At 36.5% G+C, this 60948-nt stretch overlaps 3 protein-coding genes across 4 annotated transcripts in view; 2 read left to right on the plus strand and 1 right to left on the minus strand.

The window, feature by feature from the left end:
• gins4 (GINS complex subunit 4 (Sld5 homolog)) overlaps positions 1-10970 on the plus strand; it is an 11280-nt gene extending 310 nt beyond the window's left edge. The window contains exons 1-7 of one of the 2 annotated variants that reach the window (XM_048210999.1): positions 1-457; positions 3756-3842; positions 4143-4256; positions 6963-7060; positions 7298-7386; positions 9233-9323; positions 10417-10970. The exon at positions 1-457 is cut by the window's left edge and continues 93 nt beyond it. In XM_048210999.1, coding sequence (XP_048066956.1) covers positions 359-457; positions 3756-3842; positions 4143-4256; positions 6963-7060; positions 7298-7386; positions 9233-9323; positions 10417-10513 — 675 coding nt within the window. In that variant the 5' untranslated portion in view covers positions 1-358 and the 3' untranslated portion in view covers positions 10514-10970. The remainder of the gene's footprint in view (positions 458-3755; positions 3843-4142; positions 4257-6962; positions 7061-7297; positions 7387-9232; positions 9324-10416) is intronic. The other variant, XM_048211000.1, reaches the window with a different exon arrangement.
• Positions 10971-24401: 13431 nt separating this feature from the next.
• On the plus strand, positions 24402-26895 carry ppp1r3c2b (protein phosphatase 1 regulatory subunit 3C2, duplicate b). Its single transcript, XM_048210998.1, has 3 exons — positions 24402-24534; positions 24719-24802; positions 25544-26895. Exons 2-3 carry the CDS (start codon positions 24789-24791, stop codon positions 26292-26294), a joined length of 765 nt encoding a protein of 254 aa, XP_048066955.1. The 5' UTR covers positions 24402-24534; positions 24719-24788; the 3' UTR covers positions 26295-26895.
• A 2842-nt stretch (positions 26896-29737) lies between these two features.
• LOC125280441 (phytanoyl-CoA hydroxylase-interacting protein) lies at positions 29738-53830 on the minus strand. Its single transcript, XM_048210993.1, has 5 exons — positions 53622-53830; positions 43272-43448; positions 36256-36430; positions 35272-35389; positions 29738-31940 (listed from the first exon to the last, which is right to left on the minus strand). The coding sequence occupies exons 2-5, from the start codon at positions 43443-43445 to the stop codon at positions 31406-31408; spliced, it is 1002 nt and encodes a 333-aa protein (XP_048066950.1). The 5' UTR covers positions 43446-43448; positions 53622-53830; the 3' UTR covers positions 29738-31405.
• Positions 53831-60948: the final 7118 nt, after the last annotated feature.

A 60948-nucleotide genomic window follows, 5' to 3' on the forward strand; every position in this document is an offset into this window, starting at 1 on the left:
TAAATAACCTATAAAGTATAGAACTAGAAAAAGGGTTTTGATAAAACGACAAGCATTTATTTGAGCTTAATTTTTATGCGTATTGCGCAGATTTGCGCCACTTCAACCAGCTTGAGGGCGCGGCAACGTCATCGCCGCGTCATTTTGTTCCTTTTTGGCGCGAAATTCCCTATCAGAAGGTTTCCGCAGTGATCGAGCGTGAGGATGTAAACAGCTGAAAGTTTGGGATTTCATTTCGCGCTGAAGTTTGATTTTCAGGAGTGTTACAGTAGACGAGCTGATTCTCTGACGACAGATCTGAACGTTGACTGTGCAGCTGAAACTCGAGCACTTTTGTTTAGAGCGTGTTAGTGTCACAATGGCAGACGGGCTGTCAGATGGCAGTGATCTCAGTGCAGGAGAGGAGGGTCAGGAGGATGTGTTGACCCCAGCAGAGCTCATCACTAAACTGGAGGAGGTCAGAACAATAACACACACACTGCAAAAAAAAAAAAAAAAAGTTCTTACTCTGTATTTTTCTCTTGTTTTCCAGTACAAACATCTAAACATTCATAAATCAAGATACATTTTACTTGAAAAAAATGTATCCTATTTTTTTATATCCTATCCTATTTTTTTATCCTAAAAAATTGAGTAAATGCTTAAAATAAGGTATGTCAGTGAAGAAGAAAAAATGTTTTCCTTTTGAATTAAATGTATTTTTCTATACAGAATTTTTTTTTCTTATTTTAAATATAAGCTAACTTTATTTTTTTTTTTTCTCAAAAAACAAATATCTTAAGTAATTTTGCTTCACAAGCAAGTCTTCTTGATTTAAGAATGTTTAGATATTGATATAAATTTGATAATAAAAATATAAGAATTTTTAGATGTAGATATGTAGTGGAAAACAAGACAAAAATACTGAGACACTTCTTACTGCACATCAGAATTATATAATAACACAAAAGGAAATGAGTTGTGTAGTGGCCAAAAATGTTAACCAATTCTGGGATTATTTATGTGACATGGATGCTGGCCAGTTGTTGGAGGAAAATCTTAAACAATGTAGAATTTAATTAAAGAAATTCTTATGTAGACACATATTTTTGTAAACAATATATGTATAAATTAATTTTTGTCTACAAAAATAATTTCAAGCATTTAGGAATAAATTAAAAACAATGTTTTTTAAGAACTTGAGAAACATAAATTCAGTCAGATGTGCTTAAAAGCATATTGTTTAAATGTGTTAAAAACATATTGTTTAAAAAGTGCTGCACATTATGGAAATAATACATTTTAAAAAATGAATGCAGTAGATATAAGCTATTCTCGTGTATTATTGTAGAGTAGAGCTGCACGATTCTGCGTAAACTGAGAATCATGATTATTTTGTTAAAAATAGAGATCACGATTCTCCCATGATTCTGAATAGCCAAGTTATGAATAATTAGAGAGAAATATTAAAGGGTTAGTTCACCCAAAAATGAAAATTCTGTCATTAATTACTCACCCTCATGTCGTTCCACACCCGTAAGACCTTCATTCATCTTCAGAACACAAATTAAGATATTTTTGATGAAATCTGATGGCTCTGTAAGGCCTGCATAGCCAGCAATGACATTTCCTCTCTCAAGATCCATTAATGTACTAAAAACATATTTAAATCAGTTCATGTGAGTACAGTGGTTCAATATTAATATTATAAAGTGACGAGAATATTTTTGGAGCGCCAAAAAAAACCAAAATAACGACTTTTCAAAAATATAGTGAGGGGCCGATTTCAAAACACTGCTTCGGAGCTTTATGAATCGAATTAGTGATTTGGATCTCCTATCAAACGACTAAACTGCTGAAATCACGTGACTTTGGCGCTCCGAATTACTGATTCGATTAATAAAGCTCCGAAGCAGTGTTTTGAAATCGGCCCATCACTATATTTTTGAAAAGTCGTTATTTTGTTTTTTTGGCGCACCAAAAATATTCTCGTGGCCTTCTCTCAATGCAGGCCTCACTGAGCCATCAGATTTCATCAAAAATATCTTAATTTGTGTTCTGAAGATGAACGAAGGTCTTACGGGTGTAAACGACATGATGGTGAGTAATTAATGACATTATTTTCATTTTTTTGTGAACTAATCCTTTAATATTGCTACAGTCTATTTTAAAAATATTTATTTAAAGCTGCAGTCCATAACTTTTTTGATTAAAAATTATCCAAAATCACTTTTTGAGCAAGTACATAACCAGCCAGTGTTCAAAACTATCTCCTTACCTTAGCCCGATTCACAACGGCAAGCTTGTAATAATGTTTTATAATTCGAGTGGTACTGGTAGGTTTCTGTTGGAAATTCGAGCATGCAGCCGTTCGTCTTTGCGTCATTACGTCACGGCTGTTTACATGAAGAACAAGTCCCAGCTAGGAGGCTATATCATGTGAGGATGCTGCAGGTGACAGATCATTTATAGCCTTTTCTTACAGCAGCTGCAATAAATAAACTTGTTTTGATGGCGGATTATATGGTGTGACAAATTAACGTTAGAGATTAGACTGTACAGAAATTGAAATCTAACGCTAATACACACTAAATACACATAGTCACGCAATGCTGATGTTAACATCAACAATTTGAGAACAAAGTATAACAATAATAATTTGCGTGGTTTGACGTGATTCGAGCTAAGCGATCATTAGATTTAATCACCATTGGCAGCGCGATTTACTGTTAATGCTTTTTTTTTTCTCAGTCAGAACAAAAGTGGCAGATTTGTTTGTTCAGATGACATTTTCTGGTAAAAATTCTTATTTTGGTCATACTTTCAAGACGTAGAAACTGTGATTCAGAAGTACAGTATCCACACCGATGTGCTGACTGACAGCAAACATTAGATTCATCCGTGCCGAGGAGCCGTGCTGACGCACAACCCACATAAAGATGATAATTCCACAAATAACTGCAATTACAGGTTTCAAACAGAGATGGCGACAAAGAGGCAAAACCTACGGACTGCAGCTTTATAAAAAATAACACGGGTTGAATGAATTATTCAATGACTCACTCATAAAGACTTCACTTGTTTCATTACTGGATGAATGAGCGAATCTCTTGAATAAATGATTCAATGACAAACACATTTTCTAACATTGTCGCCACCTACTGGTGTAACGATGTATCTTTATTTGAAGCATCAAGTTACTTTGGAAAGGTGGTTTACTCTATTTTGATTGCTACCATAGACACCAGTGTTTATATCCAAACTATAAACGTTTATCCCAGTACTTATGTGATAATTTGAATTTTTGTAACACAGAAATAATGATACTGTGTGGATGAAAAGGCTGTTTCATATCTATATACGGGCATCTTTGCACAGACAAGTTAAGGCTGCTCTATGCCTGCTCAAAATTCAGTGTAAAAATGCAAAGCCGTATAAAGCCTTAATTATGCCTGCTCTGACCAACCTCAACCCCTAGTATCAAATCATACAGTGTCATACAGAGCATTAAACAGTCTGTGTAAAGACACTTAAAAGCCACTTCAGACGTGGCAGTGTAAATTTAGCACATGACAACTGCTCTCTCTCGGTTCTGAATGTTCGCTGTGATCATACAAAGGATTAATAGACCTCGCCGAATCGTTGTCAGAATAAGATCGCATGGGTGTTTGAATCGAGATCGCGACCTTTTAACGATTATTGGTGCAGCTCTGGTAGACAAGTGCGTTCAAGAATAGTGTTTTCTAATGTGTGTCAGTCATTCTCCTGTGTTTCAGGCTTGGCTTAATGAGAAGTTTTCTCCAGAACTGTTGGAGAACAAGTCCGAGTTGGTGGAGTGTGTGATGGAGCAGCTCACACACATGGTATGGATCTGTGTTCAGTGTTTGCTGAAACATTGTATGTTATATTTAGGTAGCTGAAAAATAAAATTGACCTTTTTTTTTAACATTTCTAATATTAGTCTTTTAGATTAAAGGGGAAGGGATATGTGTGCTATAACTGGTAATTTCACTTAAAAAGATTTTCCAATTCAAATAAGAAGCATTAAAACATAACAGCATGTGTAATAATAATAATGATATACAAGAAAAATGTCATTTTAAAAGTTTAAAAGTATTTAAAATAGCTTTGGATGAAGTACACCTTTATATTTGTGTACGCAGGAGGAAAATCTCCAGAGGGTGAGGAAAGGTGATGTGAAGGCCAGTGTCCACCGCATGGAGATCGATCGCATCCGCTTTGTTCTGAGCAGCTACCTGCGCTCCAGGCTCCAGAAGGTATCCTGGGAATGACTCGGCCGTTTAGCTGATGCATTTATTCAAGTTGATTACAGTACACCCATTATACAGACCGTTTCGTGAATTGTAGGGTTTGAGCCTTTCAGTTACCAACCCAGAAACAAAGACTTTAGATATAGATATAGATATTAGGCGGTGCATTTGCATTACTGTGAATGGGAGAAAGTGCAACACGCAATATGGTGGAATAAGTCCCGCCTTCTAAGTAAAAGAGCCAATCACTGATTGGTAAAGTCATCGCATCACTGCAGCTACTGTTCAAAGCTGAGGTTGCTGTAGAAACAGTCAGTGTTGAGACCAAGTGTGCCGCAAAAGTCTTGATAAATGATGCCAAAGTATTTTGATCACCCCTGGTTGGCTGGCTGCAGTATAGGTCATAGACCCCGCCCTCTCCATGTAATCGAATGGGACGTGAGCCAAACTAAAAAATTCAATAACATTTCAAATCATTTTTTCCAAAGGTCGTTTCTGTCATTTTAGGTAGTTCTTATCACGCAGGCGTATGTTTAAGTGTTATAAGGTTTTAGTTGGTTATTTGATGCTATAAAACGGTGTGTAACGTCATGATTGACAGCTGTGTTTGGGGAGCGGGAGTATGGGCGGGGCCTTGATGCCGCGGCTCCACCTCAGGATCACTACTGCGCTGACTCGGGCTCCGAAGGACGTAATCGGCAACGACCGTTACTGGGATATTTTGGCTTCAATATATTCAATACAACACATCAGTTGTTTCAATACTTGCATGATTGAAACAGCAGCCCGAGAGGCGTTTCGAAGATGGCCCCAGAGTGAAATGACTTGCCTTAAAGGGACTTTGCCCGGAAATACCTGGCTGTCATTGTAGATGGTTTTAGGGCGTATTTCTACTCCAGAAAGGATCTTTAGCATCCTGTGTCATTTGATCAACCCCTTCATGTGGACATGAATTTGCACAGTTCATAGGGCCCTTTAATTTTGACAGCAAATTTAGTTTTAGTCATAGTCTTTTGACTAAAATGCCATTTAATTTTAGTCATATTTTAGTCATCGGAAATTGTTTTAGTGTAGATCTACAGTAGATTTAGTCGACTAAAGCCTAATTTAGTTCAATTGTAATGCATTAAGTAAGCATTTCTCTAACAATACACAGATCCAGTACACTGATATACATCTGATATTCTCCAAACTGTTTATGTTCACTTAAGACAACCAACTGTACTTTACTCGCCAAAGCGCACAGTTTTTGATCGTTCAAGTGCAAAAAGACATGAAAGAGCTCAATTCAGTACTTGTCAGGGATTGACACTCTTATTATTGAGGTACCATTAAAGTTTTTGTTTAAAATTTAGATAAGATTTGATTTTTAGTTTTTCTGCTTTCATTGTAATTTCAGTTTTTGTGTTTATTTCTTTTAGTTTTTGCTTTTAAATGTCTATATAGTTTTTTTTTTTATTTCTGTTTTAGTTATTTTACATCAGGTTAAGCTAAAGCTTTGAAACTAGATGAAATAAAATAAATTTACATTTTTATATATATTTATTTTATTTCAGTTAATGTTTATTTCAAGTAATTTCTTTATGGTTTTATTTAGTTAAATATAATAACCCTTATACTTGTAAAATATATTAAATAATGTGTCAAATAATGTTCTTAGTCTTTCCTTCCTGTGACAGAAGATACAGTAGTTTACTATGAATTAAATAGAAATTAAATTAAATACAGTTTATTGTGTAAACAAAATAACAATAATGACCAGGAAAAAATAATAATTGTAATTCATCCCGAAATACACTGTGACTCTTATTCTGAAATATGTGACTCTTATTCTGCAGTATGCACTGTAGCAGGCTTCTCATTTAAGTTCAGATGAGGGAGATAAAATATGCATTTTTACAACCATCTAAAACATATTACCATATAAACATCATGTAATAAACATTGTCATTGTATCGTTTTCGTCTATGAAAAATTGTTGTTGACGAAAATTATTCGGAAAAAGAATTAACACTGCTATGAAGTCGGTTTTATTTTTTTCCCAAATTCCATTTTTTCCATTTTAATTTTTCTGGATTTCGTTTTTTTCTGCTTTCATTTTTTTTAGAGCTCCATTTTAATGGTTAAATTACATTTTAGTAATCTATTGAATTCATAAAACTTTAATTTATTCATTTTTTACAATAACAGGGCACTATGAAATGTTTTATTTTTTCAAATTATGTACATTTTTAGACGTAAACAGTGGTAATCAAATGAAGGCATAAAACATAAGCAGTTTAATTAATCTTTTAAAATGTAATCAAATGAAAATTGAACAATTCCTTTTATGTTTTGGCAAACAAAGTGCTGCACAACAGAGGTTTACTCTTAAAATTAAAACATGCAAAATGTGATTATTCATGAAAACCTTTTGAGTTTCTGTGTATATATGATATGACAGTAGTTTTTCTCAATGAAATTGTGAAAATCTTAGAGCTAATTTTGATTCACTCATCCAAAATCTGCCAAAATCCATGACATTCCACAATATACAGTAAAACACAAATGTTTTATGACTGGATTCCGCAATTTCGTCCATGCATTCCACATTGTGGAAATCATAAGGCACTATGTTTAGACTTCAAAAGAGAGTTGAAGCAATGGTAAAATACTCTGTAGGTGTGTTTTCTAGATAAGTTCTTCTACATATAATTGTTGTCTCTTCTGCAGATAGAGAAGTTTTTTCCTCATGTTCTGGAGAAAGAAAAGTCACGTGCAGATGGAGATCCTTCGTTTCTCTCTCCTGAAGAGTTTGCCTTCGCTAAAGAGTGAGTTCATTCTCTTTCTATTTTCCATATCATCCTGTAGGCAGACCTTGTGGTTTGGCACAAACAGATGCTGTTGATTGAATTTAACTTGTCTTTAATCCAGAATATTCTTTTAATTACTAAAAGCATAGCTGGTTTGGTCAGCATGTTGTGTGTGATTTGTTTTGTTCTGTCGGTTTGTCTTATAATTCACACAGTGACGTGTGTGCGGTCGTCAAAACGTCTGTGTTGTTTTAGGTATCTGGCCAACACCGAGGTTTACCTGCGAGCCGTGGCTCTGAAACACATGCCTCCAAACCTGCAGAACATCGACATGCTGAAGGCCGGTGAGAAACGCTTCATTGTTTTAAATGTTTCATCATAGACGGTGTGTGTACAGACAGTTAACCGACATTACTTCATTTTCTTAACTCTTTCCCCGCCATTGACGGAATTTTTCGGCAATCCATGTTTTCACTGTTATATGGTAGGGGGCGATATTACACATCTTCTGAAATGGTACAGGATCTCTGGATCAAAACACAGGTGAAGAAGAAGCAGTGATAAAAGCATTGCTTGCGCACATGTAAAATAACACAAGCTGGAATAAAGTAGGGTATTTACTTTGTATAAAAGAAGAGGCTCTGCTCTTACTTTTGATGTATTGTACTTTCACATATTTATACAACAAAATATTCTAGGGCCCATGAAAGTTTTGTGAAAATGATCAAACATGCTGGTGCTGCTTGGCAACTTAAAAAAAAAAAAAAAAAAAAAAACACTGGCGGGGAAAGAGTAAAATACTGTACTTTACAGTTATTTTACAGTTATTTACTAGCCAAAAAATACTGGATGTCAAATTCAGCAAGTTGTTTTCCAGTAGTGCTGCACAATTATGATAGAAATCATCATTTTTTAAATAATTTTCCTTGATATTGTAATTACTATTCGTTTGGATAAATATAATTTACAGTAAATTATTTGAATTATGATTTCAATATATATATATATATATATGCACTACCAGTCAAAAGTTTGGAAACATTACTATTTTTAATGTTTTTGTCAACAAAGTCTCTTATGCTCATTAAGGCTGCATTTATTTCATAAGAAAAAACAATAATATTGTGAAATATTATTACAATTTAAAATTATGGTTTTCTATTTTAATATACTTTAAAATATAATTTATTCCTGTGATCAAAGCTGAATTTTCAGCATCATTACTCCAGTCTTCAGTGTCACATGATCCTTCAGAAATCATTCTAATGTGATGATTTATTATCAGTGTTGTGCTGCTTAATATTATTTTATAACCTGTGATACTTTTTCAGGATTCTTTGATAAATAAAAAGTTAAAAAATATCAGCATTTATTTAAAATAGAAATCTTTTGTAACAATATACACTATTGTTACAATTTTTTTTTCTTTCTTTTTTTTTTGAAAGAAATGAATACTTTTATTCAGCACAGATGTGTTAAGTTGATAAAAAGTGATAGCAAAGATTTATATTGTTATTGTAAGACCCGCCCAATTGGCCCAATGGCAGTTTCCCACAGAACGGGGAAGGTTTCTTGCGCATTCTGTCTTTTCAGTGTGGCAAAGTAGTTTAATTCCAATTAAACGCTTATCTGACTCCATTTTATTATGACCTCGAATTTAGGTTAGAATGTCAATTGATAATTGACAATTTATACGATAATTTATCTAGACATTTGAATATTCTATTTAACTCTTTACTCTTATTGTTCTCGTTCATTCGGTTCTCAGAGTCGCACAGGGTCCTCGCACCAGCTGTTATGCGGGCCCACGATCACAAACTCACCGGTCTGATCAATAACCAGAGGTTATGGCTAAAGAAATTTAACAATGCTGCCAATGCTTGCTATTGTTAAAAGGTACCCATATAATCGGCATATAAAGGCAGCCTTGATGAACAAATGACACTTCTTTCAAAAATATTTAAAAAATCTTACCAACTGCAAACTTTTGAACAGTAATGTACATTTTTCAAGCTAGACCTGAATTAAATGCTGAAATCTCGACTTTTCAGATGAGTTAATAGCATAAGCTGTAATCAGAATCTTTATTATTGATTTGAGTAATTGTGCAGCGCTGTGTGTCCAGATGTTTGAGCTCACATGATGGCTTCAGCGATTGATTCATTGGTGCATCTGTGTGTTTGTGTGAAGTTCCTGAGCCGTGTCTGGACTCGTTCGTGTTCCTGAGAGTGAAAGAGAGGCAGGAGAATATCCTGGTGGAGCCTGAGACAGATGAGCAGAGGTATTAACACCATCATTTCCATTCGCTCAAAGCGCTCACACACTCTTCCAATGCAAAGGCTGTTCCATAAAAAGGCTGTTTTGGCCAAATTCAAAAGCAGCCTCAGTGTTTCCTGACAAAGGCATGCACAGAATAAAGGGGCGGGCCTGGTTGAGTTAGTTAGTAGTGTGTTGAAACTGGTGGTTATGGTAAGGTAATTTCCCAAACATGCTGGAAGTGCTTGACCAATTACAAAAACATTACAAAAACACTGCTCCAGCCGACCAATCAGAGCACATTGTGCTTTTCAGAAGGGGAGCTGCAACAATGTCAAATATGGGGGAAATAATGTGTTTTTTTTGAACATTCAAGCATGAAAACCTGTTCTAGTAGAGCCTAAAAACTGAATCAAGTCCTCTTTAAATTCCCTTGTAATCGCTCCTGCAGTGCACATATTGACGTCTACAACAGTGTGAGTTATGAATGTTTGTATGAAAATTAGAGATCTTGAACTTTAATTGAAAACTCATTCTGTATTTATGCAAGTCTTTATATGATTTTGGTATATTTTGTGTGGTTGCTGCTCTTGATCTTGCCAAATGAGTCTGAGGTTTAATTTCCGTTTGCATCAAGGGTGTAACCCAAATATCATTGCTACGGGGTGGAAAACTTTTATCTCCATATTTCATCATTTTTATTTTTCTCATGCATCGTTAGCCGATTATGTTGATTTACATTGGTCAGTGAGGCAAATTTGCATGACCAACTTTGCAAACTCTTTGCGAAATCTGTATGGGGAAATCTTTCGTCCTCACGTGAAACTCGATTGCATGGATTCGAAATTAAAATGATTTCACTGTGCAACAGTAAATTTTTTGTAACAGAGCTTCTGTTTCATAAACAAACACAGAACTGAAGGGTAATGAATAAAATGGCTTTGAAATCCTTTTTGTTAGTGATAAAATAATGGGATTTCTCAACAACATTACACAGTCTCCTATAGGGGGCAGCATTTTTTTTTTTTCATTTTAATGAGCTGGTTGAGATCATAAAGCAATATAAGTGAACTCATAAAAGTATTTTTGAACAGTATTTCTTTGCTCTTGTCTCTCAGGGAGTACGTTGTGGACTTGGATGAAGGTTCGCAGCACCTGATGCGTTACCGTACTATAGCGCCTCTAGTGTCCAGCGGTGCAGTGCAACTTATTTGAACCTGAAGAGCCTCAGGAACAGAATGAGGAACAGATCATCAGTGAACTCCAGCCTTACATGGATGATGTCCGGCTGTGAACATCCGTTTCCCAGTACCATACAGATCCTGAACATGTCCCTGTGTTTGAACCTAAAATTCACATCATGACGTAAAAGCAATGTGGATTATTATCTGTAAAATCAAACATTCTTCAGTGTGTTCTGACAAATGCATATGTTCAAAACACAGTAGTATAAATACTATTGGCCCTGACACTCTGAATGCACGTGGGTTATTGCAACCTATTTGCAATATTTCATCACATAAACTAGTAAACATGACGCACTCGAAACGGAAAGTGTGGTTTTCTCTGTAAATGGGAAGTTGTTGGTTTGGATGAACTGTATGTGGTCATTTAAATGGTCACTGGGGTTTTGCTGGAGTGCTAGAATAAAAATGTGTTATTTATGTTTCTATATTGGCCCATCATGTTTTTTGTGTTGTTTGCTGCATGTTTTGGTATCATATTACAGCTAGCATATCTGTTAAACTCTTCAAATTTGTAAACAATATTTATGGCATAATGTTACTTACCACAGAAAATAATTTTTAAAAATTCACAACAACATACTTGGAGTTATTTGGTAAAAACCTGTTTTTGTGTTTCTAAATCAAACTTTTTCACAATATTCTCATGCCAATATTTTTATATATAAGAATTTCAAAACTTTGAAAAGTGCATTTTAATGTTTATTGCTCAGCCAGATGTAGGCTACTTCAATTTTAAGTGCCTTACTAATATGCACTTTAAAATTTAATTTCATGATGGTTAAAGCAATAATTCTAATATTTAAAAATACTCTTATCAACCCTATATAGCCTGTTAAATGATATTTAATACATGAATTCTGAGGCCTCTAAAATATCAACATGATCAAAACTTTGCTGAAAAACCTTTTGAATCACAATCTACTACATACCTGCTGTTGTCTGATATGTCAGACTTTTTAGCAAGGTAAAATGTCCACCTTTAGGTCATTGTACATGTGTACTTTGCTGTGAAATCTTAATTATACTGATCTTTGCTAGAAGAATAAAACTAAGCATTTAAATATCATCTAAGATGTATTATTGGCAGATATAGAGACGACTGATATTTATATGCATTTTATCTAAGTATCTTAAAGATCTCATTACTTTACAAGCTATCAGAATTTCATCTTACACATTTTTGCCATATAAATATCAGCATCTGCACCAAATTGTATATATTTGCTCAGTTTGAGCCTCTGAATAAAATCGAGGTGTTTTTTTCCTCCTTGAGCTCCATATTCACACTATATCATACAATTGTCTAAAGGTTAAATAAACTTCCCATTAAAAAAATAAAATAAAATAAAATCTGCCTATTATTTCACATGTAAGGTTTTAAGGAGTCAAAATGTCATGTAAGTGTTGAATTCTGGCTATTATTTCACATGTCAGGCTTTACAGGGTTAAAATGCCATGTAAATTCTGGCTATTATTTCACATGTCAGGCTTTACAGGGTTAAAATGTCGTGCAAGTGTTAAATTCTGGCTATTATTTCACATGTCAGGCTTTACAGGGTTAAAATGTCATGTAAGTGTTCAATTCTGCCTATTATTTCACATGTCAGGCTTTACAGGGTTAAAATGCCATGTAAATTCTAGCTATTATTTCACATGTCAGGCTTTACAGGGTTAAAATGTCGTGCAAGTGTTAAATTCTGGCTATTATTTCACATGTCAGGCTTTACAGGGTTAAAATGTCGTGCAAGTGTTAAATTCTGGCTATTATTTCACATGTCAGGCTTTACAGGGTTAAAATGTCGTGCAAGTGTTAAATTCTGGCTATTATTTCACATGTCAGGCTTTACAGGGTTAAAATGCCATGTAAATTCTAGCTATTATTTCACATGTCAGGCTTTACAGAGTTAAAATGTCGTGCAAGTGTTAAATTCTGGCTATTATTTCACATGTCAGGCTTTACAGGGTTAAAATGTCGTGCAAGTGTTAAATTCTGGCTATTATTTCACATGTCAGGCTTTACAGGGTTAAAATGTCATGTAAGTGTTGAATTCTAGCTATTATTTCACATGTCAGGCTTTACAGGGTTAAAATGTCGTGCAAGTGTTAAATTCTGGCTATTATTTCACATGTCAGGCTTTACAGGGTTAAAATGTCGTGCAAGTGTTAAATTCTGGCTATTATTTCACATGTCAGGCTTTACAGGGTTAAAATGCCATGTAAATTCTAGCTATTATTTCACATGTCAGGCTTTACAGAGTTAAAATGTCGTGCAAGTGTTAAATTCTGGCTATTATTTCACATGTCAGGCTTTACAGGGTTAAAATGTCGTGCAAGTGTTAAATTCTGGCTATTATTTCACATGTCAGGCTTTACAGGGTTAAAATGTCGTGCAAGTGTTAAATTCTGGCTATTTTTTCACATGTCAGGCTTTACAGGGTTAAAATGTCATGTAAGTGTTGAATTCTAGCTATTATTTCACATGTCAGGCTTTACAGGGTTAAAATGTCGTGCAAGTGTTAAATTCTGGCTATTATTTCACATGTCAGGCTTTACAGGGTTAAAATGTCATGTAAGTGTTGAATTCTAGCTATTATTTCACATGTCAGGCTTTACAGGGTTAAAATGTCATTTAATTGTTAAATTCTGGCTATTTTTTCACATGTCAGGCTTTACAGGGTTAAAATGTCATGTAAGTGTTCAATTCTGCCTATTATTTCACATGTCAGGCTTTACAGGGTTAAAATGTCATGTAAGTGTTGAATTCTAGCTATTATTTCACATGTCAGGCTTTACAGGGTTAAAATGTCGTGCAAGTGTTAAATTCTGGCTATTATTTCACATGTCAGGCTTTACAGGGTTAAAATGTCGTGCAAGTGTTAAATTCTGGCTATTATTTCACATGTCAGGCTTTACAGGGTTAAAATGCCATGTAAATTCTAGCTATTATTTCACATGTCAGGCTTTACAGAGTTAAAATGTCGTGCAAGTGTTAAATTCTGGCTATTATTTCACATGTCAGGCTTTACAGGGTTAAAATGTCGTGCAAGTGTTAAATTCTGGCTATTATTTCACATGTCAGGCTTTACAGGGTTAAAATGTCGTGCAAGTGTTAAATTCTGGCTATTTTTTCACATGTCAGGCTTTACAGGGTTAAAATGTCATGTAAGTGTTGAATTCTAGCTATTATTTCACATGTCAGGCTTTACAGGGTTAAAATGTCGTGCAAGTGTTAAATTCTGGCTATTATTTCACATGTCAGGCTTTACAGGGTTAAAATGTCATGTAAGTGTTGAATTCTAGCTATTATTTCACATGTCAGGCTTTACAGGGTTAAAATGTCATTTAATTGTTAAATTCTGGCTATTTTTTCACATGTCAGGCTTTACAGGGTTAAAATGTCATGTAAGTGTTCAATTCTGCCTATTATTTCACATGTCAGGCTTTACAGGGTTAAAATGTCATGTAAGTGTTGAATTCTAGCTATTATTTCACATGTCAGGCTTTACAGGGTTAAAATGTCATTTAATTGTTAAATTCTGGCTATTATTTCACATGTCAGGCTTTACAGAGTTAAAATGTCGTGCAAGTGTTAAATTCTGGCTATTTTTTCACATGTCAGGCTTTACAGGGTTAAAATGTCATGTAAGTGTTCAATTCTGCCTATTATTTCACATGTCAGGCTTTACAGGGTTAAAATGTCATTTAATTGTTAAATTCTGGCTATTATTTCACATGTCAGGCTTTACAGAGTTAAAATGTCGTGCAAGTGTTAAATTCTGGCTATTATTTCACATGTCAGGCTTTACAGGGTTAAAATGTCATGTAAGTGTTGAATTCTAGCTATTATTTCACATGTCAGGCTTTACAGGGTTAAAATGCCATTTAATTGTTCAATTCTGCCTATTATTTCACATGTCAGGCTTTACAGGGTTAAAATGTCGTGCAAGTGTTAAATTCTGGCTATTATTTCACATGTCAGGCTTTACAGGGTTAAAATGTCGTGCAAGTGTTAAATTCTGGCTATTATTTCACATGTCGGGCTTTACAGAGTTAAAATGTCGTGCAAGTGTTAAATTCTGGCTATTATTTCACATGTCAGGCTTTACAGGGTTAAAATGTCATGTAAGTGTTGAATTCTAGCTATTATTTCACATGTCAGGCTTTACAGGGTTAAAATGTCGTGCAAGTGTTAAATTCTGGCTATTATTTCACATGTCAGGCTTTACAGGGTTAAAATGTCGTGCAAGTGTTAAATTCTGGCTATTATTTCACATGTCAGGCTTTACAGGGTTAAAATGCCATGTAAATTCTAGCTATTATTTCACATGTCAGGCTTTACAGAGTTAAAATGTCGTGCAAGTGTTAAATTCTGGCTATTATTTCACATGTCAGGCTTTACAGGGTTAAAATGTCGTGCAAGTGTTAAATTCTGGCTATTATTTCACATGTCAGGCTTTACAGGGTTAAAATGTCGTGCAAGTGTTAAATTCTGGCTATTTTTTCACATGTCAGGCTTTACAGGGTTAAAATGTCATGTAAGTGTTGAATTCTAGCTATTATTTCACATGTCAGGCTTTACAGGGTTAAAATGTCGTGCAAGTGTTAAATTCTGGCTATTATTTCACATGTCAGGCTTTACAGGGTTAAAATGTCATGTAAGTGTTGAATTCTAGCTATTATTTCACATGTCAGGCTTTACAGGGTTAAAATGTCATTTAATTGTTAAATTCTGGCTATTTTTTCACATGTCAGGCTTTACAGGGTTAAAATGTCATGTAAGTGTTCAATTCTGCCTATTATTTCACATGTCAGGCTTTACAGGGTTAAAATGTCATGTAAGTGTTGAATTCTAGCTATTATTTCACATGTCAGGCTTTACAGGGTTAAAATGTCGTGCAAGTGTTAAATTCTGGCTATTATTTCACATGTCAGGCTTTACAGGGTTAAAATGTCGTGCAAGTGTTAAATTCTGGCTATTATTTCACATGTCAGGCTTTACAGGGTTAAAATGCCATGTAAATTCTAGCTATTATTTCACATGTCAGGCTTTACAGAGTTAAAATGTCGTGCAAGTGTTAAATTCTGGCTATTATTTCACATGTCAGGCTTTACAGGGTTAAAATGTCGTGCAAGTGTTAAATTCTGGCTATTATTTCACATGTCAGGCTTTACAGGGTTAAAATGTCGTGCAAGTGTTAAATTCTGGCTATTTTTTCACATGTCAGGCTTTACAGGGTTAAAATGTCATGTAAGTGTTGAATTCTAGCTATTATTTCACATGTCAGGCTTTACAGGGTTAAAATGTCGTGCAAGTGTTAAATTCTGGCTATTATTTCACATGTCAGGCTTTACAGGGTTAAAATGTCATGTAAGTGTTGAATTCTAGCTATTATTTCACATGTCAGGCTTTACAGGGTTAAAATGTCATTTAATTGTTAAATTCTGGCTATTTTTTCACATGTCAGGCTTTACAGGGTTAAAATGTCATGTAAGTGTTCAATTCTGCCTATTATTTCACATGTCAGGCTTTACAGGGTTAAAATGTCATGTAAGTGTTGAATTCTAGCTATTATTTCACATGTCAGGCTTTACAGGGTTAAAATGTCATTTAATTGTTAAATTCTGGCTATTATTTCACATGTCAGGCTTTACAGAGTTAAAATGTCGTGCAAGTGTTAAATTCTGGCTATTTTTTCACATGTCAGGCTTTACAGGGTTAAAATGTCATGTAAGTGTTCAATTCTGCCTATTATTTCACATGTCAGGCTTTACAGGGTTAAAATGTCATTTAATTGTTAAATTCTGGCTATTATTTCACATGTCAGGCTTTACAGAGTTAAAATGTCGTGCAAGTGTTAAATTCTGGCTATTATTTCACATGTCAGGCTTTACAGGGTTAAAATGTCATGTAAGTGTTGAATTCTAGCTATTATTTCACATGTCAGGCTTTACAGGGTTAAAATGCCATTTAATTGTTCAATTCTGCCTATTATTTCACATGTCAGGCTTTACAGGGTTAAAATGTCGTGCAAGTGTTAAATTCTGGCTATTATTTCACATGTCAGGCTTTACAGGGTTAAAATGTCGTGCAAGTGTTAAATTCTGGCTATTATTTCACATGTCGGGCTTTACAGAGTTAAAATGTCGTGCAAGTGTTAAATTCTGGCTATTATTTCACATGTCAGGCTTTACAGGGTTAAAATGTCATGTAAGTGTTAAATTCTGGCTATTATTTCACATGTCAGGCTTTACAGAGTTAAAATGTCGTGCAAGTGTTAAATTCTGGCTATTATTTCACATGTCAGGCTTTACAGGGTTAAAATGTCATGTAAGTGTTGAATTCTAGCTATTATTTCACATGTCAGGCTTTACAGGGTTAAAATGCCATTTAATTGTTCAATTCTGGCTATTATTTCACATGTCAGGCTTTACAGGGTTAAAATGTTGTGCAAGTGTTAAATTCTGGCTATTATTTCACATGTCAGGCTTTACAGGGTTATGTAAGTGTAAATGTCATGTAAGTGTTTCAGTGGAACTAAATAGTAGTCCAATTTTTGCAAATTCAGAATTATAGACCTTCATAATGTGATTGTAGCTTGATTTTAATTGTGCATGTACTGTAGACTACACATACTGTTTTTTTTGTTTTTGTTTTTGTTTGGTTTGTTTTTTGAGGGACGAGTTGAAATTATGTTCATCAACATTATGGAACAAGTGCTATGAGTTCTAATAAAACCAGACATTGCAGTAAATAAAACCCACGATGCCCTGCATTCACCTTGAAACCCGACTCCTGCAGATAACAATTGCCTAATCGCATCCTTTCACCCCTCTTATTCCACCTTGAGAAACACCTGTTGCTCCATATCCTGTGCTGACTTTGTTTATCATAACACGTCTGGTGTACGTGATCATTCCTCCGGGAGTGTGAATTATATACCTGTGTTATATCTAGTGGTTTCACATGTTGAAACCTGAACCAGTATTTAAAATATTTGTATTGTTGTTTCAATATTATGAAATGTGTGATTCACTGAAGCCTAACAGATAAGAGTCTCATCTAGTGTCATGATTCACATCATGGAAATGTGGCCAGGAAACTAACAAAGCAAGTGTAAACTTGACAGTTCATATCGAATCATGCAATCAACGCTCATCATACTGGTTACTGGTAGAGTAACGTAACAATATGGAAAGATGTGGCCACATAGTGAAATTTTGCTGGCAAAAAAGGTCCATTCTCTTTTGTCAATAGTAGTGTAGGGATGTATGAAGCTCAGCTCACACAGAAGTCACACAGAACCGAGCAGCTTTCTGTTGGTAAGTGACCAACTTGAATGATTGTGAAAATTCACTGATCAACATTAAATGTGACCGCACCTTGAAGTCACCATGAAATCAAAATTGACCATTCTTGTTTTTTATGGAACACTGCAGTATCTATTATAATTGATTTCTTCAAATCAATTAATACTATTGACAAGTAAATTCATGTGTTTCATAATCTTTAATCAAAATAACCCCCCAACACCACCCCCCCCTCCCCTGATGACGAGGGCGGGGCAATCTGTCACTCACACGAGATCCACCAATAGCAAACCACGACCATCCAATCAATTCCCCACAGACAAAATCAAGCCCCGCCCTACATTTGTTCTCGTTACAGAAGCTGTTTCACTCGGATATACGCTACAATATGGAAGAAAAGACTATTGCAACTTCTGTTTCATGCAACTTTAAGTCACATTCTGGTGTTTTATAATGTAGAAAGAAATGATTTGTCACTTATGTTCACCCCCCCCCCCAAAAAAAGGGAAGTTCTGTCATCATTTACTCATCCTTATGTTGGACTTTATTCTGTGGAACATAAAGAAGATATTTTGAATTCCAAATAAAGAAATTTCATTTAAACTGTCGTTGTCTTTAATTTAATGAAAGTCAATGGGGTCCAAAACAACAAAAACAAAAAACAAACAAAATATCTTTTGTGTACTGAAGAAGAAATAAAGTCACACATGTATGGAAAGACGTAAATTTCAGAAGCTTCAGTTTTTTTCGAATCACTTTAAAGGACATATAAATAGAAATCGATAAGTATCGCAGTTGAACTTTTATCAGTATCACTTTACCACACCCAGAGTTCACTGACGTCAGTTAATGAAATTCTTGTTAAAGTGGGGGTTTTTGAACACTCTCGACTTTTTGGCCTCTGCCACAGCTTCCGATTTCACACTTGCCTTCCTTTAAGTGACAGGAAGCCGCACTGTCCATCATCAGTTCTGGCATAAGTCATAGAAAACTGTTCATCCGTTTCCTCAAAACTAGGTCACAATCCAGCTATTGGCTAATGCATTGTGTAAATACTGGAATGAATAGTGTAGTCTGATGTTATGAGGCACAGGAAGTCCACACATCGACCACTTATCAGGAAGCAAACTAGACATCTGTTAACTTGCATAAAGTCATAAGGCAACCTCAGGAATATAATTGCTTCAGCTCTTCCAAAAGTATCTACAACAGTGATTCCCAAACAGAGTACATGGAAAGATTTTGATTTTGATCAAACAGCTATCAAACTAAATGCAAAAATGAGATTCTGTGCCTCACTCTGAGAGGAAGTCTGTTTCAGTTCAAAAAGGGACTATTATGATAGTGTTACTGATGACGCTAATGATATCCAGCATGAGTTTGCATGAACACATTTCCGGTTTGGTGTTGATGAAGAGCTGCTTGATTTTCACTGATGGTTTTTTGAGACAAAAGAGGTTTGGAAACACTGATGTCGGGTGTTTCGTCTTTCTCTGACACCCACAGATTCACTTGAAGTCAGGGCAGCGGGAGAGCAGACGACAGCGGCAGCGTTTCAAAGAGCTGCACAGCAGTGCGCTTCTGCCACATTTAAGCACTGTCATTATTATGCATTTCCATCCTAAAAAACCAAGTCAGACATGTCATATCCAGAGTCTCATCTCATTTATCTCTGTAATGTTTTCAGCTCAATGCTTTCCCCCCAAAATACCCCCAGAATCTATATTTTTGTTCACTTCAATGTGGTTTTACACAGCAACATGGCTTTTTATGGCTTTTTTTAGGCACAGACACCTGCTCCACTAAAAGTGGTAATCTGCAATTGTCTCTTTAAAGAGCATTTTTATCTGATATAATGCACATATATGCATTATATCAGATCAGATATGCATATTCATATGCATGTATATGTATATATATATATATATATATATATATATATATACCGATCAGGCATAACTCTATGAGCACTGACAGGTGAAGTGAATATCTGATTATCTCTTCATCACGGCACTTGTTTAGTGTGTGGGATATGGCAGCAAGTGAACATTTTGTCATCAAAGTTGATGTGTTAGAAGCAGGAAAAATGGGCAAGCGTAAGGATTTGAGCGAGTTTGACAAGGACCAAATTGTGATGGCTAGACGACTGGGTCAGAGCATCTCCAAAACTGCAGCTCTTGTGGGGTGTTCCCGGTCTGCAGTCAGTATCTTTCAAAAGTGGTCCAAGGAAGGAACAGTGGTGAACCGGCGACAGGGTCATGGGCGGCCAAGGCTCATTAATGGCTGGCCCGTGTGGTCCGATCCAACAGACGAGCTCCTGTAGCTCAAACTGCTCAAGAAGTTAATGCTGGTTCTGATAGAAAGGTGTCAGAATACACAGTGCCTCAGTTTGTTGCGTATGGAGCTGCATAGCTGCTGACCAGTCAGGGTGAACATGCTGACCCCTGTCCACCACCGAAAGAGCCAACAGTGACACGTGAGCCTCAGAACTGGACCACGGAGCAATGGAAGAAGGTGGCCTGGTCTGAGGAATCACGTTTTCTTCTACATCATGTGGATGGCCGGGTGCGTGTGCATCTCTTACCTGGGGAACACATGACACCAGGATGCACTATGGGAAGAAGGCAAGCCGGCGGAGGCAGTGTGATGCTTTGGACAATGTTCTCCTGGGAAACCTTGGGTCCTGCCATCCATGTGGATGTTACTTTGACACGTACCACCTACCTAAGCATTGTTGCAGACCATGTACACCCTTTCATGGAAACGGTATTCCCTGGTGGCTGTGGCCTCTTTCAGCAGGATAATGCTCCTGCCACAAAGCAAAAATGGTTCAGGAATGGTTTGAGGAGCACAACAATGAGTTTGAGGTGTTGACTTGGCCTCCAAATTCCCCAGTAACTAACAAGCTAGCTTTGAAAGCATGAGATCTCACCCTCCCTTCAGAAGTCTCTCCAAGGCCACGCTGAGTGTTGCCAACTTTGCAATTTTGTTGTTAGATTTAACAACTTATCAGACTACCCAAGCAACTTTTCTTTTCCATAAAGGACCAAGCAACAAATTTATTTGGCAACTTTTAACAGCTTTTGAAAAGTGACTCAAAACAATAAAAAAGGCACGTATTTTCATCTAAATTACACAAAAAGAGGAAACCACTAAACAGCGAGCCAGCCAAGCAGCACATCAGCCTGGAGAGAGCTGAAGAAAGTGTCTAACAGGACACACTTCATATGTGAATTAAGATGATAGTTTAGGGTGACCAGACGTAGCAGTCTGTCCGTCAGGTGAGAATAGCCTAATCAAAGGTAGCCAATCTCATCATAGTATATTTTGGAGAACAAAAGTACCATCCAATCATAATTCGTTATCGACAAACTTGCAGTTAGTGAAGGCGGGATATTAGATACTAGAGAGCGCAGAGGAGATGAAATCCATCCTGTCCCAAGAGAAATCCTTTGATAGTTGCAATTGTTAAATAATAATTGTTCATTTATGATACAGCATGTTATTAGCTTCTACCTATAATTGTTGTTTAGTTAGGTACACTGTAAGAAAAACATTGTAGAAAAAAAATATTTTTTATGAACAAATCTAAATATAAACATATTTCAAATCATATTTTTTTATGTTTCCTACATGATAATGCAGTTTCGCGTCATGGTTACGCAATGGCATCATCACGCAATTAGCAGCTTTTAGTAACAAATCGACCCGCCTTTAGCAACTTCCCCTCAAAATTATTTGGCAGCACTGGCCACGCCTCCTCCAAAACACATGAACGCACACAGCCAGAGCAGAGTCTGCAAAGCGTCACGAGAGACGGCTTCAACGGGTTGAAGGTCCAAATGTCAGTTTCAGTGCAGCTTCAAAGAGCTCTACATGATCCCAGACAAGGAATCTAAGGAGTCTAATCTAGAGAAACCATCGCTCATTTTCTAAAAATAATAAACATTATATACTTTTAAACCACAAATGCTCATCTTGCACTGCTCTGAGATGCACCACGCATGATGTAATCATGTTGGAAAGGTTACGTGTGACATAGGTGATATTACGGTAATTTTTTTTTGGTTCAGGAAGAGCCTTGGTGCAGCGCTTGGTGACTGTGGGCCTGTCCAAAAACTCACACTCGCGGTCTTTGCACTTGACCACTTGTACTTACATGACATATTTCCTGTATTGTTCAAGTGGGCGTGAAGACTGCAAGTGTGTGTAGAACTTTTGATTACCCGATGGGACACACTTTTAGTGTTGTAAAACTGTGTTTACTGAGCTTTATTTTGATTTTCAATCATTTGCATTTTAAAATGAACTTATACATGTCTGTTCAGTAGTCCCGATGTAACAGACACAATAAGTGATGAAAAGCAGTTGTAAATGTCGTACAAATTATACATACTTATCTTTGCATCAGTACAATATGCAAAACACTATGTTTTACTACCGAATAATATGTAACATCTAATTAATTGAACTTACAGTGGAATGTTTCCCTCGACATCTCACAATTTCAGGGCACGTGAGTTCCTAAACATGATGCATGATGGGATACGCTAAGCTTCGAAAACCCATCCATATTGGGTTTAGTGTGCATTAATAACACTGAGCTTTGGATACACTTGCTTCCTGTTGTGTGCACACAGAGGCCAAGACCACAAGTGTGGGTATTTGGACAGGCTCTGTGCATCTACAACTTACAACAGACTGAATGCATTTTTGAATGAACATTTTTTTTTTTTGTCCTGAGACTTCCACAGAAGATATATTTTTTAATATTTAGACCACTTCTATTATTGATTGCTGTCAAGATGTAAAGAGAGAGTCAACCAGTATAACAAAAAGAGTTAACGAAAAACATTCCTTGCCTTACCTTTGATTTAGGGACTGTTTAAACCACAGTTTTCAACTAAAAACAGAAAACGTTTTATGCATTTTGGCCGTTCATTTACATGACAATGGCATTTTGGAGGCCTTAATACGTGAACTTTTGAAAAAAGTTGTTGATTATGATTTCACTTTTTTAACTTTAGTTAGTGTGTAATGTTGTTGGTTGAGCATAAACAACATCTGCAAAGTTACGACGCTCAAAGTTCAATGCAAAGGGAGATATTTTCTTTTACAGAAATCGCTTTTTAAGGACTACAACAAGCTTCTTCCTGGGTTGGTGACATCACTAACCCTAAAATTTACATAAACCCCGAGAACATGCAACAAATTGGGTGAGGCCATGTTGGGCTGCTTTAGAGACAATCCTCATTTTGTCTGCGTGAGATTCTCCTGCTTTGTTGCTGTTGAGCTGTTAAAGCTCCGCCCTCTTCTGGAAAGGGGCCGGGAGCAGCAGCTCATTTGCATTTAAAGGGACACACACAAAAAATGGCATTTTTTTTTTTCAAATGAGGCAAATTTGACAAGCTATAATAAATGATCTGTGGGGTATTTTGAACTGACTCTATACTTTTGGCCCTATTGACTTAAATTCTTTTAAAATCTAAAGAAAATCTCTTAAAAGTCTCTTAAATTCTTTTCACACTGCAATGGAAATGCTCATAGATTTTACAGTTCAACAAGCATACATGGGTGTGTTATTAATTTTATGCATCATTTCCTCTGCTTTTCAATTCCAAATATATTATTCTTGCTTATAGCTACTAATCAGTTAAGAAAAAAGTGAGTCAGTTTGGCACTTCTGCATTTGAGGCATTGTTTGGCAAAGTTTCAAACCACACTGATGTCTGCTACGTGCCGAAAGACAGGTCTGACATGGCAGTGTTGGTAATTTTCTCTCTTCCTCTGCCTCTCTTTGTAAAGGAAGCTCAAGCATGAAGAATGAAAGTCTAATGAGGTTAAACATCGCGCTCGCTGGTTTGTTTTGTGGGTAATCGCCCCGAGGAGTTTTCATGCTTTTGTCCTAAGGCACATTTATGTTAATTTCACTGAATTTCAAACAGAAATATCATCACTGTCTTTCAAGATTTGTTGGAAGCATTGAGAATAGCATTAGTGCCACTCATAGTTATGTAAAGTAAATGAGCCCTATTAAGACTACTAATACTAATACTACCTAATGTTTTTTTTTGTTGTTTTTTTGTAAACTTACGGAAATCCATCCACTCAAAATAAAATAATCCACTATTTCTTGAACTGACATCTCCATTTTCCAGATTACTACTATTTGTTCTTGCGTATTTGTGATGTTGTTGTATTGTATGCAATATATATTTTGGTGTATTGCATGTATATCTTGTAAATATAATGTGTTGCATAGTGTGTGAATGTTGGGAGCAAAGAAATGCAAACAAATATTCCCTGTGAGAGTAATTTACTTATAAAATTTCAAACAGTGATGTTTTGTGTTGTGATATTTTAAGATTAAAAAATGAAGGGGAAAAAGGTCACATGACCTACTTATTTTCCTTATACATACATATAAATATTAACCTAAAATCTTCTTTTTCCCCCTCATAAATTCATGTCCCTGATATCAGTCAAATATCCAAATAAGTTTGCCCTGGGATTTAGTCTCCTATACTCTTGAGCCCACAGATCAGGTCATAAATAGCTGGTTAAGTCCCGTCCGGTCTTTGTAAAGCTCGTTGGCTTGAGTTTGGAGGAGGGATCAAGCGTCTATAAAAGACGAAGTGACGCAAGATTTCACACACCGCTTCCTGAGGTTCAGCTGAGCAGGTAGTCAGAGACATCACACACACACATATGTCCTTTAATGCTGCAAAAAAAAAGTTTCAGAAATAATGCAATAATCAAAACGAAAACACAGTAAGGTTTTGATTTTACTGTTTTAGAAAAATGCATGTGACATTTATTATTTTACCAACTTGTGTTAAAACCACTTATGCGTATGTTTTTACAGCATCGGCTCAGTGTGACTGCTTTGGGGGAAAGGAATTTTGAAGGAGGATTTCACTGTTAGACTGCGGAAGATGACTTGTGCAAAGTAAGTTATTGTCTTGTTTACGGCAAAATACTAAATCCAGGCATCCCAGTCCTGGAAAACCTAGAAATATTGGGGGAATTTAAAAAAATCTTGATTGTTCCAGGACTGGACAAGTAATGGAAAGTAATAAATATGGCCAACGAATGTCATGGGAATTTCTGTAGTCAATATTTTTCAAATATAAAATATTTCTTCAACTTGAAATTATTGTTTATGAGTGCGCTCAAAAAAAAATTAAGCCTTTTTAAGCATTTCAATTAATATTAAAATTTAATGAAATTGAATTGAACAATCCTTAAATCAATTATTCAATTAAAATGAGTGTGTAGTGTGTGTGTAAATACTATAATGTTTTTGAACCATACTATAGTAAAGTACTTGAATTAATTTGTTGTAAAAATTCAAGTTTTTGTGGTAATATAACAACTATAGCAATATAAACAAGTCACCCAATACTGACTAAGACTTCTACAACTATAATGCATATTATACTACAATAGTTTTTACTACAGTAAACTGTAGTGTAAAGTATACTACAGTATTCATTACAGTTTATCAGTTCATTATACAGTATGCTGTAGCATTCATTAACAGTGTTGTAAATAATACAATATACTAGCAACAATTTACTATAGTATGGTTCAAAAACACTATAGTATTCATGTGGAAAATTCATTGGTAAAGGAAATGATTCAAAAGTAAAGTGCAAATCCTCATTTTATCCCTTTGTTCCCTCTCCAGTGTGATGTCGCGGTTTGGCCCTCCTGTCTCCATGAGGTCGGTGGACGTGGGCTTCCGGTGCAGAGGCTCTCCACACATCAACCACCTGTCTTCTCCCAAACCCCTGCGGCCCTGCATCTCGCATCAGCCGGTGTTCGAGTACAGACACTCCCCTTCAAAGGGCCTCATCAAGAGCGGCCGCGGGGAGAAACGCGTCGCGTTCGCGGACGCCAAAGGGCTTTCACTCATCACAGTGCGCCTCTTCTCCGAGAAGGAGGACAAAATCCCGCGCGAGCCGCTGAAAATACCCCGACTGAAGAAGCTGAGTTGCGCAACAGAGCCTGCTAATAAGACTTTGAGGTTGAGTGTGGGGTTCGAGCAGCCCTGCAGAGATTTCCAGGCGTTCAGAAGTCGGCTTCAGGATCACATGGTGCTGTTGGAGAGCTGTGACGTCAGTAAACGCTGCATTCTGGGCACCGTGCGCGTCAAGAACGTCTGCTTCGAGAAAGTGGTACACATCCGGATTACTTTCGATACCTGGCGCAGTTACCTGGACGTACCGTGTACGTACCTGGATCAGTGTTACGGGGAACCTGGAACTGACGTGTTTGAGTTTAACATCAGCGTTCCTGAACGAATAGACCCGCGCGAGCGCATCGAGTTCTGCGTGTCTTACTTACCGGCCGCGCTCGGTGCCACTGAATGGGACAATAATAATGGCAATAACTACTGTATTAATGTGTGTGGCGCTGAATCTGCTGCTGTCCAATGACAGCTTCACTGTGTTCGCATTCAGACAGAACCAACTTTGCACTTTGTCTCCTGCGCTGACCTATGGCAAGCCGTTTTAGCTTATATTGTTTCCAGCGTCACTCATTGCATTTTTACTAGTAAGAATTCAATTGTAGAGCTCTGTAATTAACAATGAATGTAAATAAATGGAGACATATGACTAGTAAAAATGAATTTGAAGAGCTCTCTAATTGCAATTGTTACTAGTAAGAATGCAATTACGCAGAGTAACGCTGCACAATGCAAGTTAAAATGGCTTGCCATACTGACCCGTTTAGCACAGAACTGACTGAAACGCTGTGCCATGATCACTGTTCACAGTGTTTCAAGAAATTATTTTTTAAAAAATGTGATGCTTGTAATATTGGGTATATTAACAAATGTTTATAAATATATTGTGGAAATGTTTATTAAAGCTTTGCATATTGTGGATAATGTATTTTTATGGGAAATGTTTATATCAAGCAAATTTAAAATGAATATATTTTGTAAGATTAAGCACTAAAACCCTTTCATACTGTGGATTATTTAAAGTTTTTATAGTATTTTATTATATAAATAAAGTGTTTAAGTAATATTCACCATTGGTCATTATTTATTTGTATGTTTCCTTTCTGTTATATTTATTTCAAGATTTCTGCAACCTGGAATTTTTTTTTTTTTTCTTTTTCTGAGATAAACTATTTTTATTCTGTTTGAGGTATCTAATTGGGTTGCAACTAAAACATCATTTAATTTGGGACGCTACCTAGTATTCCTCAAGGAGGTGCGATCAAATCCCAGGACGTTTTTGGTTTGGTCACTAAGTATAATCCATTTTAATCTATTATTACCAAGGATTGGTACCTGACATAGGCCTTTGGATTGACGTATGAGAACCCTTTATCAGAAAAAGATGTTATTTATGCATGTTGAGAGCTTGTAAGATGTTAAATGCCTAAAGAAATCATCCCTGCTGGCGGTGAAATCGAGAGGTTGTGTTGTAACTGATCTCATTCATGTGAGATTTTCAATGGTGCAGATAAATCCTGCTCTTATCAGCAGACAGACAGACAGAGAGAGAGATCAGTGTTTGTTCAGACTGATTATAAATGGCCTTTTCATAATCAGTCTTGATCAGATTATGTATTACATGCAGACGCTGGCCACTCTCACTTATCAAAATATTCCACATTAGTGATTTGATGGCACACATTTTGGAATATAAACTGACATAACTTGGATATTATTTTGAAAACAAAATATAGCTTTAATATTTCATGAACAATTTCAAGCTGTTTTCCATCCATTTTTTGTTTGCAGCATTTGATATGCTTTATTCAATTTATGGAGCTTGAATGAGCCCAGGCTTTCTCACTTGCACCCAACAACTGAAAAGTCATGCTATTTGACTCTGAAGCAAAGATATGTGAATGTACCACATTTTAGTTAGCTTTTTTAATATCTTATGCACCATAATGACAAAACTGTCCTTGTTGAGAGCTGAACTGAAATACATTCATTCTCACACAGAAAATCTGCAAAAGTAACATGCAGAAAGTCTCAGAAGCATTTTATTTTTTTGTTAAAGCGTTCTGTACAATTAATTCAACATTTATATTTATATTTCAACGGACACAAAGACTCATGAGATTCACATTGATTACAGGTGATTTTAGACTCTGATACCCCAAATAACTTGATATAAAAATAAAGAGAATCACTTACACAATTAAGTCATGTTTACATTAAATATGATTTACACATGATTAGTCTTAGGGAAGTGGATTTATATGAACATGAAGAGACTCATACAAGTTATCATATGGCTTCAGAAGACTTTCAATATATCACACTTGTCACATGGAGCACTTTTCTGGTGCTTTTTCTCCTTTTTGTAATAATATGGGTAGAGCTGCACGATTCTGGATAAACTGAGAATCACGATTTTGAACAGACAACTAAACAAAATAATGTAATTTACTAGAGATTCCAACAAAATGTTAATTGCTGCAGTCTATTCAAAATGTTTAATTAAACTGAATTATTTAAAAGACTTGGTTTGAGTGAATGATTCAATGACTCACTTATAAAGACTTCACTTGTTTCATTACTGGATGAATCAGCATTTTTGAGCGAATCTCTTGAATGAACGATTCAGTGACATACATTTTTCTAACAGTCACTTGTCGCCATCTACTGGTGTAACGATGTTATCCATACAATTGTTATTTGAAGCCAAGGCCGTAACCATGTCTTGAACATTGGGGGACCAAAGGTTTTTTGTTTGTTTGTTTTGGGGGTTGGGGTCTTTTTATTTAAAGAAATTAAATAATTAAAAGATTTAAGGGAATAAAGAATAAATAAGAAAGGTAAAAGTACAGTGCACAGCATAAATGAGTACATCCCTCTGAACAAATACCTAAAATGTATTAAACATATACATAATAAAAACTGAGAAATATGTCATTAATAGCCATAAAATAAGTAAATTAGCCAATTTGCAGAAATGAGTACACCCTAGATTTAATTCAACAAATGTATAATATTCTAGCACTTAGTATGCCCTCAATAATTTTGAATATACTGCTCAAATTGTCACATCTGTCCTGTTTAACTCCTGAATGATGAGCTCCTTAAATGCCCTGATCTTTAATAGGGAGTGTTGCTCAACTCGTCTCTACAGAATCCCCCACAGGTGCTCAAGAGTGTTAAGACTGAGGGCAATACATGTCCACAGAAGGTTTTTCACCTTGGGAGAATGCATATCCTCATTGTCATGTTCAAAAAAAAAGCCCATCATTGCAGGCAATGAGGAATGAGTAACATCTTCTGTTTCAAGTTTGTGTATTAAATGACACAGTGGTGTAGGAATTCATGACAGCATTGATAAAGCACAACTCCCTCACACCTTCAGCACTCATACATCCCTATATAAGAGCTTTACTACCACTGAACTTTACTGTGGGAACAAGGCACTTCCCACTGTACTCCTCCTCTAGCAACACCAGAACATTTTGGATTAATTTAGTCTCATGAGACCAGAGTATTGATTCCCAGAAACTATATTTTGTAAATATGGGCTTTGGAAATGGCTGACTTTATTGTGCTTTGGCTACAGTAGGTAGTTCCAGTGAGAACAACAACCATGCATGTCATTTCTGCAGGCTGCATCTTACTCTGTGAGATAAACAGTCACTCTTTTCATAGCTTTTGCTGGCTCTGAGACACTCGCTTGGTATTTCTCCTGCTCTTTGTCTAGCAAAAAAATCCCTCATCCCTAAATGAAAGCATAAAATGAAGGCCTGATTATTTCAGGGTCCTTGTCACAAGTCCATTGTTTCTGAATTTCTGTGTTACTTTTGCTATATTTTCACACTTAAAACAATGATTTGGTAATCCTCTTGTACCACTGTCCTCTTTTGTGCTAAGAAATACGTCTCCTGACAGTTCTCTCCCATTGTTGTCAGCATTAAGTCTGAGAATGATTCAGTGGGCTATATAACACTTTTAATTGTCAAGCAATTACTTCTCTTTAAATGTTTTGGTTCAACATACTTACCTGTTGATGAAACATAGTTTCACCCATAGGATTTAGGATAGTTCACCCAAAAATGAAAATTTGGGTAAGCAGATAAATATCAAATTTTCATTTTTGGGTGAACTATCCCTTTAAACTTACACCAGACAATTTTTATTTCGTTTTCAGTAACTTCTAGGAGGGTGTACTCATTTTTACATTTTATCACCTTGACAAGAAAATCTTATTTTCCTGAATAATTTTGACATGCTTCTTTGGTAATTGATTAGGCAGACTTGCTGGAACATTATATCTCTAAAGAACCCTAACACGTCTTCTAAGTAATTGAGTAATTGCTGACTTTCAGAAGTTTCAGAGGGGGTGTACTCGTTTATGCTGTGCACTGTAGTTCCAGGTCTAATTATAGCCTATAGTTGTGAAGTAATCCATTTAAACTCTTTGCAATTAATATTTTATTTAAAATTATGCACACATTTACTCTTTTTTGTATGTCTAATATGTCAAAAATGTAAAAAAAAATAAAATAAAAAAATAAAAATCTCATCATATTCAGTTATGAATGAGATCATTTAAATGATAGCAAATTTTCAATTCAAAATGGTGAAATTACATTAAAGTAGTTTGTATCTCTGTATGTTATTGTGGGTCATTATATCCAGTGTAAAACAGTTGTCAAATCTTACCACGCACACACTCTTTCAATGTAAAAACTGAAAGCGTTGAGTTCAGTGAATAGTAAGCCCCGCCTTTTTCCTTTTTTGATCTGATTGGCCATCATTTTGACATTGACGAGAGCTGTTAGACTACTGAGGCAGACCACTCATTAAGAAATATCAAATATTGGGGGGGGGGGGCAGTTTGGCCATTTCCAATTACTGTGTGTGTCTGTGGGGGGGCTTGTCCCCCTCAATGCCTATGGTGGCATCAAGTTAATTTCAAAAGGTGATTTACTCTATTTTGATCACTTCCATAGACATCAGTGTTTATATCCGAACTATAAACTTTTATCTCAGTACTTCTTTGAGAATATGAATATGTAACACAGAATTAATGATACTGTGTGGTTGAAAAGACTTTCACACCTACACATGATAAACACTTCCTCTCTATCAGCAGCAGCGCCAATGCAGATCTGATTGTTCTGGTGTTTAAAAGAAACAGGAGAATCGTTTATCATTTAAGAATAAGATCGCGCGAGTGTTTGAATCGAGATCGCAATCTTTTAATGATTAATCATGCAGCTCTAAATACGGGTTTTAAAAGACATGAAAGTGAGTAATTGATGAAACATTTTTGGGTAACTGTCCCTTTAAGATCTGAACTGTTGACTCACAGGTTTTATGGCTTAGTTTCGTAACAAGAGGCTAGACTATCAGACCTCATTCAGTTTTCATGTTCTTATAATTTATTCCTCATTTATGAAACCCTTTGGCATGTTTTAAAACAAACCCCACAGTGTGAATATTTGATCATGTTCTGATGAGAACGTCCATTTCCAAACCAGAGCCTGTGAGGTTCTGTGGTCCGCTATTTTTTCAGTTGCACTTCCTACAACAGCATGCATTCACAGTTCAGCGTCCCACACTGATATTGCACACCTTACAGCTTGGGTCTTTTTTGGCGTTGGCAGTGGAGAGGCTCATGAGCTGGTGACGGCCGCTGATCTGAGCCAGGACGCCGTGCTCCAGAAGCAAGGGCTCTGTGAACATTACCTCCAGAATGACATCGCTGGCGTGACAGAACACGGGTACGTCTCCGGCCGTGTACGTCAGGAAGGGATTGGTTGTTAGGTCCAGTCGTGGAAGACGGCTCTTGCAAAAGTCATCCCCCTCCGAACCAGCAGGGGCCAGCACCAGCACTACATAGTGGTAAGCTGTGTACATGCAGTAGAAGTCAGAGAAGTAGAGGTTTGTACTCGCGTTGAGGAGACGTTCGGCAGGAATCTGGAAGCGCAGAGGGCCGTACGGGGAGTCTTTGGGAGGGAGGCCCGTGTCGAATTCTGTGTTGCAGCTGAGGAAGATGCCGCGTAGCTTTCCATTGATAGGAGAGCCGTGACTTCCACTGTTGTCTTTGAGAGATGGGAGCATTGCACCTCCACACTCTGATCTATGTAGAGAGATGTAGAATAATCAATAAAATCATTTAGTCTGCTTAAACCCGCGACTTTCTTACAATCGACTGTATTCAGATCTGCCTTCATCCAATCAACAATCAATGAATAGAACCAACACGCCACCAGTGTTGGGGAAAGTTACTTTTAAAAGTAATGCATTACAATATTGTGTTACACCCTAAAAAAGTAACTAGTTGCGTTATTTAGTTACTTTTTATGACTAAAGACCTTTTTACTTTAATGTGTTACGTTGCTTTTGCATTCCTTTTACTCATCTGGGCTAGGTTGTTAGTTTGCTGGTTTATATAACAACAAAAAAGTATTGTTGGCAAATGTAAAGGCCCTTTAACACTGAAAGTGAAATGAATAAGCCTCAGGCTGAAGGAAATGCAAATTCATGCCTGTACAGTGGAGGGCGCAGCTCAAACAAACAAACCTTTCAGATGTGCTGCCATTCTGGATTAAAGAAGAATACACTACAGGAGAAGAAAATGAGTAAATGCCTGCTCACATTTAGTCTAGAACTAGTGTATTAGATTTACACAGTGCACACAACACCTCTGCTCTTGCTCATGATTCTCTCAACATGAGGACAGGACAGCTGTCAGTCAATAAATGGGAAAACAATGTAACTTGCGTTACTTATTTGAAAAAATTATTCAGATATTTTGTTGTAAATTTAAAAGTAATGTGTTACTTTACTAAGTACTTGAAAAAAGTAATCCGATTACATAACTCAAGTTACTTGTAATGCGTTACTCCTGACACTGCGCACCACCATGCATTTTTTATTTTTTGATAATTCCTTTCACTCGGATGTACGTCACAATATGAAAGAAAATGTCTGTTACTACTTCGATTTCATCGCAACTTGCATCCGCAACCCATTTTACTCCCAAAATATGTAAAACAGGATATCCAATGTGAAAAAGAGCAGTGCTTAGTTTTAAGACCCGTTCACACCAAAAATGTTTCGAATCAGTGGTTCGGAGTGTGTACCAAAGTCACGTGATTTCAGTAAATGAGGTTTCGTTATATCATAAGTGTTTCAAAATTTCAATGTTTCACCACTGGGGGGCGTGACTTTGGCAGTCTGATACACACTCTGAACCACTGATTCGAAACAAAAGATTTGTAAAGCTTCATGAAGCAGTGTTTTGAAATCACCCATCACTAGATATTGTTGAATAAAGTAGTTATTTTGGGTTTTTTGGCACACAAAATGTATTCTTGTCACTTCAAAACATTAAGGTTGAACCACTGTAGTCACATGAACTGTTTTAAATATGTCTTTAGTAGCTTTCTGGGCACTGAAAGTGTCGATTATCTTGCTGTCAGTGGAGGCCTCATTGAGCCATCGGATTTCATCAAAAATATCTTAATTTGTGTTCTGAAGATGAACGAAGGTCTTACGGGTGTGGAACGACATGAGGGTCAGTAATGACAGAATTTTCATTTTTGGGTGAACTAACCCTTTAAGTTCTTTAAAGAAGGATGGATTCTGAATGTTTTTATCATTCATCAGCTGGAAAATACTGTATTTAGATCCGGAGTATCTCTACTCTTTCAGAAGATGCGTAATAGCGCCCCCTACCGTATAACAGTTGGATTGCCGAAAAATTCTGTCAATGGCAGGGAAAGAGTTAAAGGTCTAGCTAGTTAGCATGGCCCTGATAACCCTTGCTGGTAGATGCCATATCTAGACAATCTGGAATTCTAAAGTAAAGTTTTATATTTGCTCCCGCATTCTTGAATAACAATAGTTATTTGCTTATATGCTTAAAGGGATTCACCAAAAAAAATGTAAATTATGTCATCATTTACGCATCTTCATGTTGCTCCAAACCTGTATGTCTTACACAAAATAAGAGTTTTCTTCTTTTTTTTTTCAAGAAAACAAAAGAAGATTTTTTTAAAAATTCTCCAAAAATGAAAATAGGTGACCTACGTGAATCGTGTAGATTCGATGAGAAAAAAAAATTTCCGGGGGGTGGGGGGTTGGGTGTGTGAACTGTGAACAGGTGTGCGTGCCAGAAGGGAGCGTGAGTGCATGGAAATATTAATGCGAAGGGCCTTGCATCACCAGTGCAGACCACCATCAGAAGCTGAAAGCACGCCTGGCCTCGGCGATTTACCTGACTGAATTTGGTGAGTGATGGTTTCAATAATTTTAATATTTTCTGGTATATCTCTAAGATAAGTTACCCAGTTCCTAACGTTAGCTACAGCTTGATGAATTGAGTCATTGAACACAGCAGGATAGAACGCAACGTTAGCCAGCTAGCTAAAGCTCCGGTTGAAAATTATTAGCTAACGCTACTGTTTTTGAGGAGGTAGATTTTGAGGTGAGGGGACTGACAAGGCAGAAGGTAAAGTGGTCCACCATTCTATCAATAAGCAGACCTGCCAACCTGTACGCAATTTGCGTAGCGGATACGCATTTTGACTTCAAAGTACGTTGGTACGATTTGTCACTCTAAACTACGCAAAAATCTGGTGACGCCTCTGTGCACGCGCAGTCCTCAAATCAAGCAACAGCAAAAGAAGAAGAGTTCGACCAATCATAGCGCTAGGTTCTTCCCCCAAATAGCAAGTGGGGATGATTGACAGATGCGTAAAGCCTATCATTAAAAAGAGACTGAAAATCGACACCAATAAAGATTCCCTCGATCCCCTTTCATAATGCTTAGTAAGGAGGCCATAATAATTTTTGACTCATGGCTGAAGTTAAGTTTCTCCAGCTCTCCCCAGGTTGGCAAAAAAAGCATCTCAAAATGCATCAGATTGATGCTTTAAAATATGGAATATTTAAATTTTTCTTCTGGGGGAGCAGCCCCCGGACCCCCCTAGAGGGGTTATATCCTTCTCAACCTTTTCCACCCCTGACCCGTTTTCATGCCTGAGAATAAATAAAGTCATACAGGTTTGGAAAGACATGAGGGTGATTAATTAATTAATTAATGGGAGAACTATCCCTTTAAGACCTCTATGGCATTGCTCAGAGACTGTTTAAAATGCAAATGCTGACCAAAATGCTGTATAATACAAGATAAGCATAACAAAAAGATACATATAAAACACATGCATTGTACACAAAATACAAAACACAGCCTCTAGGACTGCTTAAAAACCAAGGTGAAAAAGCATTTAAGAAGAATCGTGCGCAACAAGACCAGGAGCATGAATGAAGGAAGTAAATAGAGTCTGTTTTGATTTCATGTTGAGTTCGCTAGCATTCTCAAATGGCAGATCAAAAATCAATGCAGTCTTAGAGCTGTCAAGGAAAGACATATAGAGAGACTGAGGATGACAGATGACACTAACCTCACATAATGGAAGTATTCAGGATTCTGATTGCGGTAGAACAAGGAGAACCTGAGCATCCTCCCGGCAGCGGCCTGAGCTTTATCTAACAGCTGCTGGAGATGCTCCATGGCATAATCTGCAGAGAAAAACCCATGATTCATAAGTGCTTCCTATGAAAACTTGATTGTGAATAACATGGCATTAAGGAAAAGAAAAAGGAAGTTCACTATTGGTTGTATCTTCTATCTGAACACAATATGCAGAGTCAATGATAAAAAAGCCATTTTTTCATTTGTCCAATTACAAACTTGTGTCATGAAGATTAAGTTAAGATAAGATAAATGATGAGATGGCAGAAAGCACCTGAAGTCAAGATTGAAAGTGTGTAATTTCTGTGCCTCTAAATTATGGTTGTTTCCGAACAGGTTTCCCAAGGACTGTAGTAGAGTATTCTTGCCATGCTGTCATTTTACGCCGGACTGCTTCACAAACGAGGGTCAAGTTGAATCAACTCCACAGCAACTACATAAATCTATCCACTAACCATTCAGAAACGTCCAGTTTCATTCTAAAAGTTGTAACTTCTTCCTGAGTCTCTCCATCAGTGTCGACTCCGGTTTGAACAATGTAAGGCTGAACACCGTTACTGACAATCCTCATTTTGGCTGCGTGAGATTCTCCAGCTTTGTTGTTGTTGAGCTGTTAAAGCTCCGCCCTCTTCTGGAAAGGGGGCGGGAGCAGCAGCTCATTCGCATTTAAAGGGACACACACAAAAACGGCGTGTTTTTGCTCACACCCAAATAGAGGCAAATTTGACAAGCTATAATAAATGATCTGTGGGGTATTTTGAGCTGAAACTTCACAGACACACTCTGGAGACACCAGAGGCTTATATTACATCTTGTGAAAGAGGCATTATAGGTCCACTTTAAGCAGGGATAGAAGAATGTATTTTAACAACGTAAACATAACACACATTTAAATCTCTGTTACTCTACTTACCCCCAGTGCAGAACTCCACTACTTGGCTCCATTCAGACACTTGGTAGTCTCCGTCAGGCTGTCTGATGGCGGTCTGCACAGCGACACAGTACTCCGTTCGAGGGCTCAGGAACCAGTGACCTCTCACAGCCATTGGCAAAGGTCCTGCTTTCGCCACTAGCTTGGTGGGAACGTCCTGAAAAGCCAAACACCAGAGGGTGCCGTCAGATTTGTTGGCCTACAGGGTTTTTTGTTCTGCTTTCAAGTGAAAAATAACCAACCACAAGTTTTCAACACTTGACTTTTTTTGTTTGTTGAACCCCTGCAGCCTTAAACTCACCATGAAATCAAAATTGACCATTCTTGTTTTTATGGAAAATAGCAGCATTTATTATAAATGATTAATTTATCATAATTTGTTTTAATTCATGTGCCCTCGTTAATTTTTAACCATATTAATAACTTCCCCTCTTCTCTTCTCTGATGACGAGGGCGGGGCAACCTGTCATTCACTTAAGATCCACCAATAGCAAACCACAACCATCCAATCAATTCTTCACGGACAAAATCAAGCCCCGCCCAACATTTGTTCTTGTTTGTGAAGCCGTTTCACTCAGATATATGTCACAATAGGAAAGAAAACTGCTGTTTCATGCCAACTTCAACATTACATACTGCGGATAACAGAGGATGCAGAAAAGTACACTGAAATATATTTAATTCAGAAATTACTAGCAAATTTTACAAATAATTACAAAGAAATGGAAAGTAACACACTGAATTGAATATGAAATAGTAGAAAGAATGAAATTGTATTTTCTTGTAAAACATATTTCAATAATCTTTGTTTTATTTATCATTTTTTACAGTGTAGCAGATAATTCCTATAAAATTATGACATAAACATGTAGACTGTATGGATGAATTCAGGTTGATTGGGACACTTTTCCCAAGTCATTTCAATGTCAAAAAGTGTCCCAATTACCCTGAATTTACCCCAGCATAATTATTTTAACTAAGATAGTTTTTAACTAAGTGCATTTTTTCAATTCCAGACCATATCAATCTGAATAATTACTCTGTATAATAATATTAAACTCATATACTATGACTGAGGGTGTGGAATACACTACACAACGTTTGCTCAGATTTACAGTCTAGAGCCAGTCTGAAAATTTGAGTTGACAGATTGTTTAGTGTATGATGAACACAGACTTATTTGTTTTTAGCTTCAGACTATGATTACATCCAGTAGTCGGAGATCAAATTTGATCATTTGAACTGATTTTACAACACGCATTGTTTTCATTTGTCATTTGCAACAAGGCGCATGTTTCTGCGTGAGTCTGTTGTGTTCGGAATGACTTAAAATTTGTTCAGTCAGCTCGGTTTAAAAAGCGTGTTGAGAAGGAAAAAGGCTTGCCAAGAATGAATTGTGTAGCCTCCTGTGCCAGCAGAACTGTAACTTACCCAGAGCAGGAGGTGTCAAGATGTCAGAGACTTTGCTAAGGTAAGGAAGACTGAAACACGACTCTCACTTAATAAGAAACACAAGCTGAAACATCAATATTGGACAAGAAATACTTCAAAAGGTTTTATGGACAGTTGAGATGACAGGGAGCAGTGCCTCTACAAATAGCGAAACTAATCTACCTCAATAAGGACACACTTATTACATTGCTGGTGAAAAAATGTCATGTAGCTTTTAAGTTGCTAAACTATTTAGGCTACTGATTAATTCGTCAGAGCAGCGCGGACAACACGTTTCTGAAAGTGTGTGTGCGTTTAGGTGCGAAAGAGCGTTCAGGACGAAAACATGGAAATAACTTGTCGTTTTTATCCTAGTTTACTATATGTATTTGCTTAGTCGGTGTCGTTGTAGGTTTTGGTTCATTTGAAATAACTGAAATCATTTGGCGAAGTGATATGGAACTGTAATGCGGTCAAGACCTGCCTGGAACTACTTTAGCTGTGCGTTTCCCTGAAAATAATTGCTTATAACGTTCAACAACCAATCAGATAAAAACAGCCCCGTAGTATAATACCATAAAACGATTAGTTTGATTCTGATTGGTCAATAGCTGCGTTTTATTCACGATGAAACACGGCTATGACCGCTTCACCCAACGGTTCCGTGTACAGGCGACCAGACGCGACTTGCGCGTAGTTGTAAAATACGGCGAATAAAGTTGCCGGCTTTAGCTAGTTTGTAGTCTCAGTGTATATATATATATATATATATATATATATATATATATATATAGCTCAAATTGAGTAAAGACCATTTTTTACAACTTGTCCAACCTCCTCACTCACTTTCTTTCAAGCAATATCCTTTTTATTCCTGTTTCTATAAAAGTATGAAGATGCATTGTTTGATGCATCTTGCATGCATGATGTTTGCCTACAGAACGACCGCTGGCTCTGCACCGCTATACCTTAACTCACTACTTCAGACTTATGCGCCCTCCAGAATTGTGTTCTGCAAGTGAACGGCGCATTGTGGTGCCATCACAAAGGGGCACAAAATCACTCTCACGGATAGGGTTGCCACCCGTCCCGTGAAATACGGAATCGCCCCGTATTTACAGCCAAAATGACGCGTCCCGTATCAAATCAATACGGGACGCGATTTGTCCCGTATTTTACATAGGTCCATATTATGCAGCAGCCCATGCAAATCACCCCACCCGCACTGTGTGAAGACACGTCCTGATTTTGCCCCTGATCGGGTAATACACGCTGCCATCATGGTTTGATTGGTTTGTTTCAGGTTCACGGGCCGTGAATCACGGCCAATCAGAGTCAGAGGAGGGCGGGACGCCGCCTCGCCGGTTCTCTCCTGAGTCCTGAGGCAGATAGTGTAATGTTTTTGATTGATAACGTTAGATTTCATATGCTGCCTATTAAGAAATAACGTTAAGTTGTACAGTCAGACACATAAGCATTACTTTAATAATACATATTTAATCAAAATATAGTACCTATGTGAATAAAATAAACAACTAGGCCTATTTGTTATGCTTAACCAATTTAAATAATTGCATCATTCAATACTATAGAATTAACAATAGACAATATAAAAATGGAATAAATAAATACATAAATATATTTACTTACCAATAATAAAAATGTTGTTAAGTGTTTTACTTAAATAAGAAATGTTTGTAGATTTATCATTTCATATATTTCAGATATATCAGTTATTTAGGTGTGGTTTCACTGTTTGGATGGTGTTACTGCAAACAATGACAAATATTTTAGCCAAAATCTTTGTTCACAACAAATGACAATTTACAATTTGTTTAATTTATAATTACTACGTTATGGATCTGTTAATTTAATAAGTTAATAAAATATGGTTCACATCTCACAAGTTCCTCCAAAAGATTATTTTTTGTGGTCTCAGTCACACTTTGTTGGCCTATGTTCATTATTGTCATAGCTGTGTATTCAATATGACCACTTAATTTGTGATAGTGAGAGACTGCATCTGTTCACGCTGATTTCAATAGCAGATATCTTATTATAATGTCCATTGGTATCAATCTTAATATTTTTATGAAAATATGTTTTAAGTTATGATATACCACCACTGGCACGCCATCGGGACTGTGGTCATCGTGGCCCCGAGGGGTGTGGCCCCCGCTGCGGCTGGCGTCCCTTTCTGTATTGAAGGTGGCAACCCTACTCACGGACCTTCTCCGGGTCTGTTCCTGGTTGGTGGAATGACCTACCACGCTCTATCCGAGCAGCTGAGTCTTTAGCCATTTTCAAAAAAATGCTAAAGACGTATCTTTTTTTTCTTTTTCGTCAGCACTTGACGTAGCACTTAAAATCCTTGCTACGAGCACTTTACTGACGTTACTGTGACTTCACACAGCACTTACTGTTCTCATGTTGATTTGATTGCTTCTACTATTCTCATTTGTACTATTCTCGCTTTGGAGAAAAGCCTCTGCTAAATGACTAAATGTAAATGTGCATCGTGCAGCGACAATGATTTTGTCCTCCATTGTTGTTTCGGATTTCTGCCTTCGCTCGTAATCACGTCACTACTAGAGCAAGCTCCTGATTGGTTAACGCGGCACGAATTTTCGCCAAAGTTCAGATTTTTCAAGTTTTTTGACAATTTTTCAAGTTCAGAGTTTATTATCTGCATTCAGATTTAGCATTTTCCTTCAGGTCAGTCCTATGTTCATAATAAAAAATCAGTTTAAATGTCCACTGCTTACCTATAAAATGACTCATGGGAAACAGTAATTGTCTGATAATTATGCACACAGTCTAAACAGCAAAACATCAGTAAGATTAATGAGAAGATAACATCTGCGGATGTAACATCCTTTGTGGTGATCTTACGCCTAGTTTCTGCCTGACAACTCTTCTCTCTCTCAAAGGTGAAAGACATTTTCAAACTTCACTATAAAGCGTAACATATTTCCTCTCACATATAAGAGATCTATCGCAGCTAATTAGTGTTGTTGTGGAGGCTTGAGTTTCTGACAAGCAGAACCAATTATGAAATGCTCAGTGGGGCATAACCATAGCAACCCTTTAGTCCTTTCCTTTCACTGGCAAAATGTAATATTAGAGCCCTGGCAAAATCAGATGTAATTTCAGCAGCAGTTTATTTTTGGTGTCCAATAAGTGCAAAAGAGATACTAGAAATATGCCTACATTATGTAGCTTAATTTTGTCAGCAAGAATACGAAAAACTGAACACAACAAAGATATACATTTATTATTCAGTTCCAGTGTTGGGGGTAATGCATTACAAGTAACGTGACTTATATGTAATTTGATTACTTTTTACAAGTAACTAGTAAAGTAACGCATTACTTTTAAATTTACAACCAAATATCTGAGCTACTTTTTCAAATAAGTAGCTCAAGTTACTGACTGACAGCTCTCTTGTCCTCATGTTGAGAGGAATCGTGAGTAAGTGCCAAGGTGTTGTGTGAACATGATGGTTATAGTAGTGAAATGCAAACTCAGAATATTACACAAACCTGCATTAATTAAATATGTTCAATAACACAAATATACTTCAGCACAGCTGAAAGGTTTGTTTCAGTGGTGCCCTCTACTGTACAGGCTTGAATTTGCATTTATTCATTTCACTTTTGGTGTGAAAGGGCCTTAACATTTGCTTTTTAACAACTTTTTTTTTGTTATTAAAAACAAACCAGCAAGCCCAGCCGAGAAAAAACTAACGCAAAAGTAACAGAATGCATTACTTTTCATAAAATCTAAGTAATGCAATTAGTTAAGGAGTTTTTAAGGAGTAAATATTGTATCACATTACTTTTAACCCCCAAATTTTCCAGCTTTCCGTGTTTTCTCTGTTATTCAGTAGGGGGTGCTATTACACATCTTCTGAAAAAGTACTGAATCTCCAGAACAAAACACAGGCAAAAAAGGAGCAGAAACTTGTGATAAAAGCATTGCTTATGCACGCTGTAGTCTTTGACAAAAATAAAACATGATTTTCTCAGCTTTTTGTTCAACATGTTGCTTTTTTTATGAAACTTACCCACATTCAAGTGTTGATAAAAAAAGAATTCATAAAGCTAAAATAAAACGTTTTTCGTTTGCTTTGTTTAAAAGCAGAGGCTCCGTTCCTTCTTTTGATATATTGCATGTTTGGGGGGCCACGAAATTTTTGTAAAAATGATCAAAAACGCATGGGGAAAGAGTTAAAAGTACCTTTCCAATAAATTGACATTGAAGTCTTGCATGTGTCTTCTCAGAATCCAATTAGAATATTTTTCATATATATATTTATTCAAGTGGACTTTGAATGCAGCTTTCAAGGAAATTATTTGGATCTTCGCTAAATTGGACTCCTCCTCAATAAACAAACAAACAAATAAATAAAAACTTAAAATTATAAAACAAATAACAAATAGGTGCATGATGCCCTAAATTACTGGTGTAGTAAAATTAGATTTTTTTTTGCAAAGGAATATCCTAATTTTATATGTTTTTTTATTTTTTTTAATTATTTTTTTTATTTTGGTGGTTGGCCTGGAATTGGGTGACATGATTATTTTAGATTATAAAAGGTGTTTCTTTATAACGCTGTTGCAGATTTTATATGCAAGTGGAGAGGAAAATAAATAAAAAAAATAAATAAAATAAAATAAATAAATAAATAAATAAATATTATATAGGTGCATTTCCCCAAATTACTATTGTACTAAATTAGATTATTTTATTTATTTATTTTTGCAAAGCAATATCCTAGTTTTATGTTTTTTATGGTTGTTTTTAAGGGGTGGTTGGCCTGTGATTGGGGGATTGAGGTGCTTACTGGGGAGGAAGGATGTCCTGGTGAGTCATTATCCGCTCCCGGCAGTTTTGGTCAGGTTTTTCACTCTCCTGTATTAGCAGTGGCGTGACCATCACAGCGGCCCCTGAAGGGCCTGTCAGATGTGCTCATTACCAACACACCTACAGCCACACATTACCCCCTCCTTCACATGCCATCTGCCTCTACACCACCTGCTCTTATATTTGTCTTTAATTTAACCTTTATTCAGGTAGAAATCGCTTTAAATAAATATAACATGAAAATTCAAGAAATGTCTCTTAACCCCTTATATTATGTCGTGGTTCAATTCGAGTGGTCAGAAATATTGTTTAACCTATGAAGTTTTCTTGAAGTTTTGTGACTTTTTCCTGTTTAGTGTCATGAACTCTTGTTACAAATCGTACCCAGAATTTGAATCTAATCTAATAGAACATTAAATGTTCTATTGCTTAGTAAAAAAAACCTATTAAAAGTAATAGTTTATTTGTCTTAGTGTGCAGTGAAAGTCAAGACGGTCCAATGTTGTGAATCACAAGCCCTCACTACTGTGTCCTTGTTTAACCCCAGACTATTCTGAGGGGACTGTCCTTGTAATAGGTTCAGAATAAGTTCACCAATTCCACTGGCCCTGGTAGTGACTACAAATAATGTCTGTGAGATCAACAGGGTGCGCAGCGGGGCGGAAGGAGATCTCAACGGCAGAATAAGAGCGTATACTGACTCTGTGCTTGAAGCGGTTGGGCTCGCTGCCTTCTTTGCGGCTCAGGTCGATGAAGTAATGCGTCACTCGGGACGTGTCCTCATGGGCCATTTCCCAGGTGATCCGGAACGAGTCACAGCTCACCTCGCTGATCTGAATATTATGGGGTGTGGAGAGCAGCTCCACCTCAGCCATGACCTGCAGTACAAGAAAATGACAATCTGTCAAACAGTGTGCTTAATGAACCTGTGAATGAGTTGAATAACACAGATTACCCTCCCCTACACAAAATCTTGCCTTCAGTATGATGTAAATTAATTAATCTATATATATTTATAAATGTTCATTTTCAAATTGATTTTTGACTGTAAAGCTCATTTGAATGTGTTTCTTTAGTCATGTCATTATGGTGCCTTAGAAGAGTCTGAAACCAGTTTCCTTAGAATGTAATTTATTTGATCAAAAATACAGCAGCAGTAATATTATAAAATGTTATTCCAATTTTAAATAACTGCTTTCCATGTGAGCATATGTTAAAATGTAATTTATTCCTGTGATCAAAGCTGAATTTTCAGCATCATTACTCCAGTCTTCAGTGTCACATGACCCTTCAGAAATCATTCTAAGGCTACGTCTATTAATCCGGAGACAAACACTAGCATTTTCAAACGTTTTCCAAAAGTTGCTCATCCACACTGAAACGTCTGAAAATGCTTAAATGCATGCGTAAAACATACTAAAAGCTCAAGAGATGATGCAGATATTAATAAAGTTCTCATGTTATTCTTCTGGCACGATCATTTTATTAGCATAATATCGCATCACTCACTGTTGCATCCAGTTTGCGCTCAAAATTGGGTTTAAAACGCAATTGTCATCATATTTAAGCTAATGTGAGTAAATTCAATGTCATCTTTGCAGGAATATAATATCAATATTCTACAAAGTAGCATTTATCTTGAGCAATACTGTTAATGTAAATAGCAGGCACAACAATGCCGTTATACTGTAACTATATCTATGGGTACAATATGCATCATGACTAAAAATGTATCATCGTTTTCAAATAGCTCAGTTTTTGCCATCCACACTACAATGCGAAAACAGCTTTTTCAATTTATCCCCGTTCACACGGATCCGTTAAAACGATTAAAAGCGCTGTATTCTGCTGCCAGGAATTCGCAATTTTGTAGTTGACACAGAGACGATAATGCTATCGTTTTCCATTTTCAGAAGTTTGTGTTTTCATGCCCCCAAAACACAATTGTAATGTAAATGAAAGGCCAAAATGCATAAAAAGTTTTCTGTTTTTGGTTGAAAACGGTGTTGGGTAAACGGATGGCCCCTTATTGCCATGTTCTGTTTAGATTGACTTCTCATTCATTAGGCCCTGTTTACACCAGTGCATTTTCATTTTAAAACAGCGTTTTAAAGGGTTAGTTCACCCAAAAATGAACATTTCTGCCATTAATTACTCACCCTCATGTCGTTCTACAGCCGTAAGACCTTCGTTCATCTTCAGAACACAAATTAAGATATTTTTGATGAAATCCGTTGGCTCTGTGAGGCCTGCATTGAGAGCAAAGCCATTCAAACTCTCAAGATCCATTAATGTACTAAAAACATATTTAATTCGGTTCATGTGAGTACAGTGGTTCAATATTAATATTATAAAGCGACAAGAATATTTTTGGTGCGCCAACAAAACAAAATAACAACTTTTCAACAATATCTATATGGGCAGATTTCAAAAACACTGCTTCTTGAAGTCGTTATTTAGTTTTTTTGGTGCACCAAAAATATTCTCGTCGCTTTATAATATTAATATTGAACCACTGTACTCACATGAACCGATTTAAATATGTTTTTCATGTAACAGCTGAATTCACATGATATATTTGTATGATTGTAATCCAAAACCCCTCTGTGATGTACATTCAGATGTTTCGTTGATTATTTTTCTTTACTTAAGTTACTTTTAATATCTCTCTTTCTCAGCGTTGTGCCCCACATGGAAAAAACCTATATAAACATATATGTTTCAATATAGGTTTTGATATAGGTTTTACATATATGTGACATATATAAAATTGGCCGTTTTCCTATATTATATGTACATATATGCACACATATATGTACACATATATGTACACATAATATAGGAAAACGGCCAATTTTATATATGTCACATATATTAAAAACCTATATCAAACCTATATTGAAACATATATGTTTATATAGGTTTTTTCCATGTGGGATGTCACATGACCGCTGCACACTGGGCTACTTTTACTCTGTTGTCGCGGGTTGAAGTGACCCCATGATATTTATCCCCTGAAATGCAAATTTTACCAGGCAATCCCACCAAAAACGTTTACTTTACCCCCATGAACGCGATTGTTACCGTGGGACTCCCCCCAATACGCGACTGCGCTAGTTTTTGGGCTAGTTTTGTTGTGAAAACCTGGCAACCCTGCAGTTGCCTCTTGCGCATGTAGGCAGAGTTTAACTGCACAATGGCTGCTAAAAAGGACCACACAGTAAACAAATGCAGTTCATCTCTGTTATTTTTTTAGACGGTCGTCAAAGTCCCTTTAAGACAAGTCATTTCACTCGACGGCCATCTTTGAAACGCCTCTCGGGCATCCTGGGCATCATGCAGCTCCTATCTCTTTGAATGGGGAAACATCAAATTATCCAAAACTGTTCGCCAACCTTACGATTAAATTTCATATTTGAAATCACCAATAAAATCTAACAACAACCAGCTCATAAATTTAGTTTCTAAATGCTCGAATCATGACAAAAAAAAATATTTTTCAGGCTGGATCAAGCTAATGCGCATGCGCAGACCTAAATGCGCGTCTCTTCGGAGGCGCGCGTCTGTCTGTTTCTATAGAAACCGGTGATTCTAATGGCCGCTGAAGTGACCCGATGACTTTACCAGTCGGCGATTGGCTCTTATTTAGAAGGCGGGACTTATTCCGCCATATTGCGCATTACACTTTCTCCCATTCAAAACAATACGAGTGAAGCGTCTTGTTACAGAGTCGTTGTGAGAGACGGTTCTGGCATTTTCAACAAACATTGAAAATTGACCATATAGCCATTCAGCAGTCACTGTGATCAACTTATGATGCTTTTTTTGGAAACGCAGCCTTGGTCTGTTACTGTCGTGTTCCGGTAGCGTAATGTGGGCAGCCACGCCTTCATTTTCAAAAGTCGAAAACAGAGACGTTCTTAAAGGATTAGTTCACTTTCAAATGAAAATTACCCCAAGATTTGAGTATATACTCAAGTTTATTACTTCACTGATTCATAACGCTCCGAAGCTTTCTGAAGCAGTGTTTTGAAATCGTCCATTACTAAATAAGTCGTTATTTTGTTTTTTTGGTGCACCAAAAATATTCTCGTCGCTTTATAATATTAATATTGAACCACTGTACTCACATGAACTGATTTAAATATGTTTTTAGTACATTAATGGATCTTGAGAGAGGAAATGTCATTGCTGGCTATGAATGAGTGGAACGACATGAGGGTGAGTAATAAATTACAGAATTTTCATTTTTGTGTGAACTAACGCTTTAAATTCTCCACGAGGCCATTTTTATTTTTATAACCTGTAATCTCCAATGGATCTCAACTCTGTTGCCATCCACCCTGTTATTATTTCCCAAAATTAAATATGACAATATATTCATTCAGTTTGAGATGGCACGATGCAGTCTATTCACACAAACACATTATTTACTGGAAAACGGCGTCTCACAGACTGACCCTGCAGCTACAGCATCTCAGAGGACGGATAACAAACAAACGCTCTGATCTGTGCCGGTGTGAGTGATGTGATCGCTGCCATGAGTGTGTGTGTGAAGTAGAGTGAACGAGGCTGTGTGTTTGATTAGCTGTCATTTCCTGTTCCTGCGACCGGTGACCCTTGAGTAATGGGAGTCACAGAATCTATTATCTGCCCTTGTGCGCTGAGAAAGAGCCCATAACTCTGAGAGAGAGAGAGCAGTGTGATTTACGTGCACCTCTCTCTCTCGTTCTCCTTTCACTGCCCTCATATTTTCCCCCTATCTGTTGACCTTTGATTTTGCTCTTTGACATTTAAGTTTTTATATAATTATTAAGTGTCCATAGCAGTGTAAAATGTTCATGTAAGCTAAAATGTCACAGATTTGTCCTGTTTTGTTGTAAATCTTCTATATGGACAGTATGCTGAGGCAGCACAATGCCAAGAGCAGACTGGCATGAGAACGCTGGATGGCACAAATGTGAGCATGCCAGAAAATGAGAATATGTTTAACAGCAAGAACTTCACACATGATTGCTTTGGCACACAGACATATGGCATCCCTTGTGAAAAAGAAGTACACTTTAGCAAATATACTTCAGAAGAATATACTTAAGTGTGAACTGAATGCAATGTTTTCGGACTCTTAATTGAATGTTTTTTTTTTTTTTTTTTTTTTTTTGCAATTAAATGAAAATGTATTATAATTTTAATTTATATTAAATGCAATTAGTTTCATTTAAAAGTGATTTTTTGACCCACTTAAGTATCTGTTTATGTAATTTTATCATTATTTCTATTGTCTTTAAAATATGTATACAGCCGAATGTGCTGTCAAGCATTTATGATAAACTAAAATATACTTTAATGTCATTTCTTTTCAAACGTTATGTATTTAAATATGTGTAATAAAACATTTGTAATTGTAATTTAGTACATTTAAAATGTACTAAATGTAATATTGAATAATACGCTACAGTTAAAATTATAATCAACATGTGCTTTAGTATGTTAGTCAACACTTCAAAATAAGTGTACTTTAAAACATGACAAAAGATTATTAAACCATAATGAGCTAAAATGTACTATAAAAGCAAAACTTTTAATTTGACATTATTACAAAGTGCACTGTTTAAAAGTCTACATAAGACATAGTCATAACTCTCTTTAAAGGGTTAGTTCACCCAAAAATGAAAATAATGTCATTTATTACTCACCCTCATGTCGTTCTACACCCGTAAGACCTTCGTTCATCTTCGGAACACAAATTAAGATATTTTTGATGAAATCCAAGAGGAGTTTTTTGTCTCCCATAGAAAGCAACGAAATTACTGTCATTCAAGGTCCAGAAAGGAATTAAAGACATTGTTAAAATAGTCAACATGACTGCAGTGGTTCAACCTTAATGTTATGAAGCAACAAGAATAAGAGTAAACAGCGTAGGAGAATGTCAGGGTTGAGAGGAAATTGTTGAATAAAGTCATTATTTTTGTTTTGTTTTTGTGCACTTATTCTCGTCGCTTCATAAGATGAAGGTTGAACCACTGCAGTGATGTTTACTATTTTAACAATATCTTTACTTCTTTTCTGGACCTTGAATGTGGTGATTACATTGCTTTCATTAGAAGATAAAAAACCTCTTTCATCAAAAATATCTTAATTTGTGTTCAGAAGATGAACGAAGGTCTTACGGGTGTAGAACAGCATGAGGGTGAGTAATAAATGACATTATTTTCATTTTTGGGTGAGGGATAGCCCTTTAAGTACACTTGTACTTAAAATATACATTTAAGATTTTAAGTACACTACAAGTGCACAATCAATACAACTAAGTGCACTTCTTTTTTACTAGGGATGTGTGTGTGTGTGTGTGTGTGTGTGTGTGTGTGTGTGTGTGTGCACGCGACCATGTGTGCGCGCGTGTGTGTGTGGCCTGAAGTAATCATCTGCTTTGCCTCATGATGGAACATAATTTAAGATTAACAAATTGAGTTTTCACACGCCTCTCTTCATTCTCTCTTCTCTCTGCACGTGCAGCATCTCACTCTGAATCACAGTTCTGCCATAATGTCATGGAAACACATCGACTCCCCAGACTGCAGCCTTTCATTCAAAGGGAATGTAGGCCATAATAAACATCCTCACAGGACCTGCATCAAAGCTGCAAAACACACACACACACACACACACACACACACACACACACACACACACACACACACACACACACACACACACACAGCTTGCTTACTATTTTAGAAAAACCTTTGAACATTTAACTGAGTTTTGCTCTAGTTCTCAACTAAAATCAGATTCCACACACTATGTGTTACAAAAATGAGCCTCAGAAAAGCAGGCGAATCTTAAAAAAAACACAGTCAGGACACATTTTACCCCGTAATACAAAAGAAAAAAATTGTATTTTGCATAAAGAAATAAAGCATATTAAAGGTGCATGTAATATTTTTTTTGTCTGCTAGAGGTCACTAGAAGCCTATTCAAAACAAAGGCGTAGCTTGATGATGGCAAGTTTGAGCATGGAATCTTGGGACATGTGATCTTCACCTCACAGCCAGTGGAACACAATCGGGATTGGACTCGGGAAGAAATCATGTTCATGAATGTGATTATTAACGTTACTGTAGTATGAAGCAGAGCAGGACCGAGTGTTGTGGAGCTGAACGAGGAGCTGGAGCGATTGATCAACACACGCCTCACGAGCAGCGGGACTTTTATTATGACACAGTCGCCGGCGCTGCTTCCGCTTTTCCGGTCATGAGTATGAGGTAACGCAGCTCTGTTTATCATATTAGATACATTTGAGAGTGTTGAAAATGATGTTATAACGTTACTCTGTGCGTTCACTCGGCGGCTGCTGTGAGACACTGTTACACACTGCAGTAAGATAGATCGATTTTACAATATCATATTAAATGCTGGATGGCTTGTGTTGATAAATGGTATTACTTTTAAAACATATTGTATGATGGAGAAAATTCTGTATTACTGTTACTAAAAATAAAGCTGCATCTGATTATGCTATGTTAGCTACTTCACAAAATAGTGTTTTTCTCTGAGGCGTGGTAAAGCATGGTACTCGCAAAAATGTAAACAATAAGACTAAATGTGTTGAGCTATATAACAACAATTAGTTTTCTGTCTATAAGCGTAACCAAACAGTTGTTCCCTTGTCTATTAAAACATGTAAATATTAAAGCGTCTACACGTTAGATATAATATAAGCCGGGCCGTACGCAGGTTTTCATAATTACAGAGGTCAGAAAATGTAGTTTGCTAGGGGGGTACGGGGGCATGCGCGCCGCCGCATTTGTGTGTGCAATTCTTGAGTGTGTGCCGCGAGCACAGTATAACGGCTGATTGGACAGTCATGTTAATTTTTCTGAGTTTTACCGACATAGCCTGACAACATCTCATCTGACCACAGTTCACTGTTGTTCAAATGAAGCTCCCTTGTAGTCACCTGTAGCCTACCTTTTCCGTGCTTGTTTAACTTGCGCCTGGCGAAGTCAGAATGCACGTCTGAAAAATGTCCCATTTGTTGTGTTCAATAAAGAGACAGTCCTATATAAACGCAGCGTTTTACTTGTCGATGATTTAAAAAAAGATTTTTATTTTTGGTATTTTATATGCTCTGTTTGTGGTTTGTGGAGTAGCATCACCCGGGGGGATATATTGTTTTTTAATTCAGCAGAGGCAGGGATACATAGACCAGAAGGGGGAAATTTACAAATCTCATAAACTTATATTTTATTCACAATAGAATATAGATAACATATCAAATGCTGAAAGTGAGACATTTTGAAATGTCATGCCAAATATTGGCTCATTTTGGATTTCATGTATCTTCGTGTATCATTATCTTTTCCCGTGATCTTCGGGCCCTTAGACAGCACTGCATCACATACAGGAATGCTACTGTAATGGAAATCACAACATGGGCTCAGGAATACTTCCAGAAAACATTGTCGGTGAACACAATCCTCCGTGCCATTCGCTGTTGCCGGCTAAAACTCTATAAGTCAAAAAAGAAGCCATATCTAAACATGATCCAGAAGCGCAGGCGTTTTCTCTGGGCCACATCTCATTTAAAATGGACTGTGGCAAAGTGGAAAACTGTTCTGTGGTCAGACGAATCAAAATTTGAAGTTCTTTTTGGAAAACTGGGACCCCATGTCATCCGGACTAAAGAGGACAAGGACAACCCAAGTTGTTATCAGCGCTCAGTTCAGAAGCCTGCATCTCTGATGGTATGGGGTTGCATGAGTGCGTGTGGCATGGGCAGCTTACACATCTGGAAAGGCACCATCAATGCTGAAAGGTATATCCAAGTTCTAGAACAACATATGCTCCCATCCAGACGTTGTCTCTTTCAGGGAAGACCTTGCATTTTCCAACATGACAATGCCATCACATACTGCATCAATTACAACAGAGATGCGACAAAGAAGACCTAAGACAGTCAAGCAACTAGAAGCCTGTATGAGACAAGAATGGGACAACATTCCTATTCCTAAACTTGAGCAACTTGTCTCCTCAGTCCCCAGACGTTTGCAGACTGTTATAAAAAGAAGAGGGGATGCCACACAGTGGTAAACATGGCCTTGTCCCAACTTTTTTGAGATGTGTTGACGCCATGAAATTTAAAATCAACTTATTTTTCCCTTAAAATGATACATTTTCTCAGTTTAAACATTTGATATGTCATCCATGTTGTATTCTGAATAAAATATTGACATTTGAAACTTCCACATCATTGCATTCTGTTTTTATTCACAATTTGTACAGCGTCCCAACTTTTTTGGAATCCGGTTTGTATATATACGTATTTTAACAAGGTAAGAAATATTTAAAAAAAAATATATAAAAATATTACAGTAAAAGCACTTATAAATAAAAAATATGTTTTCTTTACCAAGAAAGCAGCAAGATGAAAACCACTATTTTCTGTTTCAAACTTTCACATAGCATCTTTTGGATATAAAAACATTAAAAATTCAAATCTACATTTTGATTTTAAAAAGTTTATTATAAAAACGTATTATTTATTTCCCAAAATGCAATAAATCCATGACACTTTTTTTTTTTCAAAATGCAATTAATCCATCAATATAAAAGTTATTTTTCAAATTGAAAATACACAACAAAATAAGTTAATTCACATATATGACAGAGTCTAAACTTTGTCAATACTGATCTTATATACAGGCATTTTACTAAAAATACATTCAGCCGTCGCTCCCAAAATGAATTTAATGGGTCATCTTGTTAATGCTATAAATTAATTATGTCTCTGTTTGTCATTACCGATTAAAGAGTATCGCCACCGCACGGTTATAATAAACACATTTGCCGAGTACATTGTTATTAAAAACGGCTTTTTAAAAAAGCCTTCAATGTTTACAGTGCGTGGAATGGAGCGCTCTGATTGGTTGAGTGGAGATATCGCGTTCTGCAGAAAAAGGAGACTGGCGTTTGTCGCGTTTTGGAAAGAAAGGGAGAAAACATGACAGAATAACACGACGGAAATCGCATTTTGTGCAAAATTAATAAATGACTTTTCAATACCGACCAGATACAATACTGATTTTGGCGGAAACTCAATTTTTTGAAGAAAAAAAAAAAAAAAAAAAAAAAATCAATTTTTTAAAAAAGAATTTTTCTTTTGAAAAACGCGTTTATCGCGTTTTGGAACCAAACTCTTCATAAATACAATTTTAAATATATTAAATACAATATATAGAAAAATATAATGTAAAAATGATAAATTTTTCTGCATTATAATAATAGGAATAAAAAATCATATTTATGAGAATGTCCTAAAATACAAGTAAGGAAAAGTATTGCATGTGTAAATGCGTAAATAGAAACACACAGTATAGCCTACAACAACATGCTTTTACTATTCAGAGCTACAGAGTGCCAAATCATGAGATGTAAACAGTTGTTTCAGAGACTAAATCAATCTCTAAACGACTCTTTATCTCACTTTGATCAAGCCTCAGCCTACTGTAAGAGTGTTCAATGATCAAATAAACAAGCATCACTCCAGCACATCTGATTGGGTCCGTCACAGAGAAGTGAGACACATCCACACACGATTAATGGTCTGGTGCACAAACTGAGTAGTGAGTAATCGACGGAGGAACAGCGCCGTGGGATCGAGCACGAGAGTCCGCGAGTATTAATGTCATGGTTCAGATTTCTCATCATGAGCGAATCTTTTATGTATCTGCAATGCAGCTCTACTGTGGTGGGAGTCAAACTATTAACAGCAACAGTGCTCTACATTTCACTGCGTTCAACTACAAAACAGACAAAAACATCAGTGCAAAAATGCAGACTTTGAACAAAATGTTCTGATCTGATTGTCTGTGCTTCTCTTCTGGATAGTGAAAGTCTACAAGACAGTCCTGAGCTGAATTCACTGCGACTTAGAGAAAAACAGCAATGTGAGGAGGAAAAAAAATCAAAATAGGAAAGAAGCAAAAACCTAAATGTGTCATATGTTCATTTTTAAAGTTAATTTTAATGAATACAAAAGAAAGACATACCTCTGTGTTCAGAAGCAGCTGTGATGAGGAAGGGAAGTGCTGACAGAGGCTGTGTGAATGAGCGTGGCTCTGATTCTCCGTCTTTTCCTCTCTTTCACTGCTGCACAGCTCCTTAAATGAGGATGAAAACTGAGTGTGAGGGGATTCTCGTTTGCCCTCGCTTGCTCACTTTCACTTATCGCCTCCCTCTCTCTCTCTCTCTCTCTCTGTGCATCTATGTTTTTTCTACAGCTGTATGCCAAAGGGAAATGAACAGCCATGAGAAAGTGCAGCATCAGTGAACCATAAAAATGATACAACAAGCTACTCACTCTTGCATGATCCAACACACACACACAGAACACGACACAATCGCACCATCTTCACAGTGACTGACCAACAGCAAATTCAATTTTACATCACACTGAACTACAAATGAAGAGATTTCCTCAATCACTAATAAGCGAGAGAGATGGCAACGCATCTTGAGCACACGCTGAGGACAGTCAAACGTCTGCAGTCTCATCACTTTGTGATATATTTTTGGCAAGAATTGATTTAGAAGTCCTGAGTTTTAGGATTTCTAGTCGTTGTCTTCTGCTGACTAAAGTTGTCTTTGAATTTTCAGTTTCTCTAAAGGATGTTAAAACAAGCAGGCATGAATGACAGATGCTAAAGCTATAACTGTTTATCTTGACAAATGTGAAAATACTTTTAACATACAACATATAGCCTAATGAGGACATTTACAACTTTTTAAAAAGCCCCTTTTCTTAAAATTCTACACAAAACACACACAACATGCAAAAAAAGCAAACACCTAAAACTATTTTAACTCTTCTAAAAATGGTATTTTTGTGTACACACAAACATCAAATGATTAGCCACATCCACGCCCAACACAGATGTGAAAAATGTAAAACACTTCTATCTTGTGACTTTGTTTGTTCAGTGTGCAGTGAAGTATACTGGAGTTGGTCATGGCACTTACACATACATGTGCATAAATACACTGTATATACAGTATATATGCGCAACTGATGAATTTTACACAGATATGGAACTGAACTGAATCAATACTGAACTGACTTGAGCTGTATAATGACACTGTTGGCTTGTTAGAGCAGCTTTACAGCTCTAAATACTATATATACTCAAGTACCTTGCTTTTATAGAATGGTTGCCATACAATACAAATATTAAAGCCAAAAATATGTATCAATGCAACTTTCATGAAGTAAACTTTCACTAAAAGCTTTCCTACCGCCGGTAAAAAATAGTCCCTGACCGTGAACAGAAACAGAAGTTACATTATTACGCCATTAGATGGTGGCAAAGACTGTCTCTATGAATGAGTCAGTCAGTAGTGAAGACTTTTATACTGAAGACTGAATTGTTGTGAACACGGAACAAAACGCAACTGACAAATGCTTTGACTAGCGCTGTCAGTCATGGGAAAACCCCTTAACTGTTAAAAGGACAAGATATTGCATCGGACATTTAAACAGATTTTTTATTATGAACATAAGACTGACCTGAAGGAAAATGCTAAATCTGAATGCAGGTAATAAACTCGCTCACTCGATCTCTTTCTCACAATACTCTTCTACATAATACAGTGAGCTTCAATGAACAATATCAACTGAGAACAAACAGTTTAGGTTGCTAAGAGTGTTAAGGCTCCGGTATACTTCAAACGAAATCGAAGAACGAACTGATGTGACGTCATTTCGAACAAAATCAGGCCAAAAAGAAGTTCGTTTTGTGTTCTTTTTGGAAGTTCGAAACGGCTTGCCAAAGCAAACTTTCAGGAAAAGTTCGCTTCAGCTGCAAAACACCTTCGTACTACCATTGGTCAGTGACGATAACGTTATAGGAGGTGTGCACTGAGGCTCCGCCTTCACTCGCGTGGGTCGCGTCTTTGAGTCATTTCGTGTGATGAATTCATTGAGGTAAGAGCTCCGCGGGTGAAAACATGAACACACTGGATAGCCGCTTTATATTATATATATATTTATATAAATAAAAGAGTATATATATATATATATATATATATATATATATATATATTACCTACTACTACTACTACTAATTCACTACTATTATTATTATTATCATCATTATTATTATCAGCATCAATTTTTTTATTATATTGCTCTACAAAGCTCTTTTAATGTGTCAGAGTGAATGTGTGTTCATGTATCTCACAATCCATCTTTTTGAGCAGCAGATACTATCTAAATTAGGATTCACAGTTTGACCATCTTTATTTTGGTGTAAGTCCATATCTAACATGCTTCCTGGCAGACTCTGAATGTGGTTTTCATAACCCAGCTTCAGAGTGAGATTCACAGAGCTAAGACTCTCACACACACAGAGAAATGAAGCTGACTTCACTCAAATCATTGGCGTATGTAAGCAGCATGTAAACTGGAGGATGTCTAAAATCATCCATAACTCACTGCTTCCTGGATCTGTTAGGCTGATATCAGCGTCCACTCGTGCATGAATAACTCGAGAACGGGACGCTCTGATGCTTCAACCTAAAGAGGAACTAACCAAATGCTGCACCATATGGTCACAGTGCATTTCCTACAAGGCCAACACACAACAATCACCAATCACCAAACATGACGACTTCTGACCGCCATGACACACTGATGCTCTCTGAAGGTCAAACGGTCAGGGCTCACCGCAGCCTGTGATTGATGTGATGCGGTTGTGTGAGATTCGACGCTCGCTTGCATTGGAGATGACGGTCTTCTCTCAGGATGGAGTGTAATTAAAGGACCGTGGATAATTAAAACACAACAGACCCTGACAGCCGTGCATGGACAAGTCTTTATAGACGTACAGATTTATTCATGGAAATATTTTTCATTCAAAAACTACATGAAAATGAACAGGGATTAGCACAATTGTCAGGTTTTCAAACAAAAAATATAGATCAGTTTTCATATTCATGTAATAATGTAAATCTTTAAGCCAAAACAAACCAAAATTGGGTTTCTGACCATTGCAACTTTTGAATAAGGAATATTCCGTAATTATAGGAATTTGATACAAAAACACACTTGACATATTGACTATGGGGTCAAACTAATATGTATTTTTTCTTCTTCTTCATGTGGTGTTTACATTTGCTGAAAGCACAATTATCCTTAATTAGATTTTCATTACATGTTATAATAATATACTACTACTAATAATAAGAATAATAGAACCTTTTATTTATAGGTGCCTTTCTAGGCACTCAAGGACACCATATATAAAACAAAGCAGTAAAGTACAAAGCATAAAACTATTAGTCATCCATATATTAACATTTAGTGAGGTCACAAGGGGGTCTTGTGGATATGTACAATTGTGTGTCATCAGAATAAAAATGGAAATTAATACCATATGAACAATAAATGTGACCAAGAGGTAGAAATAATGAATAAAAGTGGACCCAACACTGACCCCTGTGGAACACCATGAGTAACTGAGACAGGCTGTGAATGAGCATCTGTACAAACTGTTTCCTGTCACTTAAAGGGTTAGTTCACCCAAAAATGAAATTTCTGTCATTAATTACTCACCCTCATGTCATTCCAGTAAGACCTTCATTCATCTTCAGAACACAAATTATGACATTTTTAAAGAAATCCAAGAGGTTTTTTTTATCCCCTATAGAAAGCAACAAAATTACCACATTCAAGGTCCAGGAAACTAGTACAAATTTTCATTTTTGGGTGAACTAACCCTTTAAATAGGATGAAAACCAAAGTTTCAAAGCACATTATCAGCTACTCCAGTGCGAGCCAATCTTTCCAGCAGTACTGAATGACTAATAGCATCAAAGGCAGCACTAATATCTAAAAGAATAAGAATAGACAGGAAACCAGCAGCCAGGAGCCAAGAGAAGATCATTTGTAACCTTAACAAGAGCTGATTCTGTGCTATGTTTGGATCTAAAGCCTGACTGAAAGTGCTCGTAGATGTCATTACATTGCAGATGTGATTCAAGATGAGTTGCTAGTACTCTTTCAAGTGTTTTTGAAATAAAAGGAAGATTAAAAACGGGCCTATAATTATGTAGATTGTTAGGATCAGCACCAGGTTTTTTGTGAATTGGAGTGATAGAAGCCATTTTTAATGATGAAGGAACAGTAGCAGTAAATAATGAAGAACACACACTATTTCTGTAATAATAGGAGAGATTGAATGAATACAAGACTAACCAAAACAGTAGGTAAAAGATTGAGTGAGCAAGCAGAAGACATAGGGTCCTATTTTAACGATCTAAGTGCATGGTCTGAAGCACAAGGTGCACTTAGGACATGTCCGAATCCACTTTTGTTGGTTAACAACGGAAAAAAATGTTGGCGCGCCCGGTACATAGTCTAAAAGGGTTGTACCTATAGTCTCTTAATGAGTCAAGGGGGTGTTGACTCATTAATAGCCGATTTGCTATTTACATGGCAGAATTTGCAAGTGGAAAAACTGAACGCTTCTCAAGAGAGGAATCCTTTTATTTTTAATATTTGGCATGTGTGTGTGCTGCTGCGCGTCCCTGTGTGTGTAATAATCAGAGTGTACGCACGTTGTGCACCCGTCTATAGGCGCATATTACTAACACACTCTTTAAATAACAAAAAAATACTGCTCCATTGACTTTAGACCATGTTCTTGTTGATCAATGGCGCAGTCGTTTTCAGTCACCTCAAAATAGCAACACGCCAACAACGCACCTGAACGCACCTTGTTTTCAGACCAGCACGCCCATGGACGAACAGATGGGCGCGAGTGCATTTGCTATTTAAACAACATGGCGCTGGACATTAAAATGATAACTGCGTCGGGCTGAAACTAGCAAAAAACACTTGCATTGTGCCTGCCGTCGAGTTATATTTATTATATTTGTTGCTTTAATTATCCTTATTAAAAATAAGCCCAATCCAGACATATATCCAATATATGATTAATAACTTTTCATCCGGTGAAGGTGAGGTTGCAACTAAAGTCCTATTATTTTTACAATTAAATTTAACTTGAAATGAAATGGGAGTCGTGTTACATCTTTAACTGTCACGCATCCCCCACTAGCGGGACGCTTAGAGCTCTTTTTATTGCCTTTATCCCTGTCACATATTTAAGTAATCATCACAAATTAGCTTTAAAAGGGCTTAAAAGCTTAAAAAGCTTTAAAGGGTTAGTTCACCCAAAAATGAAAATTCTGTCATTAATTACTCACCCTCATGTCGTTCCACACCCGTAAGACCTTCGTTAATCTTCAGAACACAAATTAAGATATTTTTGTTGAAATCTGATGGCTCAGTGAGGCCTCTAGACAGCAATGCCATTGAAAATCTCAAGATCTATAAAGATTCTAATACTTTTTGTGCGCCAAAAAAACAAAATGACGACTTTTCGGAGCGCCAAAGTCATGTGATTTCAGCAGTTTAGCCTTTTGATAGGAGATCTGATTCAATTCATAAAGCTCCGAAGCAGTGTTTTGAAATCAGCCCATCACTATATTGTTGAAAAGTCGTTATTTAGTTTTTTTTGGCGCACAAAAAGTATTCTCGTTGCTTTTTAATATTAGGGTAAACCACTGTACTCACATGAACTGTTTCAAATATGTCTTTAGTACCTTTATGGATTTTGGATCAAAACTATCTTAATTTGCGTTCTGAAGATGAACGAAGGTCTTACAGGTGTAGAACGGCATGAGGGTGAGTAATAAATTACAGAATTTTCATTTTTGGGTGAACTAACCCTTTAAATCTCAAAATTCATTCAGTGAAAACGTTTTGAAATCGGACATTTTGTTATCATGGAAACGGTACTTTAAAACCTTTTAGTGGGCTCCTCCCCCTAGTGGGCGGTGTCCTGATTCATTACAAAATTTATTGTAACTTTTTTCATATTTTTTTTTTCCTAATCTTGACAAAACACATATCGTTGGAAAGGTCTGAGACTCAAGGTTCCATATTTGTAGGGTGACCAGACGTCCCGTTTTTCCCGGGACAGTCCCGTATTTCAGCTCTATTTTTAGTGTCCCGACTTATTAAGAAAAAAATAATGTTTTGTCCCGTATTTCATCTTTCAACTGGGTGAAGGAGTTCTGTCACACAAGAACAGCCCGATCAATTTGTCATAGAACAAAGTTACCATTCAATCACAATTCGTTATCGATATCGATCACGCTGAATGACACAGACCAGAAGCCTCTCTCTCTCGCACTCTTTTGCACGATCAGTTCTCCTCTCGCCTTAATGGTCAAATGCACACATAGTTTTCCAAAATGTCCATCGTGTGGAGTATCTCACGTAAATACAGTCGGTTAAGTGGACGTAATCAGGTGGGTAAAAACAGGAAATGTGTCAGTATATTACATCCATGGATTCGGTCTTAAAGGGACAGTAGCATATTTGTCAGTATATTCAAATGTGAAAAAACAAGTTTAATCTCTGTCGTATTTGTTGTATTGTTTGTAATTTGTTTGTAAATTTCTTTTTATATAACAATATATAACAAATATTTATATCTACACTGCCCTCCAAAAGTTTGGAAACGCACTAGAAAAGTGGGGTTTTGGACAATATTGGCATGAATTCTTTTTAATTTGTGATAATTTTGCACTGGTAAGGGACAACACAAACTATGAAAACATATTTTATTACATAAACAGTTTATACATAGAAAAAACTTAAATTTTTGATTCATCAAAATATCCACCATTAGCAGCTATCTGACCTAAACTGGGTTCTAATTAGTTCATTGTATTCTAAACTTAATTGGCAATCAATTGTTGAAGCTATTAAGGTGTGCCGACCCAAAAATCTTTTACAAACCTGGGCCAAGTTTAAACCAGTAACCAGGCATCACAGCTGGCAAAGGGGCATGTCTGACTTTGACATGTATATATTGCCATTATTATGTAATCAAAATGAAAATTATTATTGCTGGATAATGTCAAGTTACTGTAATGTATTTGCACCAAAAAATGATAAGGATTTATGCTGATATCGTCCAAAACCACACTTTGCCAGGGGTGTTTTCAAACTTTTGGAGGGCAGTGTATGTATATATATATATATATATATATATATATATATATATATATATAGTGAAATAAAATTTCTTATATCATGGTCATATTGCGCACTCGTCCCGTATTCCACCATGAGAAATCTGGTCACCCTACATATTTGGCTACTGTTTTGTGATATAAGTGAAATTGTGACAGAAATGTATTAATTTGTGACAGGAGAATGCATAAAAAAATCAATGCAATGTGAATGATATCCAGTGGCTAAATCAAAGGAACTTCAAATTTGGAACACAACTTGGTTAGACATAT

This window comes from Megalobrama amblycephala, linkage group LG12, assembly GCF_018812025.1.
Source record: "Megalobrama amblycephala isolate DHTTF-2021 linkage group LG12, ASM1881202v1, whole genome shotgun sequence".
Lineage (NCBI taxonomy): Eukaryota > Metazoa > Chordata > Actinopteri > Cypriniformes > Xenocyprididae > Megalobrama > Megalobrama amblycephala.

Excerpts from the sequence above, each read along its gene's own strand:
- LOC125280441 (XM_048210993.1), bottom strand. The coding sequence starts at position 43,445 with ATGGCTGAGGTGGAGCTGCTCTCCACACCCCATAATATTCAGATCAGC. Across the intron at positions 36,431-43,271 it reads CCAACCGCTTCAAGCACAGA|GACGTTCCCACCAAGCTAGT; the intron begins GTCAGTATACGC and ends TTGGCTTTTCAG. Across the intron at positions 35,390-36,255 it reads AGTGGAGTTCTGCACTGGGG|ATTATGCCATGGAGCATCTC; the intron begins GTAAGTAGAGTA and ends TTTTCTCTGCAG.